Here is a 72,089-nt window from a genome sequence, read left to right as displayed (position 1 = left end):
GACTCCGGGAGTACGCCGTGGTGACGCCGCTCCAGCAGACGTCCTCTGACAAAACGCGTAGGGCGGGTCCATTGCGTCACAGCGTCACTTCCGGTTTTCGGACCTCGCAGCCGTGGAACGCGGAAGCTTCCCGGCTCGACTCAACACTGATCCGAGGCAGCTTCACCGTGAGTTTTTACTATTTTTTGGCTGATATTCCTACTATATATTGCCTCATGGGATTCCCCTCTCTCTCCCCTATGTGAGACCGCCAGCCTGTGCCTTTGCTGGATTGTGGAGAGGGATCCCCGGAATCTTACTCCAGAAAGGACCATTTCATCCATCAGGTTGTATATGCTACACCCTAGTGGTCTTTTTGGGGACTGCAGCACAAACAACCTATATGGGATACATCACTTTCGGAATTATATATATTTTTTTCACCTTTATCACTGCACCACCAGGAATCCTTTTCACCACCATTATATTTGTACTATTTTATTTTTATCACTGCACTACCAGGAATCCTTTTTATCACCAATATATTTGTACCATTTTATTTATCCTTTCTATATATTTATTTCACACTGTAATTGTATAATGGAATAAATGTCACTGATACACAAAAAAATTTGTTTTTTTTGTCACACCTCCGGCACTATTTGGTTGGGACTATTTTCCCCATACACTAACAGATCACATTGGTCGTTTTTGGTTTGACACCACAGTGTCTTATTCTATTCATATCTTATAAATTTTGTGTATACCATTTTTCCTCAATATATGAGAGGTTTTTTGCACTGATTGCACTTGTATAGCACTGGATTACTTGTTGTGGGTAGCGCCGCCTCAACCCCTTTGCACATTCACCCTATCTTTAACCCTTCGGGGTTTGGTTGTTGGCTGCTTACACCCACCATTCTGTCACTGTTCACTTTACACTCCATAGCGCGCTGGTCACCTTTGTCTTCTATTCATGCATGGATATATTCAAACAAACTAGAACTAGTCCATCCAAGCCACAGCACACAGTGCAAGGGTTTACTGCACACGACCAACAGTCCATCTCATCTTTTTTAAGTTATATAAATCGTCTACCAGGGTCACTAATAACATTTAGTATGCATAATACAGCGAATTTGCGTCAGAAAAAATGTGTCTATTTTCTGCATGGATTTTGGGCTTACCTACTTTCCTGTTACCTACATCATGAAATAATACTTTTTGCCATAGAGTTTCAGTCACCAGACAATACCACCATATATACAAGAAACCGCCTCCTTTGCTTTCCATTGTTTTTTTGTGCATTTGTCCCATTTTTGCCAGTTTCTGTTTTTTTTTTTTACTGTTTTGCACCATAATAATTATAATTGCACTGCTGGGTTGGTTTATATGTATTTATAACGTTACAAGAAATAGTGAGCAGACATTACTAGCTCATAAGGATGGACAAATTATACCATGTATTGTAAAAATAAGGTGTGGAGAAAAGTTACCTCACCTTTATTCTAATCATTATAATGAAAAGAGATGCTGAATGGATCCCAAAAGCTGATGGTTTGCCTCACTTAACAAATGTACAGAGACTAAAAACCAGCATAAATGAACGTCATCTTTAGCTGCACTGTGGTTAGGGAAATTTTCTTGCTTTTATCTTTTTATTGTTTTACTTTCTGTGCTAGCAGCTGTGTGTGAGTAAGCATCGCTTATGTCAGAAACTCCTACAGTTCATAGATTTTGCCATTTATTTATCCCAACAGCAAGGACAGAGGAGCAAACAGCTGGCAAGTACGAGACCCTGATTCCTTTGCTGTAATTTGTTCGGTTCTCTTTCCTTGGTAAACAATCGCATTATTGCACATAGCATCCCCACCTGAGTGGTTTAGAAGACAGAAAGGACACAGCTGGCAGAGACCACTATCTGCAGAAAGAAGAGCTATCTGATTCAAGGAGGAAGAAAATGCAGGAGCTAGCTTTTATGTACAAATTTCTATTTTATAGCCATGTTCTGGCAGAAGACACTGAATACCCACAATTCCACGAGGACCATTAAGTTTCCACTTTCTCATTATGCCTCCATAAAGAGAGGTACCCCTCAGCTCACAAGGGAGAGCGCAAACACCTCTTCACAATTTAGAACACCGTAAAGCGAAATATTTAGTGCACATTAATGGCTCCTTGCAGATGTAAGTTTTTTACTATAAAATTGCACATGGAACAAAATGATCGGTGACTTAAACTATAGACAAACATGTCCCATTTTTCTTGTAATTACCCCTGAATGGATGAAATCTTCCATACCACTGTAGAAATAGATGACATTTAACAGTTCAGAAGAGAGAGCACAACATGCTGAGGAAGACAAAAAGCACTAACTTTCAAAGTATGTCAAGTCTTAAACCGAATATAAAACTTAAAGTGCTTTAAAAACTGCTGCTTTATGATTTTTAGAATTGAAACAATTTTATTTGAGATTTTCACATGATGGAATGGAATTATGTAATTACAGATAATTGTACGTCTGTATTTTTTCCTCCTTTTCGTGCAGATTCCGAGTGGCCATATAAGCACATGGCTTTTCATGCAAGCATTTAGACATGTAGAAGTTCACCAGCTAATATGAATTTGTCTGTGCATTAGAAAGCCAAATAAATAGGACAGATTGGATGATGGGATCTAAAGATTTTTTTGCTGCTTAATCTCTTCTTGCCAGACCTCAGCCTGCTATTTTGCAATGGGGGGGGGGGGGGGGGTTGACTAAAGCAACATAACAAACAGCGTTGACTTCTTCACAAGTAAACTGTGATTAAAATACATAAATACATAAAATGGGTGCCTGTAACAATGCACATCCACCAAATGATAACCAAATATGGGTTTAGCAAAGAGACATTGGGAAAATACATAGGAAATCAAATCCATTGATATCACAGGAGCTCAGTCTCCACCCACCTGCGCTATTATTTAATCCAGTCCTCGAGGAAACTGCATACATGGGTCCAAATTGAGGTGTAGGAGGTGTAGGAGCAGAGAGCACACCTACCTGTCCATGGGATAGCTGTTACCAATCGCAGCATCACAATAGTAAACAAAGGCTTCATGAATGAAACCTTTGAACATTACTACTGATTGCTTATACAGTGATTATCAATGTAATAAGCAAACAGAGTAAAAAAAAAACAAAAACCCTGATCATTCCTTATCCCAAGAGTCCAAGAGTAGCACAGTATCACTAGGGTGACACTGTACTGCTCTGTTGACAATATGTAAAGAAAAAATAAATTGTAATGAAAAAAATAAAATAAATATATATATATATATATATATATATATATATATATATATATATATATATTTTTTTTTTTTTTTTTTTTTACATACTGACACAACAGTGTCCCTGACCACTTCCACACCAGTCATATTGATCACCACCACACTAGTTACAGTGTCCCTGATCACCACCATACCAGTTACAGTGTCCCTGATCACTGCCACACAAGTTACAGTGTCACTGATCACCACACCAATTACAGTGTCTCTGATCACCACTACACCAGTTCCAGTGCCGCTGATCATTCCACACCAGTTCCAGTGCCCCTGATCACCGTCACACCAGTTATAGTGTCCTTGATCACCACCACAGCAGTCAGTGTCACCATAAGGTCTTATTCACATGTGGAATGCTCTCTAAAGAGCCATCCTTGTTTGGATCCCTCTTCAGAGAGCATTTGTCAGGCAGTGGGGAGGCATTATATCACCTCCCCTCCATCTGATTTAACCCCTTAAACCCTACACAAGCACCTCCATTCACTTGAATAGTACATGATCCATGGTATAATTGCTGCGCCACAGCAAAGATTTTCAGCCTCAGTATGTGTACAACCCAGGCTGCTGCCTCTGCAGTTAAAGTGGGTAGTGGTTGAGGAGGCGTACAACTGTAGCTCAACTGCAAGGTTCCCCCCTCCCCCCTCCAACCTCTCGTGTTCACAAGTTCTAATAGTGCAGCCAATCAGAGTTGGTGTCCCTGATTGTTGCCTGTACTAACCCTGGCCGGTTTATTGACCCTGTTTTTTCCAGTTGTCTGGACAGATCCTCTGCCTGTTTGATGACCTTGTTTCTGCCTGCACCTGACCCGAATCTGTGAAAATACAGGGGATAGCAGCAGTGACAAGAGACAGATATTGACTGGAGAGAGCACAATAACCTGGCAAACAGGAAATGCAGAGACGTGGCCTAAATCAGGATGTTCACAGGAGGAACAAAGAGTTCCAGTTTCAAGGAAAAGACGGTTCAAGGCAAGGTCATTCAAGGAATTGTCCAGGAAGATGATCAGTATCCCAAATGGCTCAGCAAGAAGAGACATCATCAGAAACAGCAGAGTTCACATGTTCAGACATGGGCCCTGGCACTAGGGCTTCTAGGGCTACACTAGTTTTAGAGGCTAGTAAAACTGAGCTAGAGGTTCTATGGGATTTGTTATGCCATAGAAAGGTAATGAATAATTTCTTAGTAAGAATAGTAATTTTCGGAGCAGAGACATGGGTATTGGGATTATATTAATAATAAAATAGGTGTAGCGCTAAACACATAACAAAGGGTCAGTGTCCATATCCAGAAAGGGTGAAAGCAAAGATAGTGTCCATATAACAAAATAATCTTCTGCAAGTAGTGGAGGGACCATCACCAGCACCCAATCATAAAGCCTCTTACCAGATCATATTGACCCTTATTACCAAGGTCAATATGGACAGCAACTCTTAAATACAACAGGTATGGGTGTGAGGTCCTCCCAGTATTCACCCCGTGGTTCCTCTATATGTTCCAGATGATGTCCTCAGGTCATATAGAAAAAAAAACCTCTTATGGTGTAGTATGCTTGCAGTGATTTATTAAAAACAATAATAGCAAATTACATTTAAAACTAAATCATACAGCATATCAGATGTGGTATGCAGGCATTTCACATCCACAAACACTGGTTGACAACCACCAAGATGGCCGCCATGCCCTCTGCTCGTGTATACATCACACATCGTTGGCTCCTTCCTACGCATTTCGCCAGGTGATGTCATCAGGGGGTGTGGCCAAACAACCATAGTAGCCTGTATATATACACCAGAGAATGGGTGGAACAAGATAGTGTACCGGAAGCAGGAAATTATCTCGCATGTGTATGAATCTGAATGGGGTATAGGTTTTGGCATTAAAAATCCAATTGATCTCAAGCCTAGAGACCCCCCCTCCAGCTACCAGAAAATATATCAATCCCCAAAAATATAGTGCCTGCTGGATTCCTCCTGTGACATAAGAGAGACACTATGCTTGGGGTATCCTTTAATGATGTTAGCTACATGTTCCTCCAGTTTGACATGTAACATTCTAATTGTGCGGCCTACGTATTCCAAGCCGCATGGGCACCTAATAAGATATACCACATGCTTTGTTAAACAAGTTATAAATGGGAGGACCAGAATGTTTACAAAGTATCAATAATTTAGTCGGACATAGCGTCCTTGTGGGTTCAGGGTGTAAGATATCACCTTTAATGGGCATGTACGTTTACGTATAATAGCCACTTTTTGTGAAAGTATGTCTCTTGAATCACTATATTTTTTAAATAACAAACATATCTCTACTCACCTGCTCTGTGCAATTGAATTGCACAGAGCGGCTGTGAACCTCCTCTATTCGGGTCCCCCGCCGGCGCTCCTGACCACTCCCCTTTGCCCAGTGCCCCCATGGGATGCTGCTTCCCATGGGGGCACTTGTGCTTGCTCAAACCCGAGCCCTGCTGCTGCGTCTATTTGACACAGACAGCGGGACTCGGCCCTGCCCCCCCCCCCCCGCTCCCTTGTCACTGGCTTTGATTGACAGCCAATGTCTCCCAGTGCCCCAGCAAAGCCAGCGAGACCCGGAAGTGAGGGAAAAGAAGTGCACGGTGCTGGATAAAATGAGGGTTCAGGTGAGTAAAAGGGGAGGGGGGGTGAGTGGGGATGCTGACACCTAAACATTTTTTACCTTAATACAAGGAATGCCTTAAGGTAAAAGATTTTGAGGCTTTCTAACCACTTTAACAGTTGTAGAAATGAAACCACATAACAATAAACTCTGTCGTCTTTAATATCGGTACACGCGCCACGAGACAAAACATCTTTAAGAAAAGATAGTGTAAGTCTTTTCTTTCACTTTAATCATAGCTAAAATTTGACACAGGTGGTTTCTCCATGCTGTGAGTATCGCTAGGATCTCATTATGTAATGTCATATTGTGCCCTTATTTGTTACACTTGTTTATTTCAGTTGCTGTCTAAATGCTAATCCATAAGAACACATTTACTGACAATTATTCATTTTTGATAAATGGCAATATTCTGTTTGTTAATCGACTTTCATACATGATTCGCCATCAGTAAATAAAATTTTCTATTACAGCATCATAAGATATCTAGTTAGTGGTTTGTGCCGGAGTTGCAATATAACTGCATTAACATGTTTTCTAATTACACGGATCATCTGCAGTGCTTGTAAACAAATCGATTTCAATCCAGACATCCCTCTGCAACACTGCACACAGATTTCTCTAGTACCTTGTTACCATGTTACGTTAGAAACTAGGCAACGTTTCTCTAAAATCACATTTTCCCCTCTGCTTCTGATCAACAGGTAGCATTTCATTGTTTTCAAAGTGAAAATGAAAAATGAAAGCGCTCACTTCAAATCAGCCACCTGCTGAGAGAAAGAAAGGCTAAGAAGTCTGGATGTGAAGGATTAACATGAACAGTTGCAGAAACCTTTCTCCGCGATGCCGTGGTTGCTTCTGGATGGGAGACAAATTATTGCAGAGGACACTTTTAACTACCACGAAGTCATACAATGTGATTGAGTGTTTTTGCAGATGAAAGTAGATCTCTAATTCTGTTCGTATGATAAATATTTGCTATTGTTATTAATAACGATATGCTAGGGATATTTTTATATTACATATAGTGTCCATATGATTATGGGCCAGGCACTGGAGTGGCTGTACTACAATAGATAAACCATAAATACCAAGTAAAAAAAGTGAAATAGCAAAGCATGCCTTTGCTGCAATACTCAGCTTAAATTCACAGATTTCCCCTACAGTTCTTTTATTTCTGCCACTAGAAGTCCTCAGTCTAATGGCAAGCATCATTCAACCAACTATCTCTCAGCCCAGGTCATCTAGTACCCTCCCCAGCTTGTAAGTTGGAAGGGGAAACAGCATGGATATAGGTAGTGATGGACGAACATCGGCCGGGGCGGTTCGCGAACGTTAGCCGCAAACTTTCTCAAATGTTCGCGAACCGCAAGTTCGCGGCAGGCCCCATTGACTTTAATAGGAGGCGAACTTTAAAAACCTTTAGGTCATTTTTGCAGCAACAAAATACTTACTAGCTGTGAACAAATAGTCCCACCACATGGACACTGTCATAACAGAAGTATTGCTGTTGGAAAAGTTGCCCTAAATTATTATTATTTTTTTTTTTTACAGCAAAATTTTTTTATTTTTTTTCCTAAATCAGCCAGAACTGACAGCAGCCGGTAAATACGTGCCAAATACATATAGGGTCCATTCACACATCTGTAAAATGGGTCCGCATCCCTTTCACAATTTGGCGGAATGTTTACAGACCCATCGATTTTCAATTCCAGTCTGAAAAATTTGGCATTCACAGGATAAAGGAGTACGTTTCGGCCACTACAAGCCCCAAAAATTAGCCCACATGAGTTTACCTGACAGCTAAGAACGTAGTATTCTGTGGCTGAAGGTACATTAGGCATTCACAGGATATAGAAATAAGTGTCGCCCATTCCAGGCCCCAAAAATTAGCCCACATGGGTTTACCTGACAGCTAAGAATGTTTTATTCTGTGGCTGAAGGTACATTAGGCATTCACAGGATGCAGAAGTAAGTGTCGGCCAGTACAGGCCCCAAAAATTAGCCCACATGGGTTTACCTGGCAGCTAAGAACGTTGTATTCTGTGGCTGAAGGTACATTAGGCATTGAAAGAAAATATAATTGTCGGCCATGAAAGGCCCCAAATATTAGGCATTCAATGGACATGAAATGCCTTTTATGCTGCTTTATTTACCGAAGACAAGGACCATGAATTGTTGTGGGTGGATGGCGGTCTGGTGAATATTTGTGGCCTGTCATGAGGAATTTGAATCAAACATGGTCTACTGGTCACATGTGTTGAATTCCTCAGAGATCCATGCCTCATTCGTTTTTATAAATGTGAGGTAGTCGACACTGTCATGAGCTTGGCGAGTGCGCTTATCGGTCACGATCCCCCCTGCTGCGCTGAACGTCCTTTCGGACAGGACACTGGATGGGGGGCAGCCAACAGTTCCATTGCAAATTGTGCAAGCTCTGGCCAGAGGTCAAGCCTGCCCACCCAGTAGTCCAGGGGTTCAGCACTCCTCAGAGTGTCCACACCGGCCATTAACCCGATGTAGTCAGACACCTGTCGGTCTAAGCATTCCCTGATGCTGGATCCGGAGTACAGCTGTCAATGGGTCGGCTGAAAGAATGATTTCATATCTGAAGTGACCAACACATCTTCAAACCGCCCTCTTCTTGCAGGCGCTGTTGGATTGCTACCCGCAACTGTTTCTCCGTGAGTGGAAAGTCTTCTGCCAGCGCATGCAAAAGCAGAATGCAGCATTTCTCGAAGCAAGGCCTGGAAGTGCTGCATTCTGACAGCACTCTGTGATGGTGGTAACATTTCTACCATTTTTTGTTTGCACCAGGGGTCTAAGTATGTTACCACCCAGTACTGGTCCTTGCCATTTATGCTTTTTATACGGAGGTCCCCCTTAAAACATTGGAAACATGTAAAGCTGTTCTCAGGGGCCACATTATATCCTACGCCTCAGCCCACAAGAAAAAAATCACCACAGCATATAAGGAGGCTAGCGCATCCCTCAGGGAGGTGCAAAGGCTTCTCAACATATCTAATACTCCGGAATGTAGAGATCGCTGGCGCACAGCTAAATCAACCTTCGATGAATGGGCTGCAGTGCAGGAGACTATCTATGCTTCCCAGCAGGACTGTAAATTCCACACATTCGGAAATAAACCAGGAAAACTGTTAGCATCCATGTGCAAGCCCCCTTTCACCCCAACTCACATAACAACCCTCAACGATTCCTCAGGGCAATACTGTTGACTCTCCACAGGACATAAATGCTGTCTTTGAATCCTTTTATGAAAATCTCTATGGCCCTGACCCCATTGACGAATCCAAGGCGGAGTCCCTACTGTCCTCAGTTTCGCTCCCTACTATCACCCAGGAACAATTGACTTTGCTCAATGCTCCGATCTCACTTGACAAAATAATTCTTACGGTCAAGACATTAGCCCCTGGCCTGGACGGTTATACGTCCAATTTCTACAAGTTAGCCATTGACGCTATAACCTCCACCCTGCTAGATCTCTATAATTCCATATATAACGACGGCCCATATCTACCCACTGGGTATCAAGCTTTTATCAAACTCATCTATAAAAAAGGTAAGGACCCCACTAACCCAGGCTCGTACCGTCCCATCTCTCTACTCAACCAGATGCAAAAATCCTCTCCAACATAGTGGCTAACCGGCTGGCCTCCACCCTCCCCTCCCTCATTCACCCCGCCCAGGCTGGTTTTACCCAAGGAAGGTCCGCCACCTCCAACATTAGGAAGGTCATTACAGCTTTGGAATACGCGGGGGCCAACCCAACAGCGGATTACGCTATAGTCACGCTTGACGATGAGAAAGCATTTGACAACGTGAGTTTCCGCTGGTTGGAGTTGGTCCTCGCCAAACTTGGATTCTCAGGCCCTTTTCTCACATCTTATTCGGACTATGTATGCGAGACCCACGGCTCAAGTGGTAGTGGCGGGTCACACTTCTCGTTCATTCAGACTATACAAAGGCACAAAACAGGGCTGCCCTTTATCCCCTCTCCTGTTCAATTTGGCCATTGAACCTCTGTCCAGACTCCTCGCAACGCATTCACATCTACGGGGGGTCCTGGTAGGCAACTTGGAACTGCGCACAGCGCTATTTGCGGATGATATCCTCATATTCACAGCTGACCCATCACACGATCTACCTGTCATACAGAGCATATTTGGGTGTTATCGCATGTGCCCGGGGCTCCGTATACATTTTTCAAAAAGTGAGATCTTGCCTCTCCATTCCTCCCACCATCCCCTCTGGGCCTCCTGTTCCCCTCTCAAAGTGGTTAACACTTCCATTAGGTACCTGGGTATCAAAATTGGCAAACACCCCACGTCTCTTTATCATCTAAATCTCTCCCTCACTATTGACAAAGTAATTGCTGAACTACAGAACTGGCACAATCTCCCTATTTCTTTCATGGGCCGCTGTCACGTTTTCAAGATGATGAGCTTTTCTAAGTTCCTCTACCCCCTACAGTCTATTCCCCTTCTCCTGAAGCATAATGATGTCCGCAGACTCAATAGGGCTGTCACCAGTATCATATGGAGAGGCCGCAAGCCACGCATAGCCTTACCCAAACTGTAATTATCAAAGTGGGATGGGGGGGTAGGCCTACCTGATATCCGCTTATACAATTTGTCTTGCCTGATATGGGGCCTCGACCGGATAACCCGAGACTCCAAGTATACTAACCTGAACCTCGAATCTCAAATGGTCAGTCCTCATGATCTTGTGGCTTTGCTGCACTGCGGGCACAAGGATCTACCACCCAATTTACGACACAATGTCTTGATCAGGGATACAGTCCTGGCTTGGAGGGCAATACGGAAGAAATTGAAAGCCCCTCAGAGGCTTTCATCCCACTTGCCTATCTGTAACAACCCTTTGTTCTCCCAGGCGCAGCAACATAGACTCTTCTCCTAATGAGCCTCATTGGGTCTGACCAGGTTTTCACAACTGTATGACGCCTCTACGGGTCAACCTCAAAGTATAACTGAATTATCCTTATCTTATGAAATCCCTCTCTCACACTATCTTTTCTTACAGCAATGTATATGTTTTGTTCAATCATTATGCATAGACAAAACCATGCGCTTTGCGTCTACTCTAATTGATCAGTGAGTGAAACAGGGCAGGCACAGGATTTCCCATATATATACCCCCTTGCGCCAAGATTGGCATGTCTCTGCTACCGCCCAGGTAGCGAGCAACTGGAACAAAACTCTTGGCTCCTCAGAAGCTCAACACCGCATTCTCAGAGGCTACAACACCACGTGCCTTTTTATACAGAACGAGTTCTGGCGGGAACAACAACTTAAAATTATACATGGTGCATATCTCCCCTGCCTGAAGTAGGCGTCAGATGACACATGCCGTCTTTGCTCCCTGTGTGGAACTTACCTGCCTACACTGCTCCAAAAATTCTGGACATGCCCACGTATTTCCCGATTCTAGGACAAAATCCTGCAATTGATCCTGACCACATTGGGCCTCTCCATACCCAAAGACATTTATGCTCTGTTAATTGGCCACTTTCCCCCCACCTCTCAAAATCTGATAGAAAACCCCTGGTACGCCATGAACCCTGGCTTCTGAACTGTCTCATGATTGCGAGGAGGGCAATACTGAAGCAATGGACTGCCTCCTCTCCCCCTACTATAATGGAGGTACGCCAAGATCTTCACATCCTACTACTGAGGGACCTCTTAGACTTGTCTCACAACCGTGGATCAGTTCCTCAGGAAGTGGCATACTTACCTGTCAGTGGCTACCCCTCCATCTCCTCCTGCTTCCACAAGACTATGACGCCTATCTCACGATCTGGATTTGCCGCATGCTACAAGACAGTCTGTGCTCCCTTCTTTTATTATTTTGTTATTTTCTTCTGTTCTCACGTACATCTAAGTTTCAAGCTAATGTTTGACTGGCTAGATACTCATGCTCTGCTTTAAGCTCCGGCATCTGACCCCCTGTTCACCCTACTCTCCCCCCCCCTTCCTTCCCCTGTCCACCCCTGTTATTGGCGATACATACTTTAAATCGCTGATCTCCAGGCCTTGGTTTTGTTTGCAGTATTGCCATTTATGGAAGTTTGCAGGCTCTTCTGCACCTTTCACTAGATGTACAATGTTGGTTTCGCCATATTGTATTATTTTTCTGTTCATGTACCATACTGTATAACCGATATTACAAATCAGTTCAATAACTTCAATAAAATGTTTGAAAAAAAAAAACTAGAGCATGAAGGCCCCCATTTGCACTAAACTGGAAGCGGTGTAGTGGCCTGGCTTCAACTCATCATCCAGGATAATGTCGCCCTCGTTCTCCTCCACCGATCGACGGACAACACCAGGGATCCCAGAAAGGTTTAAAGCATGCTCTTCTTGCTCCTCCTCATCTGACTCCCCTTCAGACTCCTGTTGTTGACTTGTCTCAGATGGAGTAGCACCCCCTGGGAATTCATCCAACATTGCGACTTCCTCATCTTCCTGCTCCTTGACGGCTTGATCAATGACACGACGCAATGCACGCTCCAGAAAGAAGGCGTAAGGTACGATGTCACTGATGGCACCCTGGTCGTGACTCACCAGTTTGGTGATCTCATCAAATGGCAGCAGAAGTCTGCATGCGTCGCGCAGGAGCAGCCACTGGCGCAGTGAAAAAAAGCCAAGCTCCCCAGAACCTGTCCTGCCGCAGGTAGTCGTTAACTGCACGTTTCTGCTGGAGCAGCCTATCAAGCATATACAAGGTTCACCATTGAATGTCAGCAAGGCGAGCCATGGCTGTGTAAGAACTTCTGAAATGGCCCGAGATTTTCCTGGCCTGCCGCAAGACATCCTGGACCCCGGGGTATTTGGCAACGAATTGCTGCACGACCAAGTTCAGGATGTGTGCCATGCATGGCACGTGTGTAATTTTGCCCTGTTTCAGCGCGCTCAGCAGATTGGCACCGTTGTCGCACACCACTTTACCAACTGTCAAATTGAGCGGTGTCAGCCACTGATCTGCCTGTGAATGCAAAGCTGAAAAGAGTGCAGGACCAGTGTGACTCTTGGCTTCCAGGCATAACAGACGCAGCACAGCATGGCAACGTCTCACCTAGCACGTGGAATAGGTTCTGGGGATCTTGGGCGGCGCAGTGAAAGAGACAGTAGCAGTGGAAAAGGAGGAGTCAGCCGAGGAGGAGAGGGAGGATGGAGTAGGAGGAAGAGAAGAAGAGGCAGGCCTGCATGCAATCCATGGCGGTAGAAACCAAATCTACATGGGTGACATGGGTTACATGCTTGATGGCCATCAGAAGGTTCACCCAGTGGGCAGTAAAAGTTATATACCTTCCCTGCCCGTGTTTGCTAGACCATGTGTCTGTGGTCAGATGTATCTTGGCACCGACACTGTGTGCCAGAGATACATTCACTTGCCACTGAACATGGCCATACAGTTCTGGAATGCCCTTCTGCGAGAAATATTTCCTGCCTGGGACCTTCCATTGTGGTGTTCCAATGGCCACAAAATTCAGAAAGGCCTCCGAGTCCACCAGTTGATATGGCAGTAGTTGGCGGGCTATCAGTTCAGACAAGCCAGCAGTCAACCAAAGAGGGTTATCCGGCGTCATCATTTTTTTATGCTCCAACATTTGGGCCACGGAAGCCTGCCTTTTTCTAGAACAACATGAGGACACCATGATGGAAGGTGGAGTGGAGGACAATTGTGAGCAGAGAAGAGAAGGAGAAGGGGAAGAGGCTGTCTGGTGAGAGCCTGGAGTGTGGCTTTGTGGGTTCTGATGGCGTTTCTCCCACTGGGCTCGGTGATGGGAGTCCAGGTGCCTTCTTAAGGCGGTCGTCCCTAGGTGAGTGTTGAGCTTACCGCGACTTATGCGTTGACTGCAAAGGCTGCAAATGCCAACACTATTGTCAGCAGGGGACACATTAAAAAAAACCCACACTGCAGAGCCATGTGCCGGCTTCCTGGGAGCGCCAGATGTGACCGTACATGGTTGATGGCTCGCTCCTGATACATTAGCAGTCTGCTTTGTCCCTCCTGTACAATGTAACTTCCGCCTGCTTCTCCTCCCTATCTGCTGGTCCGTCTCTCCCTCTGAACTCCCCTCCGCTTCCTCTCTTGTGGCCACCCATGTGATGACCATAGACACGTCATCATCAACGTCACCTTCCCCACCACTAACTGTCTTTGGGGGTGCACACAGCAGAGAGTGAAGAGGGTGCAGATAGAGAGGAAGAGGAAGGTGCAGAAGAGGAAGGCTGAGTGAGCCACTCAACCAAGTCTGGTGCGTCCTTTGACATAATCAAACACACCTTCTGAAACTTCACACTTTGGCTCCGGCCTACTGCTCCTGCCCTACCCCTACCACCCCTGCGTAAGGGCCTGCCTCTTCCCCTGTCATTTTTTAAATTACCCTGTGACAAAAATCTCTAGAGAAGCGCAGTATATGTGGAACAAGGCATATAACACGCCGCTTCAATCTGTGGTATTGGGGGGCCACTGGTCTATTACACCAGTTGCACAAAAAATTGACCAGTAAGTTTGGCACTGTGTGTAGCAGATTTAACACAGCAAAAGAGGCAATATTGTTGCAGGACACAAATACACTTATAAAAGTATACTAAGATAACACCCCACTTCAATCTGTGGTATTGGGGGGCCACTGGTCTATCACACCACTTGTACAAAAAATTGGCCAGTAAGTTTGGCACTAAGTGTAGCAGAGTTAACGCAGCAAAAGAGGCAATATTGTTGCAAGACACAAATACACTTATAAAAGTATTTATTTATCAGGGTGAAGGCGTCTAGTTTTCGTGTCTAGCCCTATGTAGGATGTTGGATACCTGCTGCTCTTTTTTATTTTATGGTAAAATACCAAAAAAACAACAAATGTTAAAACTAATGAGACTTCCTGAGGACGTAATAAACGCAAAATGCATTGTGGTCTTCTGTAAACCGGAAATTGAGACAGCCAGCGACGTCACTTCCGCTTTGTCTGGAACGCACGCCACCGTTGCCACGCCACCAGAGGCTGTGTGTGAGACACTGTCCAGGACAGAACACCTAGAGTGTCATCTCCACACATCCCAATTTGCAAACAGCGCTTCCACCCAGTGCCAGGCTAGGCACTTCACATTGTAAGCAGCCAATTCTTACTTTTATTTTATTCCTCTAATAAAAAACAGAATTACACTATTTTTTTGGCTTCCCCACCATTTCTTTCCACATACATCTGCCTGAGACCACTATCCTGATCCTGATCCACCCTAGAACATCAACTACTTACCTGGAGTGGACAAGTTTGGTGGAGGATTGATCCATCCTTTAAAGGGATCAAAGGCGATTTAGGTCCTTGCAACCTAAAGCGATCTTGTAAGAAGCAAAAATTGCCTACTTTTACCAAGAGCACAAAATTGGAGCACAAAAGCACTTTGAAGATTCTATTTATTTATTTATTTACTATCACGGACTATTTCACCAGTTGCACTAATAATTTTATATATTAAGAATTTTACTGTCAGTCATATGCGATTTTATGCAAATCCCGTAATTTAATTATTTATATTTTATCACCATTGTCACATTTATGATTTAAATCATCACCTAAGTCACAATACATATTACTACAGTGCGTATATTATTTGGTATATTTTATCATTTTATTAGGTATCATAAACTATTTATACATTGGTTATAAATTTTTTTGATACAGATACTATTTATATCACTTATCTTGAATATATATTTATTTATCATCACAAGATATACACACAAGCCCACTATATTACCAGCACTCATTTTTTTCATTAGTTTTAACTTATAAAAGTATACTCAGATAACACCCCACTTCAATCTGTGGTATTGGGGGGCCACTGGTTTATCACACCAGTTGTACAAAAAATTGGCCAGTAAGTTTGGCACTGTGTGTAGCAGAGTTAACGCAGCAAAAAAGGCAATATTGTTGCAGGACACAAATACACTTATAAAAGTATACTCAGATAACACCCCACTTCAATCTGTGGTATTGGGGGCCACTGGTTTATCACAACAGTTGTACAAAAAATTGGCCAGTAAGTTTGGCACTGTGTGTAGCAGAATCGAAAAGATGATTGTGCTATAAGTTAGAAAATTGATACCATGCGATACCTACATCCCAAATTCAATAAATAGTATTTTTTTTTACCAAACTCCCCTACTTGGGATTGGTAATGTTGGGACTGTGTGGGGACTTTATTGGTATCATACTCAAAATATAGATCACCACTAATACAAATATAAAAAAAGTTGAGATTTTTATTTCTAAGTTACAAGCTAAAAAACATATATTACACCACAAAAATATACATAAAAAATATATACATATATTCGAATATGGTATGACAATATGACAATTGATGAACTTGTTGTAGATCCTCTTATACTGTTGAGATGGGGGCCTGCATGCTGCCACCCATGTCTTTGCCCGACATGTTTCACTGTATAGGCTTTCTCAAGGGCGAATAAGTATAACAAGTAGTTTCTTTTATTGTCTATGAAATAACAAATAGGAATATCAATATACATATAATTGCAATATTAATGCTCAAACGTTCCCAGCTCCCCCAGCATGTGAAAAATGCTATGAGTCACGCTAGCCCTGCAAACCATAAAAACCAACCAGATGACCTTGGTTGTGTGTGGCATGCAGACGTCTCCCCGGCGAGTGCGGGGGCCGAAAAAAGAGTGAAATAAAGTTATAGGATAAATATCATATATATTGTGTGGTAAAGATAGAAAGAATATTGCCCAAAACACAGGGAAAGGAGGCAATATTTTTTGCAGGACACAAATACACTTATAAAAGTATACTCAGGTAACACCCCACTTCAATCTGTGGTATTGGGGGGCCACTGGTCTATCACACCACTTGTATAAAAAATTGGCCAGTAAGTTTGGCACTGTGTGTAGCAGAGTTAACGCAGCAAAAGAGGCAATATTTTTGCAGGACAAAAATACACTTATAAAAGCATACTCAGATAACACCCCACTTCAATCTGTGGTATTGGGGAGCCACTGGTCTATCACACCAGTTGTACAAGAAATTGGCCAGTAAGTTTGGCACTGTGTGTAGCAGAGTTAACGCAGCAAAAGAGGCAATATTGTTGCAGGACACAAATACACTTATAAAAGTATACTCAGATAACACCCCACTTCAATCTGTGGTATTGGGGGGCCACTGGTCTATCACACCAGTTGTACAAAAAATTGGCCAGTAAGTCTGGCACTGTGTGTAGCAGAGTTAACGCAGCAAAAGAGGCAATATTTTGGAGGACACAAGTACTCTTATACAAGTATACTCAGATAACACCCCCGCTTCAATCTGTCGTTTAGGGGAGCAACTGGTCTATCACACCAGTTATAATACCTTTTTAAAAAGTGCATTTGTCCTTGTTTGTAGTTCTAGTATTGCTGCAGAAACACTTTCCACACCAGTCACAATGCTGCACAGTGCACAATAAAAATCCACTATAATATGCTTTCTATATTAGAAAGTATATTATAAGTGTATTACACCCCTATATAGTGCACTGCACACCAAAGAATAGTACACCTATACCAAATACCAGCCCTTAAAAGGACTTTTGTGGACCTTAACAGAGCGATTTGTGTCACTGACAATCTGTCCCTGGTACACACAGCAAACCTCTCCTTACACTGACAAAAAGCAGAATGTGAAATGGCTGCCAGGTCAGGTCTATTTATAAGGTAGGGGGTATGTCCATGTGCTGAAATGTCTCAAATGGCTGTCCTGTTCCACCTGATGGCTGTGTCATGGGTCAAAGTTCTCCCCAATGTAAACTAATATGGCCACCGCGAACAACGCCGTATGTTCGCAAAATCGGTGGACTGCGAACGAGCAAAATTTTCCGCGAACCGACCGCCGGGTGAACCGCAAGGCCATCCCTAGTTATGGGCTCATCTGTCTGTCTCCCAAAATTGGAAGGTGGTGCCCAACTCTATGCTGATACCCTGGAAAGATGAAGCATAACCGGAAAGAGATAATTGTCTGCATTCCAAGATAAGTTATATGTCCCGGGTTGTTACACCAACCATTATATATATATATATTGTGAGGGATTAGCTCGGTGGTAGGCGTGGATGACCCCTTTGGGGGTGCGTTTTCACAGAGAGATAGCCGATTAGAGGTTGAAAACAAGACTGATTTATTCATGCAATTTACTTAACACAATTGCAAGCATCAAAACAGCCAAAATAAAATAAAAGATAAAATAAATCCTTGCCTCTGTGGGCGGCTACCTTCTCACGCTGGAACCTACCTAAGAAGTCTTTCCAACCTACTGTTGGGCCGACACTGCTGATCCTGCAGCAGACACTCAAATGTCCATTTGTTTGCTTTTCACACAGCACAAACATTGTCCATTGAACATGTCCCTTTGTTTTCTTTCACACAGCACATGTTCATTTAACAGGTCCCTTTACTCTTCACACTCTTCACATGGAACACTTCTCTTCACACTCTTCACATGGAACACTTTGTCTTCTCACCTTTGAGACGTCTTCACTCATGGTTACCCTCCTTAGCTTCACATCGCTGTAGGGGGTCTTCTCCCATGCTCACCAGCTTGTCGGGAGGCACACATCCGACTGTCCCCCTCTCCCAGCCCACACGGCGACAGGCGGCAGCAGTCCTTCTCCCATGCCCACACGGCGTCGGGAGGTACACGTATGTCTGTCCTCCTCTTCCCAGCTCACACAGCGACAGGAGGCAGCACTCAATAGATTTTCTCTGGACAAATTATAGAGTCCTTGATCTCCTCAATCTGAACAGCTGAATGGTTTTCAACTTCCTGCTGGCTCTCTCTGCAGCCAACACCCTATAGTATCAGTGAACTTTCAAAGCAGGTGGGAATGTGTCTCCTCTCAGTGACTACATTCCCAGATTTACCTGACTTCCTGTCACAATATATATATATATATATATAATATATATACTGTATATATATATATATATATATATATATATATATATATATATATATATATATATATATATATATATATATATATATATATATATATATATACACAGTGACAGGGCAGGCTGTTCTAAATAAGAGGCTGATATCCAAAAGCAGCATAGTACCAGTTGATTGAGTATACCTTAGTGGGCATGGATCCATAGCTTATCAATAAGAGAAGATTGTCAGTATTGGAAGAGGTTAAGGGAGGGTCCTTTTTTATGTGTGGAACAGATTTGTTCTATTTTTATGGGCTGGTGGCTGGTTGTGCTCTTTTTTTAAATACTTATTGTTTGGAAAATTGCCTAAATAAATTGTTATATTACAAATATTTATTTCTGTGTTGTGTCCAGATTCACGTTTTTTGTTATTTTTGTATGCTATTATGTATCTATTGGAGACACCTATTCAGATTATAGTGGGATGAGCACACAACCCATGGTACCTGTTGGTCCTATATAAGTTGATGTTTAAGTATGTAGCCGGGAGCAGACTACGATTACCTGACATTGCAGACTTGTCCTTCAAATCCTCAGACTGTTTCTATATCCCCATAGTGTTGGGCTCAGAGTATCTTCATTACAATTCTGAGCCTAGAGAGGAGCATAGTGGGAACTGTAGTCCATTGTGCAGTCAACACCAAACTGTTGAACTATTCATGAACTACACCTCTCAGCAGGCAATGCTCTCCGGAGGGGGATAATGGTAGATGCTTTAAAAAGATCTGCTCAAGTGAGCATTGGTCTTGGTGTCCGCCTAGAGGATTGCGGCCTACCATGCCACCCACTGTTGCTGGAGTTCCAGCCCTACTAGAACGAATGTTGCTCTACCACATCAGGGGAACTCCTAGCGATCTCATTGACAGCAGAGGTGCCAGACAGACAACTGATCCAGCCGACCAAGTACCTGCTTGATCATCAGATGGAGAGCTGATTTGTATCGCTTGCAGTATATTCGCTGTGTCATCAGGATTAGTGAAGCGGGCAGATGCCCAAAGTCCTATTGCCAGCCACTAGCACTCCAATTTGAACATTATATACAGACACTACAGATTTGGATTGTCAAGAGGACCTGCCATTAGCCGGATCAAGTATCCTTGCACTGATTGCTTATCACTTTTGCCATACTTAGGGATCCTTTACTTCTCTGAACTCCAACTGCCGATGAAGATAATTGCAAGGCCTTGCATTCAGAACACTATCCTTTTAGTCTTAAAGGGGACATTTCACTGGTACTTATAATATGCAGTCTCTCTTTAGGATCAGAAGTATTATAGGCTTACCCGGGGTTCTCCTTTTAGTATTAGTGGTGGTATTAACAACATCTAATGATCTTTTGAAAATCCATGTATTTAATCTTTATTACTGTTTGTTATTTTGTATACTTTTGCCACTCTGTTGTGTTTGCTATTTTCATTTAACTGCTCTGAGAGTTGCCTCAATTGAGTCTTGATTGTTATTTCAGGACTTGGTTGAGTTGACACTCTTATTTGGCCTCTTTTTCTGATTAGGTAAAATTTAAGAAGGCTAAATTCGATTTGCATTGTCTCATTTAAAAGTATACATATCATGTCTGAACCTAGAGTGTCAGAGGGGCTGGAAAGTTCACAGGGTCAAGGCTGCACAGAAGAGCATACACTACTAAGTGGCCCCTGTGGGAGTAGCGCTACCAATATCATTTCTCTTTCTATAGGCATGCTTCTTTGTCAATACAGAGACTAGAAACATACAGGAGTGCAGGATCAAATTAGAAAAGCTATGTTTTATTTGATAAAAACAAGTCCAGACTTACATCACAGCAGCTAGCTATCAGCCTAAAACCCAGGCAGCACAGTCCAGGCATAGAGCACAGTGTGACTGCTTGTCAGCATAGTACATGAACAGATGGGGGCGGGTGATGCATTTTGAGGGTTTACATATTTTTCAAACCTCTTTGTCAAAAGGTAAACTGATTAGCTCCTTGTGCTGCTTCATCTTTCCACGCTCAAGGCTTACAAGAAGCTGATACCAAGTCAAAGTCATATATTGACACTGCATGTATTAAAATACATTCAAAGGTGTATTTCTGAATACAGAACTGCATTAAAGCGGTTCTAAAGTCACAATTTTGTTTCTAAAGTCACAATTTTTTTCCTAAGATAATAAACATGTTATTATTACCTACTCTGCGTATTGGTCTTGCACAGAGCAATCTCTCACCTCCTCTTCTAGGGTTCCTTGCCAGCACTCTCAAGCTCTCCATATTCTACAAAATAAAATACAAAACTCCTGCAGGCGTGCTCCTGAGCCAGGCTGGATGTATCCATAGACACACACAGTGCAGCTCTGCCCCTACCCTTGCTTCCTCCTCACAGTATTGGATTGAAAGCAACAGGAGTCAATGGCTCCCACTGCTGCCTCCGTGTCCTGTGAAAACAGGGAGAAAGGAGAGCGCTGCTGCAGATTAACACATTGCTGGATCGAGAAATTTAAGCATTTATGGTAGTAAGGAGGGGGAGAGGCGAAACAACTACTGGATATTTTTTTACACTAATGCAGGGAATGCATTAAGGTAAACCATGTCTTCTAGACTTTAGAACCACTTTAAGGTACATTTTTTATTTGAGACATGTATAGAAATGAATTAGGCCTACCTAATTTGATTCATCCAAATTCATTTTGGGGTAATTGTATCTGGTACACAAGCTATCTTGCAATTCAAGGACCAACTCTAGTCAAAGCTATTTTTAAGCTTTTTTATAGAGTAGAGATTTTTTAGATTGCTGTAATTTGCTCTTTACGTCCTGTACCATTGACGACATAGGGGGCAGGAGAAAAATATTTAGCACAGGCACACAATCAGTTATAAAGATCTGGCAGATATGCTAACCCTTCTCTACTTCTAATAATAAAGGAGCTTTCATTGCTGCCTGTGTCCTAGAGAGATTCTGCTCGGTAGTTGTTCTATAGACCCCACAGAAATCGGGGGAAATATTCCCAGTAGAAACAATAAGACAACAGTAAAACTAGAAGTCTTGTCCTCCATTCATATCACAAGACTTCTATGACTATGGGGAGTGACACTTGTCAGTGGGTTCTCTTTCTTTACATTAGCCCTATGTGCTCTCCTGAGCCGCTCACTGTATAGAACAAGCACTGGATATTTGACTTCATAAAGCAAAACATATTCTGTTGCCATTGGCATCTAATGGAACTTTGTGAAGAACATAATGTTGCATGAAGGGTTTTCTCACTTATATGTAACACACCTGTTGACTTTGATGCTAGGGATGATCGAACAGTTCGGGTCGACCATCGGTTCGACCCGAACATTGACTGTTCAAAATTCGGCCGAATTCCGAACTTTTAGCGGTAAAAGTTCGGAATTCGGCACCAGAACCGCCCAAAATGCAATGGGACAGGAACTGGGCTTTAAAAGCCCGTGATTGGACCAGAAACGTGAGTAAAAGCCAAATAAGGGGGCAGGAGGATGCTAGGAATGTAATTGGAGTGACTAGGGGGTCCAGAGGCCAATCAGTAGTGAATACGCCCCCCAGTATATAACATAGCCCCACCAAATCTCTAGCACTGTAATACAGGGGCTGTGGAAGAGAGTGCAAGCAGTTCTGTTAGTGTAGTTAGGGTACTATATACCACTATAGTTAGATTCAATAATCTATTTTCTGTAGGGAAAGTGTTAAGTGTCAGGGTGACCGTAGTGTAGTTTAGGGTGAACTGACTCTGACTGCCATGTCAGGATGACAGCCAGAGAAAAAATATTTTTCATCTTCATTTTTCTTAGAATTTTTAGTAGAGATGGGGCTCCGCTCCTTTCACACCTGGGCATTTTTGTTTCGTTTATTGGGCTTTTTTGTGGACGTCTTTGGAGGCAGCCATGACATCTGAACTTCTGTGTAGGGGTATATATACACACACACATATATGTATATATACACATACACACATATAGGTGTGAAAGGAGCAGAACCCCATCCCTGCGCTAATGAAATTATTTGCAGGGATGGGGTTCCGCTCCTTTCACACCTATATGTGTGTATGTGTGAAAATATATATATATATATATATATATATATATGTGTGTGTGTGTGCATATATACCCCTATACAGAAGTTCAGATGTCATGCCTGCCTCCAAAGACGCCCAAAAAATGCCCAATAAACGTCTGAAACAAAAACACCCAGGTGTGAAAGGAGCGTAGCCCTATCCCTTATCTTTTTTTTCTGGTTCTGGATATGCTACAGAGCTGAAACTTCACAGGTACACTTTTTAGACCCGCCAGACACTAAATCCAAAGAAATCTAATTTTTTTTTTTTTCAATAATTTTTTCAATAATTGGCTCTCTATCAAAAACGACAATTTTTAAGAACTTTTTTTTGTGTGATTAATAGTCCCTGGGGCATGACCCAGAACCCTAGGCACTTTTTAGGGGCATTTATTGGTTTTAGGGCTTCAAAATGGTGTTTTTTGATTACTGAAGTTTGGGTCCCATTGATTTCAATGGGGTTCTGGAACCCGGACCCGAACTTTCGGGAAGTTCGGGTGTTCTGGCCGAACCGAACTTTTCAAAAGTTCGATCATCCCTATTTGATACGTAAGTGGGCACACAACCTCTAACTGAGTCTGGTGACCCCAATACCCTGCATGCTGTGCTGGAAGGCACATAGCCCCTATCGTTGTATGTTAAGCATTTAGGGAATTTGTTCTGTATGGTACATACTTCTGATCATAGCAATCTGTGCACATGGCTGTACATGGCATGCTCTTGACCACTGTATTCTGTACATTATTAACTCTAGGTTCCTGCATTCTACATGCTATACATTTATTTTACACTCCAGACCAAAGTGTTCATTATCTCAACAGCTACTCATTATTAAGTAGTCCTTGACTATTTTAATTATGGCTAATCAAAAACTGTCTCTGTTTAAATCCTTTATTTTCCATGTCTATTAGTCCCCATAGCAATATTGGGCAAAAGAGGAAAGTGGAATCTCTCCTCTTCACTGGAGCCAGTCACTGGAGAGAACATGTGATTGGATCAGAGCACCCTCAGAATAGGTAAATATAGACACGTGTTCTTTACAGGTTAGTTAGAATAGGCCTAGAATGGGAGTAGGAGTAGTAGTTTAAGTATAGTTATTATTCTATTGGAATTTTGCTTTAAAGTAAAACTAAAGGCAAAATCTTTTTTCTTTTTAATTTGATTGAGTGGTGAGGGCTGGAACACCTGTAGGGATTTTATTGCTGTCTGTACCCCCATTAACCACTTCCTGCCTGTGCTATAACCAAAATATAGTGAAAGTGGATAGTAATGCGCTTCAATAGTAAACCAACAATATTAATGTGTAAAACAATCAAATCTTGTAGGTGCAAAAATAGTGCACAAATTGGAGGACTTCATAATCATGTGTAAACAAAATACAGTTTATCATTTAAAGTCCATAATCAAACATGTGCAAATAATATGTTCAGTCGTGAGTCCACATTTAGATGGTGACTGTGTTCAAATTCCAAAGTAGTGAATGGCCTCTTACCATATGTTAGACAAAACAGAGCCTCCAAATAAACTTGACAATGTGATAGTAAAATAACGCCCAGTGATAAAGATGGACTCTTACCAGAGATGATGGAGGTAAAGACTTCAAGCAAAGTAGGTAGATGATCCCATAAAATGAAGGTGCATGATAGTGACAATCAAATAAGAAGTACTAAAACACACTAGCAGCGCTAAAATTCATAAATAATAAATGAAGTGCAGTCCATTGGGATAATGTCCATATGTTCATATAATCATGCAATGTGCCCAGAAACCGTGAATGGATATATTGCACTGGACCCTCCACCGCACCAACGTGCTCCCCCTAATGAGAGACACTCACCAGAAATCTGGTCATACAAGGACTTGTAATGCCAGCCTATCTCAGGCTCAGAAAACGATATCCACAGGAATTTCCCAGGACAAACGGCCCTTGATCAGTCTCAATCGGATCAATTCTTGTGGCCGACCCACAGGAGATTCCAATTACATCAGGGGTAGTACATGTGAAAATAATAGCTCACATAGGGCAATATTGCATGGCTAAAATCAGACTTTATTACCCACAAAAGGATCCCCAGTAGCTGATGCACTTACAACATATAAAACAAAGCAAGCTTGTCATATAAAGGATGAGGCATAAACCTGCGTGTAGAGGCCGATCCCCGTAGTGTCAGTTCGCCGCCGGTACCAGGCTGTAGCGAGCCTCGGGTTCAGCATCAGACGCCAGGTCCTACCTCGTGACCGCGTGACCACGCCCTGACGCGTTTCGTTAGCAAGTAACTTCAACTGAGGGCGTGGTCACGCGTGTACGGTCACCGCTATTTGACTATACCAACGGGGCGGGGGCACCAATCAGCCGGATGACGCAGGACCTTCCCGCTCGTCATCACTTCCGCCCTTACCGGAAGTCATATCATGTAACATTGGCTTCCGCCCACACAGCGAATCACTGCCATCTCCGATCAAGACTATCCATTTTCCACAGCGCCTCTAGGGACGAAAAGGGAACTGGCACTCGTCGGATCACAGGCAGATCATATAGCCTATATATACATAATCAATATGTTACAATAAATAGCGACTTATTACAACAAGAATATCAAAATAAAAAGGTGATTACCATTCAATAAACATAACGATAATCACATGCATATTGTAAAAATTAGATAAAATTATCTTAGGATAATACATAAAAAACATCATTCTATATTTAAAATTAACCATATTAAAACAGGAAACAAAGGTTTAAACGACTAAATCCAAGAGGACAAAAGCATCACATGAGACAGGGGAAGTTAAAAAAGTTAATAATCACTGATGAAACAGTTGATGTCTAAATCAACGTTTAGCCCTTTGGGGTGTAGAGAGTTGGTCAAAAATATCCAATACGTTTCACGCTTGGACAGCTCTCTTACTCTGTTTGAACCCCTCCAGACCTGTTTGACATTTTCAATTCCCCAAAATTTCAACTCACTCGGATCTTGATTGTGATACTTTTTAAAATGTAAAGAGACATTATGGTCCTTATAACCATTTCGAATATTTGTAATGTGCTCTGAAACACGTATTGCAATAGTTCTCTTCGTTCTTCCAATGTAAATTAAGCCACAGGGGCACTCCAAGCCGTATACCACATGAGTGGTATGGCAAGTGATGAGATCCTTAATGTCAAAGGTCTCACCATTCGCGGAAGAACTAAAAGAAGAAAATCCTCGCAAATGGGTCCGCACCTGTCTACATGTCTTGCAACGACGACAGGCATAAAAACCCGTCCTGTCGTCCCAAAACATGGAGGGCTTGGTGGGGGGGTCAAGGACCTTGCACACCAATTGATCCCCAAAAGTGCGCGCTTTTTTATATACAAAGGAGGGTGTAGATGGAATAAGGCTCCCCAAAATCCTATCTACACTCAATACACCCCAATGTTTTCTAATAATGTCCTCTACATCTCTATATTGGGAGTTGTATTGTGTGAGAAAACTCCACTCTTGTTTGTTATCAGTTGGTCTAACAGTATCCACCAGGCATTCCTGCTGAGAAATGCCTAGGACTTCCATGATGGTACTATCAAGCTTCCGTTCATCATAACCCTTCTCACAGAAACGATGTCGGAGAACCCGAGCCTGTGTCAGAAAGTCCGTATCTGAGGAGCAGTTCCTCCTCACCCGGAGGAACTGCCCCTTAGGGATATTTTGTAACCAACGTGGGTGGTGACCACTATAAATGGGTAAATACCCATTACGGTCAGTGGGTTTAAAGTACACACGAGTCTCCAGTGTGTGATTTTTTACCATCACTTCTACATCCAAAAAATGGATGGACTCCTGACTCCAACTAAACTCCAATTTAACACCGTTATTATTGGAGTTGAGTGAGTCAGCAAATTCTCGCAGGGTACTTTCTGGACCTTCCCATATGAAAAACAGGTCATCGATATACCTTCTGTAGATCTTCAGCTCGTTCTTAGCAAGCGCATAAATATACCGATCCTCCCACTCCCCCATAAAGAGATTGGCGAGGCTGGGAGCAAATTTAGCTCCCATTGCCACGCCACGTTTCTGGTTATAGAATGTTCCATTAAACCAGAAATAGTTGTGCGCTAAGCAGAACTCCAGTGCGCATTTCAAGAATCTCTTTTGGGGGTCCGGACTGCACTTCATTTATTATTTATGAATTTTAGCGCTGCTAGTGTGTTTTAGTACTTCTTATTTGATTGTCACTATCATGCACCTTCATTTTATGCGGTTAGATTTATAGCAGCAGCTTTTAGATATATTATTTGTTTTAGCATTTATATATCACTCTATATACATATAGGTACCTGGTAATAGCGCCGGTTGAGTAAGTAATTGTAGTCCCCACTTGTGTCCGTTTCACTTGCTCCTTTTGGATATTTTTGTGTTTTAAAACCTGGCTGCTATGGATGTCATATCCTTTTTGAAGAATAGGAACCTCATAGAGGAAACTATTTTTTCTGCTGAGTTTATAGAGGAACCATCACATGATCTAACCTTAAATCTCACCTTGTTAGGCAACTTACTTGAGAAACAAGTGAGAACATGGTGGGATATCTGTACCTTTAATCAATATATCAAAGAGGGCATCATAATGAGGAGTTTGAGGTGGGACGTTAGTCCCCAGGACGCCCTCGATGATGAGGTATCTACTAAGGAATGGTTAGATTTTTTCAACAAAGCAGGTACTGACTTACAACAATTAGTACTGAAAAGGAAAAAACGTAAAATGTCTCTTCTTGAAAAGAGGATTGCTGAAATACAATTAATCCTGGAGCCGGATAAAGATCTAGCTCAGGTTATTAAGTTTAATACAGATGTAAAGAAGAAATTAGATAAAATAGATAAGGACACACATAAAAAGAAAATTAAGAAATATAAGAGGGACACGTTAGACTTCAGGACCAGCAATATATATGCTTGGCAAAATCCGCCGGGACAGTCTATTGCACGGCCCATGGAGTCGGTTCCCAATACCCCGCTCCCATCCACCTCCAGTGGTATGGGTGCTAATTACTATGTCAATTCGGCACCACCGATGCCAAATAAAAAGGGAAAGAAAAAGGGAAAGACTAAATCCAATGACAATAACTATCCATCCAACCACGATCAATGGCAACATGTTCCTTTTAGGAATAGTGGGCAAGATGGATCTATATATAGAGGAGGTCTTAATTCACCTAAACCCCTCCCAACCTCTAACAGGTATGATTCATTGGGTGACGCGAATGCACCATCCACGCCTGTACCCCCACCTCGCCCTTTTTTATGGAGGGGCGGTCGGGGCAGGGGAGGGAGACGGGGTGGCAGACCCTGGAGGGGGAGACCCATGGAATGGGGTCCCCCGAGTTATCCACCGAGGGCCGGCCCATCCTCCCAATATCCTATCCAAGCACAACACGTAGGCGAGGATGTCGAGCAGGGAGGAAGTACCAACAAAAAAAGAAGGCTAGTGGATTAACGGGTGTGTACAATTTGGCTGGCATTGTTCTCACGCAAAAAGAGACTAACATTTTAAATGCTGGTTTAAAATGTGCCAAGCATAGACCCCTCAACAAATTTGATGTGTACGTAGATGTGCATAAGTATGTGAGAAAAATTAATTTAAAGAGACATTTTCTTAATCCAAATCGAGCTAGTAACAACAGTCGATCTTACAGTGTGGATACCACTGTGGGGGTGGATAGTGGTTTAAAAAACCGCTCCCTGTTTAATCCTCCACAGTCCTCCAACCACTGTGTGGATGTGTTTAAAAATCTGGTGCTGCAGGATGTGGCAGCTCTGCAGCCCAGAAAAGGGGTGAACCCTAGACACATCCAACAGGGTTTGGAGGCCTTGGAGGAAAGAAGAAATGTCATAATTAGACCTGCTGATAAGGGAGGAGGGGTAGTGATCCTAAAGAAAGATTTCTATCTGAACCAACTCAGCAGTATGCTTTCAGATACAGAGACCTATGAGGAGCTGAGAAGGGATCCAACCCTAGAGTATAGGAGGATCTTGAAAGACCTGATACAGTCGGGCTATTATCATCGGGTTCTTTCGGATAAAGAGCAGAGATACCTTATGCCCAGTTTTAACAGAGTACCAACGATATATACTCTGCCTAAAATACATAAGGACGCACATAATCCTCCAGCCAGACCCATCGTCAATGGGATCAATTCAGTTACCGCTAGACTGGGTGAATACCTGGACTTTTTCTTACAGGCCAGTGTGGTAAATCTGAGGTCGTACCTTAAGGACACCAAAGATTTCCTCCGGGCCTTGAAGGAAGTCCAGATATCCCCAGATAAAGAAGTTTTTCTAGTAACAGCGGATGTGTCCTCGCTATATACTATAATTCAGCATGAGGATGCATTACTAGCTCTGAATTGGGCCTTCTGTAGTCGTACCGACCTCCCGGACCCCCAAAAGAGATTCTTGAAATGCGCACTGGAGTTCTGCTTAGCGCACAACTATTTCTGGTTTAATGGAACATTCTATAACCAGAAACGTGGCGTGGCAATGGGAGCTAAATTTGCTCCCAGCCTCGCCAATCTCTTTATGGGGGAGTGGGAGGATCGGTATATTTATGCGCTTGCTAAGAACGAGCTGAAGATCTACAGAAGGTATATCGATGACCTGTTTTTCATATGGGAAGGTCCAGAAAGTACCCTGCGAGAATTTGCTGACTCACTCAACTCCAATAATAACGGTGTTAAATTGGAGTTTAGTTGGAGTCAGGAGTCCATCCATTTTTTGGATGTAGAAGTGATGGTAAAAAATCACACACTGGAGACTCGTGTGTACTTTAAACCCACTGACCGTAATGGGTATTTACCCATTTATAGTGGTCACCACCCACGTTGGTTACAAAATATCCCTAAGGGGCAGTTCCTCCGGGTGAGGAGGAACTCCTCCTCAGATACGGACTTTCTGACACAGGCTCGGGTTCTCCGACATCGTTTCTGTGAGAAGGGTTATGATGAACGGAAGCTTGATAGTACCATCATGGAAGTCCTAGGCATTTCTCAGCAGGAATGCCTGGTGGATACTGTTAGACCAACTGATAACAAACAAGAGTGGAGTTTTCTCACACAATACAACTCCCAATATAGAGATGTAGAGGACATTATTAGAAAACATTGGGGTGTATTGAGTGTAGATAGGATTTTGGGGAGCCTTATTCCATCTACACCCTCCTTTGTATATAAAAAAGCGCGCACTTTTGGGGATCAATTGGTGTGCAAGGTCCTTGACCCCCCCACCAAGCCCTCCATGTTTTGGGACGACAGGACGGGTTTTTATGCCTGTCGTCGTTGCAAGACATGTAGACAGGTGCGGACCCATTTGCGAGGATTTTCTTCTTTTAGTTCTTCCGCGAATGGTGAGACCTTTGACATTAAGGATCTCATCACTTGCCATACCACTCATGTGGTATACGGCTTGGAGTGCCCCTGTGGCTTAATTTACATTGGAAGAACGAAGAGAACTATTGCAATACGTGTTTCAGAGCACATTACAAATATTCGAAATGGTTATAAGGACCATAATGTCTCTTTACATTTTAAAAAGTATCACAATCAAGATCCGAGTGAGTTGAAATTTTGGGGAATTGAAAATGTCAAACAGGTCTGGAGGGGTTCAAACAGAGTAAGAGAGCTGTCCAAGCGTGAAACGTATTGGATATTTTTGACCAACTCTCTACACCCCAAAGGGCTAAACGTTGATTTAGACATCAACTGTTTCATCAGTGATTATTAACTTTTTTAACTTCCCCTGTCTCATGTGATGCTTTTGTCCTCTTGGATTTAGTTGTTTAAACCTTTGTTTCCTGTTTTAATATGGTTAATTTTAAATATAGAATGATGTTTTTTATGTATTATCCTAAGATAATTTTATCTAATTTTTACAATATGCATGTGATTATCGTTATGTTTATTGAATGGTAATCACCTTTTTATTTTGATATTCTTGTTGTAATAAGTCGCTATTTATTGTAACATATTGATTATGTATATATAGGCTATATGATCTGCCTGTGATCCGACGAGTGCCAGTTCCCTTTTCGTCCCTAGAGGCGCTGTGGAAAATGGATAGTCTTGATCGGAGATGGCAGTGATTCGCTGTGTGGGCGGAAGCCAATGTTACATGATATGACTTCCGGTAAGGGCGGAAGTGATGACGAGCGGGAAGGTCCTGCGTCATCCGGCTGATTGGTGCCCCCGCCCCGTCGGTATAGTCAAATAGCGGTGACCGTACACGCGTGACCACGCCCTCAGTTGAAGTTACTTGCTAACGAAACGCGTCAGGGCGTGGTCACGCGGTCACGAGGTAGGACCTGGCGTCTGATGCTGAACCCGAGGCTCGCTACAGCCTGGTACCGGCGGCGAACTGACACAACGGGGATCGGCCTCTACACGCAGGTTTATGCCTCATCCTTTATATGACAAGCTTGCTTTGTTTTATATGTTGTAAGTGCATCAGCTACTGGGGATCCTTTTGTGGGTAATAAAGTCTGATTTTAGCCATGCAATATTGCCCTATGTGAGCTATTATTTTCACATGTACTACCCCTGATGTAATTGGAATCTCCTGTGGGTCGGCCACAAGAATTGATCCGATTGAGACTGATCGAGGGCCGTTTGTCCTGGGAAATTCCTGTGGATATCGTTTTCTGAGCCTGAGATAGGCTGGCATTACAAGTCCTTGTATGACCAGATTTCTGGTGAGTGTCTCTCATTAGGGGGAGCACGTTGGTGCGGTGGAGGGTCCAGTGCAATATATCCATTCACGGTTTCTGGGCACATTGCATGATTATATGAACATATGGACATTATCCCAATGGACTGCACTTCATTTATTATTTATGAATTTTAGCGCTGCTAGTGTGTTTTAGTACTTCTTATTTGATTGTCACTATCATGCACCTTCATTTTATGCGGTTAGATTTATAGCAGCAGCTTTTAGATATATTATTTGTTTTAGCATTTATATATCACTCTATATACATATAGGTACCTGGTAATAGCGCCGGTTGAGTAAGTAATTGTAGTCCCCACTTGTGTCCGTTTCACTTGCTCCTTTTGGATATAGGTAGATGATCCCGTGCTAGCAGGACTGAAGAGGTGGAGCACTCTCCTTGAGGATCCTCCAGATCACATCCACCCACAGCATCCAGAAAAAAACTTGGTGCGGCTCAAGATGAAATGGCTCAAAGATGCATTCCCGTAAGAAAGAAAGGGACTAATAGTGCATTATCCTTTAAAACCAAATTTAATAAAGGCAAATACACTTACAGCAATCCAAGTTAAAAAGATGCAACAAGCTGAAGAACATCCCGGCCGTCTGCAGATCGGTATTGTGACAAAATGACAGTGCGACCATATATTATTTGCACATGTTTGATGATTATGGACTTTAATTGATAAACTGTGTTTTGTTTACACATGATTCTGAAGTCCTCCAATTTTGTGCACTATTTTTGCACCTACAAGATTTGATTGTTTTACACATTAATATTGTTGGTTTACTATTGAAGCGCATTACTATCCACTTTCACTTAATTTACATATTTTTCTAGTGCTGCTTCTACTTATTGATTTGCGCACCTTTTTTGACTTTTCAAAATTTTATAACCGAAATATGGCTACAGCGTGGGCTCACATTGCAGTGAGGGTGTCTATGGAGGTCCTCCCTTGATCGGGCTTCCTACGCGCCCCCTGCAGCATGCATCAGCACAGATCTGTGATCTCTATGTCCTTCGGACACAGCTGATCACAGAACGGGTTAAAGAGCCAATCACAGAGCTCTTTAACATGTGACCAGCCCAATCACAGCAAATCACAGTGTATACAGGATTTGCTGGTTATTGGCAGTCATCTCCTCATGCTGACAGAAAGAGCAAATAACTGGCAAATCCACACAGGGGACATCTACACTTATTCAGGACACTGATCGTCAGTGACCTGATGATCAGTGTAGCCCCAACAGTGCCCACAAGTGTTGCCAATCAGTGCCCATCAGTGCCACATATCAGTGCAGCCTTAATCAGTGCCGCCTCAGTGCCCATTAGTGAGGAGGAGACGAAATACACAGCAACTTCTAAGTGTAGCTTTAAACCAATCTTTAATCTAGAATAAAAACATTACTCACAAAAGGAGTAGAGGGACGAGCGAAAACACACTATAGTGAAGTCTTGTCATAGGTCCGGATGGGACGCAACAGGTGATGATCAGGTCTAGTAGATCCAGAGCACCGGTGAACGGTCCTACTTCCAGGTAGCAGTGTTACACACAATTGGACGGACGTGTTTTTATCAACCTGAAGAGATGCAGAAGTTGGGAAGCTACGCATTTGCTGAGCGTGCGCTCCATCTTCACGCCATAACAATGCCATGTTGGCAGAGGGCTATTTATGGGCAGGAGAGCCGTGGCGAACTGCAGAGCTCAGCAACCCCACAAACAAACTCGTGTCATATTATAACATTGTCATGGTCTTACCTTGCCTTCCTGTTGGCAGCCATCTTGGACATGTGCAGACTGTTGTCTCTTATAAACTCTGTTTGCATCATCACTTGCCTGCTGCCTGGGCGTCACTCAGTGATGATGTTGCACACCTGACTATATATATATCACCTGATAGCTTGCAGTCCTTTCCCTTGTGTTTGTGCTCCAAGGTGCATCACTGCTAGCAGTCGTCTGTTCTCCGTGTTCCACTGTGCATGACCTGGCTTGGCTAATGACTTTCCTGGCTCTCTATCCTGCATCAGCAGACAATCCCACATCAACAGATGACCCTGGCATCAGCAGACTATCCGCTACTGGACTCAACCCCGGCTTGAATGACTACCTGCTTCTAGACCCGATCCCAGCTTGAATGACTACCTGCTTCTAGACCCGATCCCGGCTTGGATGACTACTCGCTTCTGGACTTAACCCTGGCTGTTCCTGATTTCACTCCTCATTCTTGCTGTGCATTTATTGTTGTTTCCCTAATAAACTGCTTGATTTTACTTGCACCTTCATGTGGTATGGTTTCCTAGCACCCTTTCAGTACACAAGGGCCATAAATCCTGACAATGCAGGTGCTCCTACACTCCCCATGCTGGTTACCAGGCTCGATCAACAAGATCACCTTTTTGCAGACGTTGCTTGAACGCACAGCACACCTTGCTCCTGGTACTGTTAGGCTGGTGGTCCCTCCTGCTGCTGCTCCTGTTGCCGCTCCTGCAGCTGCAGCTGGAGTCGCTGTTACCAGAGGGATGACTGGTTCAGCCCCCCTCCCGCAACACCATGGGGTGAACCAAATCAGTGTCGTGGGTTCCTAAACCAAGTGGGCATTTATTTTGAGATGGTTCCTCAGGCGTTTCCTGCAGACAGGTTCAAGGTGGGCTTCCTAATCTTGAATCTTGTTTCTCCCAGACAAGGCCATGGCCTGGGCGAAATTCCTTTAGGGAGAATGATAGTCCTGTGATACTCGATTACCCGAGTTTTGTTGCCTCCTTTTGTAGGGTATTCGATGTTCCCGCTCGCTCTGCCTCTGCTGCTAAGCTGCTCCTGTCCATTCAACAAGGTATACGAATGGATGCCGCGTATGCCATTACATTTCGTACCCTGGCAGCAGAGGTGGGCTGGAATAATGAGGCTCTGGTGGCTGTCTTCTCTCATGGTCTATCCGATGCATTGAAGGATGAGATTGCAGCCAAGGATCTCCCTGAAAAGCTTGAGGCTCTCATATCTTTCTTGATTTTGATCGATACCAGGCTCAGAGAGAGACCATAGTTTTAGGATCGCCTCTTATCAGATTGGCTCCTACATTTTCTTTCTCATCCACTCCTCTCTCACCTCCCACGCCTCCTGGGTATGGTATGTCTGGCTGTGAACCCATGCAGCTGGAGTTCACTCGCCTTTCCGAGGCTGAGCGGGCCTTTAGGGCCAGTGCCTGTATTGCGGCTTTGGTGGGCATTTGCTGAAATCTTGTCTGACCTGCTCCGGGAAACGCTCGCACCTAGGGTTCTGTCGGGGGGCAGATCTTAAGTGCAATTTCCTCGTCCCCGGATTCCCGTAAAGATAAACTGCTAATCGCAGTTGTCCTCTCCTGGGCAGCAGGTTTGGTGGTTTCTCAGGCATTGGTAGATTCCGGTGCTGGCGGTTACTTTATTGACAGTACGTTTTCTGCTGCGAATTGCATATCCTTGCAGTCTCGTGTTTCTCCACTGGTCATTGAAGCGATTGATGGCAGACCCCTGCAAATGGCACAAGTTACCCACGAGACTGTTCCGGTTGATATGACAATAGGGGCTGTTCGCAGGGAGTCAACCTGTTTCCAGGTTATATCTTCCCCATACTACTCTGTTGTTTTGGGTTACCCTTGGCTTCAGAAACACAATTCGATCTTTGATTGGCACTCGGTCGAGATTCCCTCTTAGTCTTTACAGTGTGGCACTGTTTGTATTTATGGGCCTGTTATGGTACTTTGTACCTCCTCAGATTCAGTGTTGCCTACGAAATATCATGATTATCAAGATGTATTTGACAAGGTGTGTGCTGATACGCTTCCTCCTTATCGTCTGTATGATTGTCCAATCGACTTGCAACCTAGTGCCATTCCCCCTCGTGGCAGGGTTTATGGTTGCGGAGAATAAGGCCATGGAGGAGTATGTGGCAGATGTGCTTGCCCAGGGGCACATTCGCAAGTCCACTTCTCCAGTAAGTGCCGGTTTTGTCTTCGTAAACAAGAAGGGGGGTGAGTGGAGACCTTGCATTCATTAAAGGGGCCTCAATCGCATCACAGTCAAGAATGCATACCCAATTCTCTTTGTCTACCAATATGTTTGCCTGCCTTAAAGGAACAATGGTCTTTACCAGGCTTGACCTAAGGGCCGCGCATAACCTCATAAGGATCAAGGAGGGCGATGAGTAGAAGAGCACGTTTTATACCAGAACCGGTCATTACAAATATCTAGTGATGCCCTTTGGCTTGTGCAATTCCCCCGCTGTCTTCTAGGAGCTCATCAATGATGTATTTTGAGATATGTTGCAGCAATGCATGGTAGATTATTTGGACAACATCTTGATTTACTCAGACTCCATTGAATCGCACTACCTGTATCTCAGACGAGTGCTGCAACGGTTGCGTGAGAATGGGCTTTTCTGTAAGCTTGAGAAATGTGAATTCCACCTGTCTCAGGTTGCCTTCTTGGGCTACATCATTTCTGCTGAAGGGTTCTCCATGGACCCCTGAGAAGGTTTTGGCTGTTCTACAATGACCTCGCCTTGGTGGACTGTTCCAATCAGCATTACCTTGGGTTTGCCAACTACTATCTGAAATGTATCAGGAACTTTTCCTCTTTGGTCAAACCCTCAAATCTCAGATCTGACTAAGAAGGGCAGTGATCCCCACAATTGGATGCCTACTGCCATCCATGTTTTTGAGGCCTTCAAGTCTGCTTTCGCTTCGGGTCCCATTCTGTCTCATCCCAATCCTGGTTTGCCCTTTGTCCTAGATGGATGCGTCTGAGACGGGAGCAGGCGCCTTCCTGTCTCAGTGTCGGACACCCGATGGACCCTTACTTCCTTGTGGGTTCTACTCCAAGAAGCTGTCTCCAGCTGATTGCAATTATGAGATTGGAGACAGAGAGCTCTTGGCCATTATCCTAGCTCTCAAGGATTAGAGACACTTGCTTGAAGGTTCTGTGGTTCCAGTTCTCATTCACACCGATCATAAGAATCTGACGTATCTCTTGGAGGCCAAGAGACTCACACCCCACCAGGCCTTATTCTTGTCTCATTTTAACTACTGTATGTGGTCTCCTATTTGCCTGGCTCCAAGAATGTTAAAGCTGATGCCTTGTCTCGCCAGTATTCTGAGTTGTTTAGGGAGGACTCACACTGGTCATGCCTTCGGATCATATCCTGGCTGCCATCCGCACCAACTTAACCTCTCCTCTTGGGATGGGGAACAGATCTTGGCTGTCCAACAGAGAGACCTGCTAGGAAATGTTTTGTACCTGAGGGGTTGCGCATCAGACTGTTGTGCATGTACCACAATTCCAAGGCTGCCGGTCATCCTGGTAAGAACCAGTTGTCCTTGGCTATTTCCCATTAGTTCTGGAGGCCATTTCTCTGCTCTGATGTTGCTGCGTATGTGGCTGCTTGTGCGGTCTGTGGCCAGAACAAATCTCCACAGCACCTTCCCTTGGGCCTACTGCATCCCATTCCCAATGGGGAGCATCCCTGGTCTCACCTGGTCATGGATTTTATTGTGTAACTTTCCGCGTCTCAAGGTTACACGGTTATCCTCATGGTTGTCGACTGGTTCTCCAAAATGTGCCATTGTGTTCCATTTAAGTGGCTGCCTACTGCTCAGGAGCTTGGCTCGTTGTTTGCTAGGGAGGTTTTCCGCTTACACGGGTTGCCTAAGGAGATTGTCTCGGACTGTGGAAGCCAGTTTGTCTCCAGGTTCTGGGGAACCTTTTGCTCCCAGTTGGGTATTCGACTCTCCTTCTCAGCCTACCATCCGCAGTCCAATGGTGCTGCTGAGCATTCCAACAAAGCTCTGGAGCAATTTCTCCACTGCTATATCTCTGACCATCAGGACAATTGGTTTGATCTGCTACCCTGGGCAGAGTTTGCCAGGAACTCTGCCATCAACTCATCTTTCGGGAATGTCTCTATTTATGGGCAGTTATTGGTTTCATCCCATTGTGTTGTCTGAGTCGTTCTCGCCACAGGACATCCTGGCTGTAGAGGATCATCTTTGTTCCCTCCATTCCTCTTGGGTGCAGATTCAAGAGTCTTTACGGGTCTCTGCACAGCATCAGACCAGAGACGTTTATCTGCTCCTTTGTACCAGGTCAGCGAGACGTTGTGGTTGTCGACCCGTAATCTCAACCTCAGGGTGCCTCCTGTTTTGTTGGGCCTTTTCGCATCCTCCGTAAGGTGAGCCCGGTGGTCTATTCCCTTGGTCTTCCCTCTGGCATGCGTATCTCCAATGTCTTTCATGTGTCACGCTATACTTCTTAACTTCCTCACCCTCATCCCATTTCTGTGGGCAATCATGAGCATTATGAAGTTAGCAGCATCTTGGATTCTCGTTTGTTCCGAGGTCAGGTTCAATACCTGGTGCACTGGAAGGGTTATGGTCCTGAAGAGCACTCCTATGTTTCCTCCACTGATGTTCATGCTCCTGCCCTCCTCTACGCTTTCCACAGAAACCATTTTTTTGCTCCGTGGAGGCGGGGCCGTTGAGGGGAGGGTACTGTCAAGGTCTTACCTTGCCTTCCCTTTGGCAGCCATCTTGGACATGTGCAAATTGCTGTCTCTTATAAACTTTGTTTGCATCATCACTTGCCTGCTACCTGGGAGTCGCTCATTTATGATGTTGCACATCTGACTATATATCACTTGATAGCTTGCAGTCCTTGCCCTTGTGTTTGTGCTCCAAGGTGCATCACGGCTAGCAGTCTTCTGTTCTCCGTGTTCCCCTGTGCTTGACCTGGCTTGGCTAATGACTTTCCTGGCTCTCGATCCCGCTACTGGACTCGACAACGACTTGGATGACTATCCGCTTCTATACTTGATCCCAGCTTGGATGACTAAACGCTTCTGGACTTGACCCCGGCTGTTCCTGATTTTGCCCCTTACTCTTGCTGTCCTTTATTGTTGTTGCCCTAATAAACTGCTTTATTTTACATCTTCATGTGGTCTGATTTCCTGGCACCCTGACAAATTTAATTAATGGATATATCCAAGGGCTAAACACTAAACATATGTATAAATGATAAAACATAAAATCTCTGTATATAAAAATAAATATATATACACACACATTTTTTTAAAAAGAAACCAAACTAATTAAACCATTTTTGTGCTTTAAAAAACAAAAACTGGCTAAAGGGATACATTCCTACTTACAAATAGATGCATTATTATTTAGTACTTACTGTTTTAGACCTTAAGGGTCCCATATGATGTGAAAGGGATTGAGTTGACCTGAATGGGGAAGATAATATATTAGTTTATCAATAAAAAAAATATATATTGATACACTAATATATTATCTTCCCCATGCAGGTCAACTCAATCCCTTCAATCCCTTCCCTGTTATAACAGAAACTAAGAAAAACATTTTTTTTTTCAAAAAGTTTTTTTTTTATTATTTAAAAAAACGTTATTTTAGTGGTTAACCACTTCTGGACCGGAAGGATTTGCCCCCTTAATGACCAGCCCATTTTTTGTGATTTGGCACTGCATCGGAGTCCCCGCTGCTGAGTGGGGAGGGGAGCGCGCCGCCGGAAGCACGCGCTCGCCCCCTAGCTGCAGGCACACGACTGACATAGGGCATCGTCTTTTCACGCAAGAGGGCCAGCCTGCAGCAGTATATCTGCAGCAGGCGGTCCGGAAGAGGTTAAGGAGAGTCACTTTCTCTATTGTCCTGTTTACTGTTATCATTGCATGTGAAAGATAAAGAAAATCATTCCAAATTATGGGTTGCCACCAGTACAGGAAAAGTGGGGAAATCTTCCACATTGGGACAAGTTCTGGTGACAACCAGGAATTCCTCACTTTAGAAGGGTTTCCTCTCATTTCATGTTTTTGTTATGGGACAGGAAGTGAAGGGAAATCTCCCCAATAGAACACAGATGGCAAAAAAAAAAACCCTTCCTCTACTCTATCCAAAATTAGAAGTTCTATATATATATATACTCGCTATTCTTTTTTAATATACATGTTGCTTGGTCCATAGCTGCACTGGCTTTAGATATACATGTTCAGGGTTTGCTCCCCCATTTTTTTCTTGTTTATTATGTATTCGGTCTGACCAGACTTCTGAGGTTGAGCATCCCACCCCCCACACACATCTGTACTCTATTGGTGTCCTCTATCAAGTAGATATAGGAGGAGTCCTTTGTAGTTCATTAGCACATCTATCCTAGCAAGGAGTGTTGTCTCCAAGGATTAGAGAGGCTGGATTCACCCCTTTTTTATGGATAGTGTAGGACCCACTGATAATGGGGTACTTTGACACAGTGGTGGGCTTGAGCACGATATGGCCATATGGTGGGACTAAATCCCCATTTTTATTTATGGATTGTCTCCATATTTAATAGTCATGTCTTTTGCATGTGTGCGCTATTCTTTTTTAATATATATATATATATATATATATATATAGTAACATTTTCAACTGTACATGTATACCTCTCAAGCGCCAGGATTCTCTACAAAATTTCTGCTTTATTGAGATGTACTTGTATGTATCCTAATGAGATTTCATTAACAATGCAGTTTTTCTTGTAATTTTATGAATGCCATCCTAAAACAAGAAGCCCTGAGTGGTGACAGGTTAGGTGATATTGTTTGAAAGCTTAGTAACACCTTGATACATTGGTAAACACCTCTGAGCGGTGTTTTTTTTTATTCCTTTCCAGAAAAGATAGCTTAACTTAATAATACAAGCTACACAGTTGTTATTCCTGTGCTGTTTGAACTCAGAGTGTGAAATGCAGAAGCCATGTTGTAGTTACGCTGACATCACCTAAAAGAAATTTAATCTTTCACATATTTGTTCGGCCAGGCAGCTTGCGAGTCAGAACCATGCCGACGGCTTTATTAATTTTGCACAGATGAGGCAGTTTAAGATTAGATAAATAAATGAAGCAAGCAGCTGCCGAACTGTCAATATTTACTTCCATACACATGGTATTTTCATTTTTTTTTTTACATTTTTGTTTTCTAATAGGTAGATAGAATCACACAGAATCCACTGTGTAGCAGGCAGCAATCCGCAGTCCTTCCTCTTCTGCTAAATTTCCCATTGTAATCTAGTATACAAATAAACACAATATATATTTATTTTGCTTTGATTTTATTTTTAAATAAGTTAATATAAATAAAAATCAACAAGCAGCAATCCACCAGAGTTCCCAATTCCCCACCACCACAACCTTTTTACTAAAAGAACATGGAAAATTTTCTGACAGTCTGCATCATTTACTGACAACATGAAATAAAACAACTCAAGGCAATATGGAACGGCGCTACAACAGTGTAGTAAAAAGCAATAAAATAACATATATATGAGGGTGTTTAAAAATATGATAAATATAAAGTGCACTAGTGCTTAAACAAATATACGTGCATGTGCAAATAATCATCATATAACGATTAAACAATAAAGTGAATGTGCAAAAACAGTGCATGAGAAATAATGCACACCGTTCAACAAATGAAAATATTGAATCACAGTCCCAAAGAAATATGGTACTGAAACTAGACTGAAAACAAAAGTCCAAAATGTGATGTGCAAAGGTGATGAAAAAAAGTCTGTTAGGCCCCTTTCACACAGGGGAGTCCGTCAGCGGACTCCGTTTTTCTCAGAGGGGGATCGATCCGCCGATCCCCCGCTGAGCAGGCGGATGGCAGCTCTGACTCTGCGCTGTGTGTGGAGACACAGCTCTCAGGTTCCGCTGTTCAATATGGGGGAATCGGATGGGAACGGACCGTCTGTCCATTCTAATCCGATCCCATCCGATCTGCTGGACAAATGGAAAATAGAGTTTCCATCTGTCCAGATTTGACGGATCTAATCAGATCAGATGTCAACGGACATGTCTCCGTTGACATCAGATGCCCAATAGAGATGCATGGGGGCATCCGTTTAGATCCGACAAAAAAACGGACAGGCAGATCTGAACGGTCCGCCTGTGTGAAAAGGGCCTAATGCCCCGTACACACGTGCAGATTGGCCGATTGTAGGCTTGTTAGTATGATGCTTCCGACAGCCGACAGCGCACTTTCGGCCGAACAGAATCTGTCGTGCAAGCATTAAAATTTTTGTATGCCGACACCAGAACGGCCGATTGTTCGCCAGTCAGTACAGATTTCGGCCGACAGACAGCAGATTTGCAAGACAGGGCATGCTCAGAAAAGAAAAAACACAGGGAAAGTTAACCATCACATGACATCACTTCTGCAGTCGGCTGTTGTTGGCCGACAAAATTCGTGTGCAGTCTTTTGCACTTTTCAACAGACACGACAGCCCTCGGACAAAAGACGGCCGATCGTTCGGCCGACGATCGGTACGTGTGTACGAGGCATTACTGAATGCAGTGATCCAAAAATTATAGTGACAACACTGTGCAGTTGGTTTTGCACAGAGTGGCCCGAATACTCCTCTTCTCGGGTCCCTCTTCGCTGCTCCTGACCCCTCCCTCCTGTCGAGTGACCTCACAGCAAGCAGCTTGCTATAGGGGCACCTGAGCCGAGCTGCAACTCTGTGTGTCCATTCAGATATGTAGCTGCTGTTCGGCCCTGCCCCCCTCTCTCTCCTGATTGGCTAACTGACTTTGATTCACAGCAGTGGGAGCCAGTGGCCACTGCTGTGTCTCAACCAATCAGGAGGGAGAGTCTCGGGCGGCTGATGGACTCAGGAACATCACTGGATAGAGAGGGGGCTCAGGTAAATTTTAGAGGGGCTGCTACACAAAGAAGGCTTTTTATCTTAATGCATAGAATGCATTAAGATAAAAAAAACTTTCTGCCTTTACAACTCATTTAACAAAACCAGTGCTTAGTTCCTGTATATATTACATGCCTATGCCACAGTCCTTTTATCCACAAAATACTCCTATTTACTGTGCCACAAGTAGCAGTCTCACAGACACACTTAAACCTCTGGATAGGAGACAGGAAATCTGGGTCCCCTATAATGGGGAACATAGGCAAGGTGGTATCTGCATTAATCATATTATGGCTGGTTTTAAACATACCTTGAGGGTGACACCAATGGATGATCAGGGACTGCTGTGGGACTGGAATCGTACAAACATGGGACAGGGAACAGGGCTTGTTTCAAGGAGACCCAGGTCTTGCTTACACCAAAACAGTACCCTGACTAGATGTGAAGAGTTGTAGTAACACATTAAGTCGGGAAGTCTATTCATCTGAATTGTTTAGTCATGCAGAGAGTGTCCACCATAATAGGAGCCTGACAGTCCACCAATAAAAACTGTATAAATTCCCTTTTTATCTGGTGCAAAAAGTTAGGTGGAATAAAAATTGGGAGAGATTCTTGAAAATGGAAGAAAACAGGGGTGAAAATTCTCTGAATGTAGTGGACAGAGATTGGATGAGGAAAATGGAAAGTTTGATTGCAGGTTACGTAGTCGGTGTGAGGAGACCATGACATTTAGGGCCTCTGATTTTAAAAGTTGATTTTATAATTAGAGAGTTGACAATTCACATCCAGTTCCTTGGTGAGATTCGGAATCAACGTCTCTGGGAATGTAATTTTAAGAAGTTGGCATAGGTGACAACTTTGTGGTGAGTTGCAATAGCCTAAACACCCTTATTATCTGGATTAGACCTAATATGTCAAAGCAATGGATCCACGGTCAGGGAAAAAGAGTGGCAAGAGGGGACAGCTCTGGTAGGTGCCATTGGCTAAGGTGAAGTCCAAGGAGATTGCCTCGTTAACCTTGACCCCCACTAAAAGGCTATCATACAAAGAACAGATTCACTTCAGTATATTGGGACCAACCCTGATGTATTACAAGGTATGTTTGAGAAACCTCCAAATTACCATATCAAATGCTTTTTCTGCATCTTCTGAAAGCAGGAGGATTGGCAGGGAAGTAGAATTACAGATGTGTATGAAACTGAGGGCCCTACCGGTAATATCCCTTGCCTCTCTGCCAGAGATAAAACCAGTTTGATCAAAGTGCACGATCCTTGTCAGATGGGTAGAAGCTGTGTGGCTTAAGTCTTAATTTAAGATTGGTGTTGAGCAAAGAAACAGGTCTGTAGCTGGCACAGAGCGAGGGATCCTTATCCTCCTTAGGAATAACAGTGATATAGACACAAGTGGTGTCTTTGGGGAATAGAGTGGCCTTGCAGTATTGAATTAAAAGCCATCACAAAATGCAAGTGAGTGTTGTCCGAGGCTTTCCCCCTTGGCATAGCTTTAAAGGCAGAAGTGAACTTGTCATCCATAAGTGCTTTGTTAAGAGTCAAACGATCTGCCATCCTAGCTTAGGAATAGACAATTGTGATAGATAATTATTTATCAAAGCTGCTGCCACATCTGAGGGCAAGTGTTCTAGAGGGCCAGGGGATCTATACAGTGAAGAGTAGAATTCCTGAAAACATTTAGCAATTTCTGGAGATTTGTTAAGTCTGTGACCCTGGAATTCGACTTAGGCGAGTAGTCTACCAAATTTATTTCTGAAGTCATAAAACATACATATACTATAGAGCATTTAAGCTTTGACCTTTGACAGGAGCAGGGAGTTTACCTGATCTGTCATAAATCAGAGAGATCTGTTATCTATCAGATGGATGGATTTCTTATGTTGGCCCTCCAGGAAATGGATTTAAGAGACCAAGGAGGACAGTTTCTCTGAACATTCTTTCTTTCATCTTGCACCTATGCTGATGAAAGAGCCCTGTATAAAACATTGATGAGCTTCCCAGACTCACAGGGGCTGTGCCTCAGAGGAGACATTAAGATCAAAGAAGGAGATCAGATCTGTCTTCAGTTCAGCCTGGGTATGGAAATCTCAGTGTACTTTCACTAAGGTGCCAAGGGGCATGTTGAGCTGAATGAATGAAGAAGCAAATGAAAACCGTAATCTGAGTGTGATCCAAAAGCAATGTGGGTTCAATGGAGGACCTGGTGATGGAGCCCAGAAGTGCATGAGACACAAAAAAGTAGTCTATCTACAAAAACGTTTGTTGCACAGGTGAAAAAAAAGTGTAGCCTTGAGTATCATGGTGCTTATAATGCCAGACATCAATGAGGTGCAGTTCATAATGAGGGTGTTTGAATATCTTCAAATAAAGGGTATAAAAACTGTAACGGACCCCACGAGGACTCCATCAGGGCATAAAGGACAGTGTTAAAGTCGCCTCCAAGAATAATCATGCCTTCTGCAAAGGTGGCAAGATCTGACAGGCAGGACTCTAGAAAAGTCAATTGCGCAGTCTTAGATAAATACAACTTTGCTAAAGTGACGTACTGTCCACCAATCTTACCACCCAGGAAGAAGTACCTGACAACTGGTCATCTAGTATCCATGGCAGATACCTAGTCAGCACAATAGAAACACCCCAATGATTTGGAGTGGTCATAATAACTATGGTGAGCTGTAGGAAACCAAAATTCCCTCAACCTAGGGGGATTTATGGAGGCAAAGTGCCTTTTTTAGAGGAAAGCAACCTGTGGCTTCATTCTCCACATTTTGCAGAGGACCTGAGACCTCCTCTCCAGGACGTTAAGGCCTTTGACTTTGAGGGATAATATTTTCACAGAGTCCATAGCAGCGATAGAGACAAGTGGCCCAAATAGATCAAGCGAAAAAAAAAAAAAATAAAGGAAAAGGGAGGAGGAAGAGGGTGGGGTTGGAGAGGTGGAGAAGAGGGGAAGGAAACTCAAGGTGCCAAGCATCAACACTGCCTGATCCCAACCAGGGGACAGGGCGTATGCGCTAAGTGGGGTGGGTGTCAAACTAGGAGTGTGAACAGAGGCCACTCTGGGCACTTCCATATGAATAAGCAGCAGATTGATCAGGAACAAAAATGTGGGTTCTTATGTATTCCTCAATGTGCAGGTAATGATGGAGACTCATAGGGAAGGGTCCTCTGCGTGCCTCCAGCTAGGGTACAAACATCCAGGGTGGGTAGACAAAAACTGCAAACAAGCCAAGAGTTTAGTGAAAGGTCACCAGTGAGTAAATTAAACTGAGCAGGTTGCCATAGACAAAATGGGCAGAAACTACAACTATTAGGACCACACAGGTCACTTAAAGACAGCACGGGTTCCTAAGCCACATAGCATCATGAGAGCCAGGGTATGGTTTTGAGGATTCAAAGGGAAGAGGGTTCCGAGAAGAGAGGGTCAGATAGGGAGGTAGCATGGGGCCTCTGCAGGAGCATGTTGTGGGTGAGGTGTTGAGGCTATCATATGGGTCAAACAAAGTGTTTAAGGTGACCATCATTAGAGGAGATTAGTGGTTCCTAGGTGTCTACAGGATGACATATTTAGTAGTACCCAAAAGAGAGAGGGGGAGGTCTGGGATGGCAAAGGCAGTATTGGTGGTGAGGAATCATGGTGCCATAAAGCTGGGGCCCAAAGTTACATCAGGTAACAACATAAAATTGGTCTCCGAACTGCTAGGACCTGGATCTATGGCGTCTTTGTTGGAAGGGGCCGGACAAAAGTCACCATCCTCAGGGAGGTCAAGCCAGTCAGGAACCATGATGGGTTTGGCTCTGAGGAAACTAAAGAGAGAGGGAAGTTGGTCCAGGGCATACACAAGGATGTGAAATGGATAGCCCCATTTGTAGAGGGTTCCATGCTTTAGAGGGCAGAGATTGTAATATCAATACAAGAGTAGCTTCCAGGACTGCTCCCAAGGGGGAGTATTCTGCAGCTGACTGTGGTGGAGACATTGTCAGGCAATGCGGGGGTAGTGATAAGCATTGGTGATTTAAATGGTCCAATGATAAGGGAATCAGGACCTCCTTCCTCTTACTGGTTACCCCTCTAGTGATGCTGATAGAAATGTTTATAGTGACATTCTTTTAAGATATTTCTATATTTAAAGTCTTATTGGAAGTTTACTTATGTATTGTGGGTAAGCGCTACACTTGTATGGATACTTTCATATTTTTAAATTTGTTGCAAGTTGCCTTATCCTGACACATGAGCCTTTATTTTAAATGCTTGTTTAAAAAAATAAAAGGTAAATTATGAAATATTAAAAAAAAAAAAACTAATGTAAGAATAAAAGCGATGCAGATAAAGGACAACAAAACCTTTTGGCTTACCAAGGAATATTCACTTCTCTGTCTCTTTTGTTATAGATATGAGGAACCAATCCACAAACAATCCTGTGTAGTATATTGCTGACATTATAAGCCCAAAGTGCTTTGCCATTTGTACTATATTCTACGGTGCTTAAAATGTAATGTGCACAGTACTGAAAAGGCTAAATTCATAAACAAAATCCAATTTAATAAGTGATACAGTGCTATAGCTTAGTGATTGCAGACCGCTTATCACCATAAAACAAAATACCGTTACACAATAATGATTGTTATGTGACCCATGATACCATACACGTTATGAAGCTGGCCAATGTACCCATATACAATTGAGAGAGGGAAATTCTAAAAAAACAGGAAGAGAGTACTAAGTTATATATAATACAAACATGATGCTATCAGGGAAAAAAGACCTTACTAACTATATGTCTGTAGGCATCTGAAACACAGATAATACATTGGCGCAGAAAATTTCACTTGTAAAAGAAGCAATTAGCAATAGCAACTCAATATTAACTGCTGTTTTTTTGTTCAGAAATTGTTCAGTAGGGGAATATACTGAAATTATCAAGAAAATTTGAAATGTTAACTCCTATGATATTTCCTGTCTGAGAAAAACAATACACAGATTTTGTTCATTTTGTAGTAGAGATATTAATTGATATGACTACACTGCAATTTGATTGCTTGCTATGGGTTTCGATACACCATGAATGCTCTTTTTATTGCTTTACTGAACAAGCCAGGAGCTGAAGCATAATTGTCCTTGTAAATCTTTTCTGGACAGAAAAAAGTGCAGGAATATAAATACTATTCCGTTATTCAGTGCATCCTGTAATTTTTAAACTTTGTGAATTGGTAAAAGGGTCAAAACTCTTGTTTCAGTTTCTGATAAATACTGGTAAGGGCTGGATGACCTCTCTCCAGCTTTAAGTACAGGTCGACCATAAGTTCAACAAAAACTATAGCTGCTTACAGTTCTGGAAAATAGCAAACTAATTTGTTTGTTTGCTACCATAGTAACACGTTATGAATCATGCATTTTCTGGTCTTTGAACTGTAGTCAGTTGGCATAGAGAGGCCAACAATATAGGTTTTGTAATGTGCCAGCCCCTCCCTATAAAAAAATAAGGGTTCTAAACATTCTTTGTTCATTGTGTGTTGCAACAAATATGGAGTAGTTAGGGAAAGCTCACAAAATTTGCTAGGCAGGTGAGTTTCATCCTTAAATCATTAGAGACAGTTCTGGTTTTGCCAACGGGAGACAAGAGGCTGATGCTACCAGGCATTTATTCAATATTATAAACTTTAGGGACAGGACTCAAATGGCTTCTCCGCTTCTGGTTTCGGACGCAGAGAAGACAATTGATAGGGTCCATCAGCACTATCTTACTTTAGTTGTCCACAGGTTTGGTTTTCAGGGACAGATCCTCTCAGCCATTCAAGCCCTTTACATGTTGCCTTTAGTCCAAGTACTGGATATACCATTTAGGATTATGAATGGAACCAGACAGGGGTGCCCTCTTTCCCCTATAGTTTTCAATTTTTCATGGAACCGTTGGCAGAGTACATTATCTCATCTCGTGTGGACATAACATTTTCCCTAGGGAACATAAAATCTTTTCATTGATGATGTGATCCTCATGTTGACCAACCTGAGAACTTCTGGCTGTGGTAAAGGATACAGGATACTCTAAATAGGTTGAATTCTATTATGTATTACAAGGTCAATGATACAAAATCTTATCTTCTTTTTGGGTTTAGAGTCTACTAAGATGTCACTGCAAAACCAATACCCGTATACAGGGGCAGTTGCAGCTATCTCATACCTAAGAGTGACTCTGACTGACCCTACTGATCATCTATTTAAACGGTAACTTCCCTTTCATGGGAAAAAAAAATAGCAAATAAACAAAAAAACAATAAAGCATATACAATTGCGACACAAAAAATATAATGTTAATAAAAATTTCCTTTCCTTTTCAATCTGCAGCTTTTGGAATTTTCTGAAAATGCAATGCAATATGGCTACCTGGAGCTATTCTGTAAACAGAATGTGTACTGATCACACCCCAGAATCATAATTCCCTCCTTTTGTGATTGGCTCACCAATTTTACAAGTCAGATTTCTGGCATCCCCTGCAACAAAAATGTCATTTTTGGTGAGATACTGCCAATAGCAACACATCTAAAGCGATGCAGGCCCAGCGGCTTTCCCCATTAGAGCCCTGCAACTGCTATAGCTGACAGATAATTATGAAACCACTCCCATTTGACCCACTCAGCACAGAGGCACAGGGGAACAAACAATGATTTCTTCAGAATAACAAAAGGTAGGAATCTACAACAAAGTTTGTTAAAATCCTTGTAATGTACAGAGATCACCCAGAGGGAAATGTTTTTTTCTCAAGAAAATTGGAGTTACGCTTTAAAGAAATAATATTCCATTCTTGCACAAAATGCAGAATTATTTTAGACAACTCTTCAAACATAAATTGTCATGGTCTGTCAGACTGGCTGCCTTCAAAATGCAAATCCTTCAACATTTATTGTACACTCTCCAGGAATTCCATCTTCCAAATTCAGAATACTATTATATTCAAATTTTGCATTGTCCTATACATAACGTTAATTTAGGGGTTTATATGCCCTGGAATGCCAGGCAATATTTTTATGTGGATTGTAGCAACTTGAGAGGTAAACACTATTTATTTTACGCTCTCTGTCAAGATAAATCTTTTTATTCAGAATCACCTCCTTTGAGAAGCGGGAAGCAGAACTGGAAGTCCAGTATTCTATTTCCCAATGTTCTACTGCTCTAAAAACTATTTATAGGGCTGCATGTTGCACTAACTTATGGGAAATACTCAGACAATCACCTTACAGTTGCATTCAACACCCTTTTGATCATCTAGATTTAGTGCTAATACATTGTACATCTCCAGATTGTTGGAGAGGGTGCAGCCAAATAGGCAGCATTGATCATAGTCAGTGATGATTTGGGGAACCATGTCATCTGCTGGTGTTGGTCACTGTGTTTTATCAAGTCAAAGTCAGCGCAGGATTGGCCACCGAACTCGCCTGACCTAAACCTCATAGAGAATCTGTGGGGTATTGTCAAGAGAAAGATGAGAGACATCAGACCCAACAATGCAGATGATCTGAAGGCCACTATTGAGTCAACCTGGGCTTCCATGACATCTCAACAGTGCCACAGGCCGATTGCCTCCATGCCACACCGCATGTATGCAGTAATTCATGCAAAAGGAACCCTGACCAAGTATTGAGTGCATACTATACTGTACATGGACATAATTTTCAGTAACCCAACATTTCTGTAAAAAAAATCATATTTTTCAATTGGTCTTATTTTATATTCTAATTTTCTGAGATACTGAGTTTTGGGTTTTCACTAGCTGTAAGCCATATTCATCAAAATTAAAAGAAAGAAATGCTTGAAATTCAGTATATCACTCTGTATGTAAACGCATCTATAAAAAATATATGAGGTTCACTTTTTGAATTGAATTACTGAAATAACTTAACTTTTTGATGATATTCTTATTTTAAAAAATGCACCTGTGGATCAGTAAAAACATTTTCTGTATGCCTGAGTGTTTTTCAGGCAGCAGTGTGCAAGAGGCCTAATGGTGATTTTTACAGTTACAAATGCCTATTGGGGTCAAATTTAAATCGGAGGTTGAGCCCAAATATATCAATTCTTGGAAGAACTCAATGCAATATTTGTGGTGTTTTTTCTTGGAACAAGTGACACTGTAATGTTGATTTCTAGATTCAAAAATGGCTTCTAGTGGTCCTGTTTAAAATGGGGCTTGAGGGCATATAAATTAATACTGGAAACAAAGGCACAACAATCAGCTCTTTCTAGGACTAAATAAAGCTGTAATATTGATTTCTAGATTTTACAATTACTGTTGGGGTTCCTATTAAAAATGAGGAAAACTACAAATGATTCAATATTGTATATGCATTAGGGGTTGTAGGGGTTTAGAAGGTTCTGCATCAGCAAATGTTCCCAAACAATATGATTCAATCTTCAATCTTCAATCAAATAATCTACTGGGTGTCCAGTATGGACTACTGGCAATAGTCAGCACAGTAAGCTTCAATTTTTATTTCACTATAAATTCTGCGTGACCTACCAATGAAAATGTAGCCTAAAGCCATAAACAGTGGCGCTTAATGTAATGTTCAGTTTATGTTTTTAACATATTTGTTGGTGCTTCTGTTCAAAATTAGGCCTGCCACAAATGATCAAATACTTTGCACCTAGGGTGCACCTAGGGACTACTACCTTTTTAGTGTTTTTAGCACACAGCAATTTTTATTTTTTGAGTTTAAAATGGCTGCCCAACATGGGGTCTGGTACAAACCATTTGGCACATGAGCACAAAAATATGTGAGCAAATGATTCTGTGAATATATTGCACTATAATGTTGATTTATAGACTTTTCAATGAATGGTAGGGGTTCTGCTCTAAATAGGGCCTAGCACAAACAATTAAATAGTGGGAAAAAATATTTAGGTGTTTTTTTTAGGGTTTAGTGCACTGTTAGGCTGATTTATTGAAAAATTAAAAATGTCCTGTGGGGGAGAGGTTCTGTTCAAAATGAGGTCTAGTACAAGCAATTCAATAGTTTGTAGGTGCCAAATCATTGTGGGCTTTTTGTAGAGTAAAATAAATATGCTCTAATGTTGATATTTTAAATAAAAGCTAATTGGTTTGTGTCCTTTTTTAAAACATTACCTTGGCTAAAGTGCCTAAATATGATGCATCATTAAACAACAATAGTTTATTGGCTTTAAAAAAATGTCACTGTTATTTTTATATTAAAAGCTGTCTGGTGTCTTGCCTGAAAAAAATGTGGACAAGTAAAAGTACTTAAAGACTGCATGTGGAGTCATTACAGTATGTGTTTTTTTCTGTGAAACACTTCACTATAGTTTTGGTTTATTGCTTAAAAACTCCCTGCTTTCTCTCTTTCAAACCCATGCCTATTAAAGCTGCTTAAGTTTTATGTGAATTGAGTCTGTAAAATATTTATTTATCGTTAGTTTTGTAAAATAATGCACATCATTTTAGATTTTTTTGAAGAAGGACTTTCTGGTCTGTCCCTTTTAAATTGTGGCCTACCTAAACTGCTTAAATAGCCACTATGGGGATCATTTACTAAAACTGGAGAGTGCAAAATCTGGTGCAGTTAGTTGTGTATGATAGCCTATCAGCTTCTAATTTCAGCTTGTTCAATTAAAGATATTGTAAAATCTCAGGGTTTTTCACCTTAATGCATTCTATGGTGTCCCCACTAGCTGTCCCACAAAACGGTGTACAGGTATGTCGTTTTGCGGGAAAGAGCTGACCTGCCGCAATATAAGTTTGACCGCTGGTAGGCAAGCGGTTAACAGAGAGCTGTAATTGGTTAGTGTAGGCTGCTTAGTGTGCTCTTATGCTGCTTATGCTGTCTGAGTGTCCCTGTGCTCAAGAGCCTAGTTCTGGGCTATAGGTGGAAACTAGGCAGATGAGCAGAATGGATATGCATACATCCCTGGCCAATTGGAAGAGGAGGTGCCCCTAGGCATGATGGGTGGTGGTATTTATGTTCAGGGAGCACATGGGCTTGTGGACATTCATGGATAGAATTGCCCTAGGCTTTAAATTCTTGCTGCCATGTGGCCTTAGGTGGGTGACCTAAGGGCCTGAATTGCTGACGTGTGGCTTCAAATGGGAGATTCGAGAGCCTGAAGACTGTCCCTGGTCCTACCATAGCTGACAGAGGGAGAGTCTACAGTACATCTGGCCAGGTATTGTGGACAGAGAAGGCTGTCAGTGGGTCTGCAGGAGCCTTGTAAGTACAGACACCCTAATAATCCTTAGACAGTTATACCCTCGTGTGCTCTAAGTCAGCTCAAAGCCCACACAAAGAAGAACACTGGCTAGTGTTCTTAGAGCTTTGTTCAGGACTATCCACTACTTTACTAAGGGACATTGTTCTGTTCTGCTAACAGTTTGTTGCTGCTGTGAAGAAGTCTGCATGTGCCATTGCAAGTACTTCAGCCAAGTTGCACTAGGAAAGGAAGTTTGGGTCCTTGATATGAATAGTTCAATTTGGAAGTATCACACTATATCCCTTATCCTATCCAAGTTCTTCAATAAAACAACAAAAACAAGACCACTAGACTGGTTATTGGAGTAACGGGCAAAGTGTATGTGCACCTGGCTGTGGGAAATATCTTGTGCCTGGCTGTGGAGCAAAGAGTGAGGAAAACCCGGGCACCATACCAGTGGTCCCTACAGAGTTAGTGCCACAAGTGAAACATAAAAACACCATAATATCATGTGAAAGTCCACATCCAAGATAAATCCTGTAAGTGAGAACAAAATCTTCATGCAAGTCAAATTTAGTGATTTTTCAATCCACCATCATGACAGAATGCCAGGATCCTTACCGGAATGGCATGACCCCTAATCATCTGCGGTCATGTGCACATATACTACATACAGTATATGGTAGGTCATCACTGAAATTCTGGTGGGCAACTCCTGCAGTGATTCTCCAAAGACTAACAGGTGTCTCAATGAGTACAGTATATCTCAGCATGGTTCATAGAAGAGGAAGAAAGCACTTCATAGTTCTGGAACAACATCCTATGGACAGATAAGACCAAGATCAACTTGTACCAGAGTGATGGGAAGAGAAGAGTATTGAGAAGGAAAGGAACTGCTCACGATCCAAAGCATACCACCTCATCAGTGAAGCATGGTGGTGGTAGTGTCATGGCATGGGCATGTATGGCTGCCAATAGAACTGGTTCTCTTGTATTAATTGATGATGCGACTGCTGACAAAAGCAGCAGGAGGAATTCTGAAGTGTTTGGGGCAATATTATCTGCTCATATTCAGCCAAATGCTTCAGAATTCATTGGACGGTGCTTCACAGTGCAGATGGACAATGAGTAAAAAGCAAAAGCAACCAAAGAGTTTTTAAGGGAAAGAAGTGGAATGTTATGCAATGGCCAAGTCAATCACCTGACCTGAATCTGATTGAGTATGCATTTCACTTGCTGAAGACAAAACTAAGGAAAAATGCCCCAAGAACAAGCAGGAACTGAAGACAGTTGCAGTAGAGGCCTGGCAGAGCATCACCAGGGATGAAAAGGCTGTCCATAACTGTCTGACCCTCTGTGGAAAAATAATTGCCCCTAAACCTAATAACTTGTTGTGCCATATTGGAGTGTTTTCAAGCATGAATGGCCTGTTTAAGGTCATGTCACAGCATCTCAATTGAATTTAACCACTTACCACAAAGTGACATATGGGTATGTCGGCAGACTTTGCGGTGTTATACCGGGGTGATGCCTCTAACTAGAGGCATCACCCCAGTACCGTTGTTTAGAGCCGCCGGTCGGCTTTCCGGAGGTAATGACCGATGCGACTCGGGAGCCCCTAGATCGTTACCCCGGCGAGCGGGAGGAGACGCCCCCCACCGCCTTCCGTGGCTTTGCTCGGGTCTCCCGTCCCACCGGGAGACCCAAGCATCCAGCCGGCATGTCCACCAACTGGATGGAGTCCCGATCAAAGCCGGAAGCGGCTTCGATCGGGTCTCCGATGACGTAACCCGGAGTCGGCGTCCATGATGTCACGTCCGGGTTACTCTGCTACTAAAGGCGGATTAAAAAAACAGTGTATTCAAAAATGCCATTTTCTGCGTTTTGAATACATGGAAGTGTAGTGGAGGGGTCTAGGGTCTTTAGTACCTGTCACTGCATATTGCTGTCACAAGGGATGTTTGCTTGTGACAGCAATAAAAGTGATCAGATTTTTTTTTGTTTTTTTTAAAAAAACCTGTGATAAAGTAAAAAAAATAAAATAAATAGGAAAAAAAAATTTTAGCCGCCCCCGTCGCCGTTAGCTCGCGCACGAAAGAAAACGTACATGGAAGTCAAGCCGTGAATTAAATCTCTGTTCAAACCACACATGTGAGGTATCGCCGCGATCGCCACAGCGTGAGCAATAATTTAAAAAAAAACTTTAACAATTTTTAAAGCGTCGCCTATTGAGACTTCTATTGACCGTAGTTTGTCGCCATTCCACGGGTGTGCGCAATTTTAAACCGTTACTTGTTGGGTATCTATTTACTCGGCATGACATCATCTTTCACAATATACAAAAAGAAAATGGGCTAACTTTACTGTTTAGTTTTTTTTTAAATGCAGTGAAATGTGATTTTTCGTAATTTTTCCAAAAAAATGGCGTTTTAAAGACCGCTGCGCAAATACCGCGTGACAAAAAATATTGCAATGGCCGCCATTTTATTCTCCAGAGTCTTTGCTAAAAACATATATATAATGTTTGGGGGTTCTAAGTAGTTTTCTAGGAAAAAATACTGATTTTAACTTGTAAACAAAAAGTGTCAGAAATAGGCCTGGGGCTTAAGTGGTTAAGTACGGATTTTGACTAGGCTAGTTACATAGTAGCTGAGGTTGAATCAAGACAATAGTCCATCCAGTTCAACCTTTGTAGGTGTGTGTCGCCATTATCATTTCCCATACCCCTGAATGGTATGATCTTACTTTTATGGGAGCCTGTTATGAGGCTACTTTAAACCCAATTTTGTTGTTGTTTTTTTTTTTAGCCATTCAGAGGTGTCTTGCTGGTGTGTTTCAGATCACTGTCCTGCTGCATAACCCAAGTGCGCTTGAGCTAGAGGTCACCAACTGACAGCCAAACATTCTCCTTCAGTGCATAATTTATGGTTTAATCAATTATGGCAAATTGTCCAGGTCCTGAGGCTGCAAAACAGCCTCAGACTTTCACAGCACAACCACCATGTTTGACTGTTGGTATGATGTTCTTTTTATTAAATGCTGGGTTTGCATGTATTTGTATTTTTTTTTTTCTTTATTTATAAATTTACCATAGGTTTTCTGGACACTGGTGGCACTATTCATTTTTCATATTAGTGTTATTTTGTTTTTAGATTTTCGGCTGATATATTAATGCTAGGTTTTAAAGAGTTAATTATTATTCCTGTCCTTGGTATATGAGGGTGAGGATATAAATTTATGTGTAACAGTTGTGTTCGTAGCTATGACTAAGGCCCTTATGGGCTGAAACACGTAAGCTGTTTAAATTCTAGAAAAGAAACGAAAGAGCTAAAGAACCTACTTGGTTAAGTAATAAAACCCCCTTCAACATTAAAAATGAAACCCCTTCAACCTTACAAAACAAGTATAGTTGAATGTGACTAATTATGGCTCAGTAAAACTGCCCCTTGAATATAAATCTCATGACTACATTTTTAGGCTTTTGGGTATGAAAATAGCAGTGCAGGGAGCTTGGGTCAGCATTTTCTCTACAAAGCCCTCTTACAATATATTATTTATCTAAAAAAAAGGCTGCCATCTCATTGGTTTCTATTTCTCTCTGTTTTCCATTGTGGATGTTCCCCATAATCTTCTGTTTGCCTGTACTGGGAAAGGAAATAAGGGGAGCTGTCTGAAACAGAGGTGATGCTAGGAAACTTTTGAGGGAAAACCTAATGACAGGTTCTTTTTGGTACCTGTTTCTGTAGAGAAATAAACCCATAAACAGTATGAAAGAGGAATATTACAATATTCATCTCTGTAGATCATGTCTAAAGATGGCAGAGACAAGGTGATGGCTTTTTCCAGGTATAACTGTTTTCACAATTTTTTCCTATAAGTTACTTCACATTCATCTCTTAACCACTTGCCAACCGCCGAACGACTATTTACTGCGGCGGTCAGCCCCTCACAGGTAAAGCGACATAGGTCTACATCGCTATCCTGTGAGGCTTCTAGGGAGCGAGCGCGTGGCGCCGGAGGCATGCTCCCGCGCGGACCCGATGTCCGCCGAGCACTCGCGATCGTCCGTGACACGGGAAGAAAGGCAGGCGGCTGATGTAAACAAAGCCGCCTGTCATTCTTCCCTGTGTAAGAATGGAGATCAGACGGTTCTACTATGTAGGATCATTGATCTCTGTTCTTACACCAGTAGCCATGTCCAATCACAGTTAGAAGCATGCCGCTAGGACACACTTAACCCTTCCCTCTCCAATACAGTTAACCCCTTCACTGCCAGTGTAATTGTTACAGTAACAGTGCATATGTATAGCACTGATTACTGCAGTAATGTCACTGGTAACCCCAAAAGTGTCAAAAATGTCAGTCAAGGGTCTGATCTGTCCGCCGCAATGTCGCAGTACCGCAGATCGCCGCCATTACTCGTTAAAAAAAAAAACAACAAAAATCTTTCCCTTTGTTAGTAAACGCGATATCTTTTGCGCAAACCAATCAAAACACGCTTTTTGCGATTTTTTTTTACCAAACATATGTAGCATAAAACAAATTGGCCGAAAATGTTAAAAAATTTTGATTTTTACTTTTTTTTGGGGGGGAATTTCATATAAAAAAATTTGAAAAATATTGTTATTTTTGCAAAATTGATGCTCATTTTTGTTTAACAGCACATGATCAAAAAATCACACAGGTGATCAAATACCACCAAAAGAAATCTCTGTTTGTGGGAAAAAAAGGACGTCAATTTCGTTTAGGTACAGCGTCGCACGACCGCGCAATTGTCCGTAAAAATCACGCAGTGCCGAATCTCAAAATAGGCCCTGGTCACTAAGGGGGTAAAATCTTCCGGGGCTTAAGTGGTTAATACAACCCTGTCATGAATGAATATTTGCTTCATGTTAAAAGGTAAACACTACAGGAGAAAGGACATGGAAGTCAGCAGAAGGAATTAGTGAGAGGTCCAGGTGACCCACAATATCAAAACTCCCAGAAGGGTTGGTTTCCAGCAGATTTTTGGAGATGATTTCTCATAACCAAAGCTCAGTGTATAGTGAAGTGGGTAACATAAGAAGTATTTATAATCATCTTTTACAGGGTATTTGTTTTGGCAGAATATAAATATATGATAGGGTCCCTTTTAAAAGATATTTACACATCATTCTAAGCTAGGATAGAAGCAATTAACCAGAAAAGTTGTGTGTAAAAAGGACGATCCTAGAAGAAATGGGGTTGCTTTGGGTTGTGTGCCTAAAAGTTACAGTGATAGAAATCCAACCTTAGGCTGGCCATACACACTATACAATTTTCTTGTTCAACTTTCCTTTAGATTTACCAAAACCATATAATATGAGGTCAAACCTAAACACTTTCAATTTGTATGCAATCAGGCAGGCCCTTGCACTACATAGTTTAAGGTAAATCTAAAGGAAATTGAATAAGAAAATTGTATAGTGTATGGCCAGCCTTAATGTAGATAAGGGAGGGTGATTATAAAATTGGTGCATGACACATATCAAGAGTTCTGATCATTTCAAGTATTAATTTAGTATAATATTATATTACATTATATTATTTAATTGGTCATGTTGCAGTTCTATTGTTTCTCAAATGCCTCAAATACAGTGGCATAGGTTTGGCTTGCTTAAAAGGATATAATTAGCATTTTAATGCCTAGTTAGTTTACAATGACTGTAATTAATCAGCACTTAGATTTATCACTTAAGTAAATATTGTCATTCAACAGCCATTTCTCTATCACAAAGACAAAGTCACAGTTAGGGAAACATTCAATTAATGAACTGTTTCACTGAGAGACAGTCAGCCACATCACTAAAATTCAGGGCGTTAAAGCACCTGATTTTACATTCTGTAATTTAAGACAGTTCTAGGCCACACAGTACAGGGAAATATGTTCAGGAGAAAAGGCAGATATTTTGACATCCATGTGCATTAGCCTAATTTCCCATAGCTTTTAACCAGGCTTTCTAGTAATATTGCTAATATAAAGCAATGGAATAAGTATAATGGCTGTCTCTCCCAGGGTATACACATATGCATTTACATTTTACTTCCCTCTAATACTGAACTGTGGATTTCATCATAAGGGACAGGGACTTTTGTGTACAGATACATTTTAACCAGCTGTGAGTTGTATTCAAAAGCAGGTTAAAGGATTGGTTTCAATGAAATCAGTAGAGTGCTTGATATCTCTATGGCTTTTAAAGCATAATTCCAGACAAAACAACTTTTTTTTTTATAGTTTTGGAAAGATAGCAGATTATTTCGATTCTCTGTTAATTTGTATTACTTTTTGGGTTCTCGATGTGTAATTAAAAAGCATTTGTTACCCCAACACTTCATATTCTTGACATGTGCCTGCTGTGCCATGCACATGTATGAGAAAGTATCCTGTTCTCTTTGTATTGCTTCATTTGTGTGAAATCCCCGGTGTTCCTGCTAGTCGTCTTGCTTTCTTATTAAAAACTGACCACACTAAGCGGGAGAGCACAGCATGGTCAGTCTTCTAGCTATGCTGGGAACTCAGTGTACTGTCCTCTAATAATCAGACTTGTCCTGACATGCCCCCGCTGCACAGCCATTTACTGGGAAGCTCAGTGTGCTGCTGCCTCCTCTCCCCCCAGCTCTTATGCAGCTGAGAACAGAGGGAATGTGATCACTTATTAAAAAGGAAAAAAAAGGTATTTAGGATGTTTTTCTATATCCATACAAAATTGTTTTGCCCTTCATTTCTATTTTAAACTGAATGGGTTGTTTTACAAGGTGATTGTTTACAATCACTTTAAAGCGGAGTTCCACCCTAAAAATAAACTTTGCAGCATCAGTTAGCATAAAAAATCCTGAAAAAAGATTTGGATAGTTACTATTTTTTTTTTCACTTACCTTATTTTTAATGAAAATAAACTTGCCTTCCTTCCTCTTCCTCCTTGTGCGGCCGTGGCCCCCGACATCTCTTCCTCCTTTGCATTGCATCCTGGGAGATGCGCGTCATCAATCCCAGGATGCAATGGGAACGGCCCTGGCCGCTACTCTGATTGCCGACCGTAATCTACAGCGCATGTGCGAGATTGTGATCGGCAATCTGGTCAGGAACCCGGAAGAAGGACACAGCGGGGGACACCACTGCTTCAGATGCCCACACCGGAGATGGCCGCGCTCTGCTATCAATTTTAAAGGTAAGTATTTATCTTTATTCTATAACTGTAATGTACTGTAATGTGGGGTTAGTGTTAGGGTAATTGGGGAAAGCTTAGGATTAGGGGGATATTTTTAGGTAAAAAATATGTATGTGGCCAGAACTCTGCTTTAAGGTCTAATTCTGAGAAAACAAAAATTGCCCCCATGTAAGACAACAAAGGAGGACCATGTACTGGTGCAGCCCAATGGGTGTTGAAAAAGCTGTCTTTTCTTTTTCTTGTCTGTCAAGGGAATCTGCCAATAACTTTTAGTAAGATACCAATGACATACAATTTTTTATTAACTCATTCACCAGGGTATGGGATAAAAATTGTTAAAAAACAGTGCAAGAATGACCTATGTGCTAAGACATTAAGGGGTTTATTTACTAAAGGCAAATCCACTTTGCACGACAGGTGTACTGCAAGTGCACTTGAAAGTGTAGTCGCTGTAGATCTGTGGGGGACATGCAAGTAAAATAATAAACAGAATTTTAGCTTGCACATGAATGGATAATAGAAATCAGCAGAGCTTCCCCTCATTTCAGAGCTTCTAGTAGTGCACAGTGGATTTGCCTTTAGTAAATCAACCCCTAAGACATAATTAATGGCAGCTTGTCAAGCAAAAGTCCATAAATAGCCAGACAGAGTTGGCCAGGACAATCCAGTTTCATCAGAATATTGTAAGGTTCTGGCACTCTCAGTGCCTCCTATCACATCATTTCCGGGTGCGTTCCATCTACCTAGATATATGAAGCACATATAGGTGTGTTTCCCTTTAAGAGTGCTGACATCATCATGAGGCGCCGGACTGAACAGCTATTTAAATCACCAGCTTTCACTCACATGTGTTCGTTCAACCTGCTGTGTGCCTAGATGTGCCTTGATGCTTACCTTGTCTTGTGCCGCCGCATAATCTGCCTTGAAGCTCTCATGCTTGCAAGCATACCTCGCTATCGGAACCACGCTGCTGATCCCTGTATCCTGTTACCGGATCATCCGCTCTTACCGAACCTCTCCTCTGCTACTTGCTACTAGTGATAAGTACCCCACAGGGGAATCCTCAATAACCTTCATACTAAAGCTTACACTGTCTAGCTCTGCATACTAAGGACTGTTACTACATCTGCACTATCTAGATTGCTAGCTCTTGAGCCTACTATCATCTGCTCTTGCACTGGGTTAGTCTCTCCTGTATGTCATCTGCTATCCTATTATCTACTACCATACATGATTGCTAACCTATCTGCATCCCACCTGTTACTATCTCATTCTCAAGAACATTCCTCTCAAGTGTCTGTCACCTATCGTCTCTACTCAACCTGTCTCTTCAGCCTATCACCTCTATACTACTATATACATAGATCACTCCAGGAACATCTTATTGAGTGTGTATATTTGTATGCTGAATTGAGACTATCCACATATGATGAGTCTTGGGAGTTGGGATTGGTATCTCAGCGTTTCTCTACATGACTACTGAAGTGGAATATTTCTGCAGCTGCAAATCCACATTATACATAAAACGCAGGAGCGTTGCAAATATACTTGCTGCAGCTCCCCCCAGAGATCGTAGGACTCCACTCCAGCTAGCCATAACATAAATCAAACACAGGAGGGTGCAATCTAAATGGTAACTCAAGCAGACATGAAGTGTGCATATAAAATAGTGCAGGCGGATGCAAACAGAGGCGTGGTAACGTGTTTCGAAGTTACCTTCTAAATGCATTGCCACGCTCCTTTTTCCACCTAGAGAGCATGACATCATTGCCTGAGCCTTCCACGCTGTCATTGGTATTTCTTTCCTTCGGCAGGCTGGCCCTCTGGCAGCAGCCCCGCTATATACCAACAGTTAGACCTAGAGACTCAGGAGACAGCATGCCTGTACTATTTTATATGCACAAGTGACCATTTGTCTTTTTTCTTTCAATAAATGTGGTTTGCTACACTTAGAATGCTCACTGCTGTTTGTTTTAACTTGTACATTAGTATGGGTTATTTCATTTAGTTTTCTGAAGTTGTTGCAGAAACTCAGGCTGCCATTTAGTTTAGGGATGAGAACCATGGGACTTGGCCACTCGCCTGTTAGATTCCTCTATGACCCCAGAGGCTACAATTTTCTATACCTCTTCTGAAGTAGTTTTGTCTGACCTTCAGGTACCCAACAAGGCCTTAACTTTACTTTTACATGAGGCTCAGTCACAATGTTATAGCAAGTTATGTTAGTTCAGCCAACTAATTCTGAAAACACCTCTAGATTTATTTACAAGAACCCTCACATTCCTGCTCCTGAGTAGCAGACAGGGTCTCTGACATCCTAACTTCTGGTATACCTTTTGCTTGTGATACTTTCAGGTCACTTTCTGCTAAAAGAACCTCGCATTCAGGGTTTACTGTATTATGTTAACATGGTATACTGGGAGGGGCCTTCTCGTTTTCTGGCTTGCATACCTGGTAGTTATTGTCACTGATTTTAATCTCTGCTCTTGTAGAGATCCCACCACTTTGCCAGAAATGTACTCCCTAAAGTAAGCACCAAAACTAAAACTAGTTTCTAGGTTTAAGGTTATAATATTAGCAGAGTGTTTATAATCTCTAGCCAGCAGCTCTTGTGCTTGTTGCATATGTCCCTAAATTATGGGCATGACTGCCGCTATCCTATTCTGCATCTCAGCAATGTATTCAGATACATTCTTGTGAGGTGTGGACTCTTGATACCACATTTCCCTGGCTATATCCAGGATTCCCCAGGAACATTTGTCACACAAATTTCAACCAGGGAAATCGTGTGGAGGGATGTGGCACTTATTTAAAACATTAGGTATGGTAGCAGGAAAGTCCAGTCTTTTCCATCCCGTTTAACAATTTTAGCATAAATTTCAGGGTTCTAGTGAACAGTCCTACCAGGCTCTTAGTTTTGGAGTGGTATACTGAGGTGTATAGGTGAGTAAAGTTCAACTACAGACACATCTCTTTGATTGCCTTTGACATGAAAGGGATTTGTCTGTCAAAATTTTGTTAGGCATACCAGTTTTGGAAAAAATGTGGAGCAGCTCTTTTGCTATAACATTAGAGGACATTTCTGAGAGGGACTGCTTCTGGATATATGCTGGTGCCCCAAGGTGGACTTCACCAGTGGCCTAGCCAGAACCAACTATCTCAAAATAGACCTCAATTATAGAAAAGGTAGCAATAGACTTCTAAAATGTGGTTGGGTTGCATTAAGTTAAAATACAAGGTACAATTTAGAATGCATCCCAACTGTTTTGCAAATATTGGGTAAGAAAAAACACTGCCCTTGAATATGCAGATGGTGTCCAAAAGTACCCAATCAGCATATATGGGGCTGTGGCTTGACAATAGTTAAAGAAAAATTTGTCAGTTTTTAAAGTAGTAAGGTTATTGGTCTATAAACATAGAGATACAATTGGTCAGTTAAGGGATTGAAGTAGATTGGTAAAAATACTGGTCACTTAAAGGTAATTGGTCAAATTTGGATACCTTAATGTTAATCAGTTGCCTATAAAAGAAGAAGAGTAAGTGAGCCCTGGCTCAGTCAGCGGGAGCAGAGGAAGAAGGTTTTTACCTCCCTCCCTCCCGCCCCCATTTTTTTGCGGTAATTTTGTGTTTTGCAAATTCCTAAGTTGGAATGGTTTTTTATTTTGTTAAGTTATTGGTGATATGCAGTTTGAGCTCTTTGGCTAAGCTGCATTGCATTTGTGTGTGGAGTTTGGTTGGTTCGAGCTCCTGAGCTGAACCATTTTAAGTATATATTGTATTTATATTTTAATAAATGGCCGCAGCCAATCAATCCAGCAAGTCTGTAGTCAAGTCTTTTTACAATTAAAAAAAAAAAAAGAGGTATGTTGTTACATTAAAGTTCAGGCCTACAGCACCATTAATCTTATGATCTTAGCTTGACAACTGGTCCTGCCTTGTGACCTTTGGCAAGTTAGAGTACTTGAGTACTTTACATTGTTGACAATAGTATCCACGCTATGGAGAAAGGTATGTTTCTAGAATACTTAAGAATGGCTGCTGCCTACCCCTAAAATATAGACCAAAAGGTCAATATTAAAAATGTGTAAAAATAGTGAGGTAATTGGCAGCGCCAATTACTTCACTATTTTTACATACTTTACATTGTTGTTTCTCAGGCATTAAAACTAGACTTGCTGAAGTGGAAATTTCTTATGCCATGTCCAGTATAAACTGTTTTTCCTATATGAATAATCAAGATGATGTATGTATTTTTTTGAAGGCAGACACAGGTAGATAGTGGGCTATGAAAACAGGGCAGATATAATGAAATTTGACAGATGGACAGTTATTGTGTACATTAAATGACACACAGGCTAAGCAGATTAAGAGGCACTTAAAATATATTTTACCAATAGGAGCCACTTCTATTAGATTTAACTCCTGGAATATAACAGATGACTAAATGTTTGCTAGGCCATAATTGCTTAATGTTGTCTGACAGTAAAATGTGGTAGGAGGCCATGTATATGATAAGCGGATTTTGATGTGTGCCATTTTTGTTAACATATTATGTCATTATGTGTGAAAAGCCATTGAGTAATATATGAATTTTGTATAAGAAAATGTAATACCCTAAAACACCCATTTTTCTTTATTGCATCCCATAATGCAAGAAGGTTTCTTATAAGTGTCCTAGAGTGGCAGTGGGTGGTCCTTAGTGATGCAAAGAACAGGGTTTATGTGCTGACATTGATGCTATTCCCTGTAATATTATCTAGAAAGCCCAGGGCAGATTGATGACACTGGGTGCCAATCAGCATGAAGGAGGAGCTCTTTGTAACTCCTGCAAAGGGGAGGATCTCTAGTTTCCTGTAAAGCCCATTGGATTATAGACTCAGGCTGCATTTGGGTTTTCAAGTTCTGTTCAATTCAAGTTGAGATTATGTACTTCCTGGGAAGGCAGTTGGGTCTCCTATGCTGGTGGAACTTTGCTGGAAGATGCAGAGCTTAATCTTGATTTGGGCAGAAGTTGAGGTGCCATGAATTCATGGGGGCTACCTTAGCTGAAAGTGCTGTGCTTGTAACTAAGGGAATACTACAAAGCTCCCCCTGCTTCTGCCTTGTGCGCCAGTGCAATAATGTTTGTTGGAAACATGCCTACTTTTTCAAACCCAATGCCTGCTATCCTACTACAGCATTTCGTACAAAAATAAGGAGCTTACAATAACTATTAAAACATTTTTTTATAATCCAACAGAGTTACAACACAGGTATGCAAGATGGAAGCAGGTGAAGCTCAACATTCAGAGTAGAAGGTCACTATCAATTTTAAAGAGGAGCTACAAGCATTTTTTTTGTTTATTAAATATATTACACATGTGCATCATGGCCCCAATCATCCATGGTTCATGATTAAGCCCAAGGGAAAGGGCCAAACATGTCCGGGGCATGGCCTGAATGAATCGAGCTGAGGCTGCTTTTACCTGCTAACCACTCGGGCCGGGGGAGTTGTGTGGCAGACGGGTTATCTCTTTCTGTTTCTACAACATGCGTTCCTTCTGGAAAACCTTCTTTAGAACCACTTTAATGATAAAACATGACTAGTCTCTCACTCAGTCTATTTTATCCCAAAAGAAAAAAAACTTTTTTCTATAACTGCAGTGTAAGCTGGAGTACAGCTTCAATGTGTTAATGTATCTAAATCTGCAAGTACATCTACATTCCCCTTCCTGCAGATTGGCAATGCTACTGCCCAGAGGTGCCTCTGGGCAGTAGCATCTGGGAGCACTGCAATATAGGAGGTGTGTTATTGGCCAGATCACCAGGTGAAAACAGAGAGAAGTAAAGTGCAGAAAAAGAAAACAAACACAGCCACCACATCTATGGATTGGTCAACTGCAATAGATTACATATGTGGTTTTGAGTTTAATATTGCTTTATATACTGTGCATCATATCTGTATCTGGGTTTGTTTGCTTGGTGAAATAATACATTTAAATTTAGATTACTTATTTAAACCCTGTCTGGTGTCTAACTCAGAAATTGTGCCCTATTAAACTGCTTAGATAGTGTACATCAAGTTTAAACATGGATTTTTTTTCTGTGAAATTATTGTGATATTACCCAAAGAGAGTGTCCAGTTGTATAATATTTGCATAATATTTTTTTCTTACCATTATAACCATTTTTAACATCACAGTCTAGAGAAGGGTGATTTAAAGTTTGTAACTTCTAACAATACAGGATGCAGGAGTTAATTGAGGATATGCAAAGTGTTTTAGCAATACAATGATAAGGGGTAGCCAAATGCTTTATTTCTATGCTTTTTACAACAGTGTGCTTCTCACTTAACATTAGTCAGGTATCTATATCCCAAGTATTCTCAAAGTGTGTGAAGTGTTTTGAGACAGATGTATGCATTTGTCAGGTTCCTGGTCCTAAATCCAAAATGCTGAGGAGGCTCTCCTTGCTCAGTGTCCCTGAGGTGGAAACAGGGGACAAGATGCCCAAAGAAGCAGGGATTTCCGGCTGGGCCACAGATGAGAGATGTAAGTGAGGAGATCTCTCTGCAGGTGAATACCAGATGAGGTGTGCAGTAGGATCCAGAGGAGTGGATGGTTGTGCAAGCTATACACAGTAGGAAGCAGGTTGCTGTAGTAATAGCAGCAGGCTGAATACAGCAGGTAAGTACTGTAAGCTGGCGCTACAGGTGAATACTGTAGGTAGGTACAGCAAGCTGGGTACAGCAGGTAGGCGCCAAGTTGAATCACAGCAGGTAGGGCAAGGCAGAAGGCATAGTCAGGATCGGTTGAAGAGCTCAGTGAGCCAGTGGTCAGCAGATAGGAGATCAGAGATGTGGTCAGGGAAGCTGAGGTCATACACAGGACAGGAGACAAAAGCAGAGCCATAGGCAATCTGAGGTCAGATTGGCTGAATATGAGCAGATAATATTGCCCAAAACACTTCAGAATTCCTCCTGCTGCTTTTGTCAGCAGTCACATCATCAATAAATACAAGAGAACCAGTTCTATTGGCAGCCATACATGCCCACGCCATGACACTACCACCACCATGCTTCACTGATGAGGTGGTATGCTTTGGATCATGAGCAGTTCCTTTCCTTCTCCATACTCTTCTCTTCCCATCACTCTGGTACAAGTTGATCTTGGTCTCATCTGTCCATAGGATGTTGTTCCAGAACTGTGAAGGCTTTTTTAGATATTGTTTGGCAAACTCTAATCTGGCCTTTCTGTTTTTGAGGCTCACCAATGGTTTACATCTTGTGGTGAACCCTCTGTATTCACTCTGGTGAAGTCTTCTCTTAATTGTTGACTTTGACACACATACACCTACCTTCAGGAGAGTGTTCTTGATCTGGCCAACTAGTGTGAAGGGTGTTTTCTTCACCTGGGAAAGAATTCTGCGGTCAGCCACCACAGTTGTTTTCCGTGGTCTTCTGTGTCTTTTGGTGTTGCTGAGCTCACCGATGCATTCTTTCTTTTTAACCACTTAAGCCCCGGAAGATTTTACCCCCTTCCTGACCAGGGGGTATTTTGTGATTCGGCACTGCATGACTTTAACGGACAATTGCACGGTCGTGCGACGCTGTACCCAAACAAATTTGACGTCTTTTTTTTCCCCACAAAAAGAGCTTTCTTTTGGTGGTATTTGATCACCTGTGCGATTTTTTGATCATGCGCTATAAACAAAAAAAGAGCGACAATTTTGCAAAAATAACAATATTTTTCACATTTTTTTATATGAAATTCCCCCCCAAAAAAATGTAAAAATCAAATTTTTTTTAAATTTTTGGCCAATTTGTTTTCTGCTACCTATGTTTGGTAAAAAAAAATCACAATAAGCGTATTTTTATTGGTTTGCGCAAAAGTTATTGCGTTTACTAACTAAGGGAAAGATTTTTGTCATTTTTGTTGTTTTTTTTTTTTAACGCATAATGGCGGCGATCTGTGATTTTTTTGCGGTACTGCGACATTGCGGTGGACAGATCGGACCCTTGACTGACATTTTTGACACTTTTGGGGGTACCAGTGACATTACTACAGTAATCAGTGCTATACATATGCACTGTTATTGTAAAAATGACACTGGGAGGGAAGGGGTTAACTTTATTGGAGAGGGAGGGGTTAAGTGTGTCCCTAGGGGCGTGTTTCTTACTGTCATTGGATGTGGCTAGTGGTGTAATAGCACAGATCAACGGTCCTACATAGCATGACCGAGTGATCTGTGTTTTTACACAGGGGAGAATGACAGGCGGCTTTGTTTACACTAGACGCCTGCCTTTCTCCCTCTCTGCCCGACAATCGCAAGTGACCGGTGCACATCGGGTCCGCCGGTCACACGCGTCGGCTTCATCGGGTACGAGCGGGGGCGGGAGCCTCCGGCGGCGCGCACTTGCCCCCTATTCGCTCCCAGGCTAGTGACGTACGTATATAGTCGGGCGGCGGTCGGCAAGTGGTTAAGGATGTTCCAAACAGTTGATTTGGTCACACTTAATGTTTTTGCTATCTCTCTGATGAGTTTGTTTTGTTTTTTCAGCCTAATGATGGCTTGCTTCACTGATAGTGACAGCTCTTTGGATCTCATATTGAGAGTTGATAGCAACAGATTCCAAATGCAAATAGCACACTTGAAATAAACTCTGGACCTTTTATCTGCTCCTTGTAAATGGGATAATGAGGGAATAACACACACCTGGCCATGGAACAGCTGAGCAGCCATTTGTCCCATTACTTTTGGTCCCTTAAAAAATTGGGAGGCACATATACAAACTGTTGTAACTCCTACACCTTTCACTTGATTTGGATATAAATACCCTCAAATTAAAGCTGAAAGTCTGCAGTTAAAACACATCTTGTTTGTTTCATTTCAAATCCATTGTGGTGGTGTATAGAACCAAAAAGATTAGAATTGTGTCAATGTCCCAATATTTATGGACCTGACTGTATATGATTTTGTGTAACAGCATTCTATTTGCACCTGTAGACAAATGGCTACCAATGAAAATTCCCCATGGACACAGAGAGAAATATCTTTCACAAACATTTTTATTGCACGGCCCTCGCTTACCATATCTAATGTAGAGAAACCTAGAGTTGTAGTGTAAACAATGCTGTGAAAGAGTAAAGTACCAGCCATTTTTATCACACTAATTAAATAAGAAATCAAAATAATTTTTGTTGCACATAGAAATCACATGAATCCAGGCTGTATGTGTCTAATTATTGCGGGAGAAAACATCCTACAGTAGATGATCTGATTTGTAAGCTCTAATGGTACTAATGGCAAAGAGTACTTCCATATTCTTGGTGAATGCTAATGCTTTTCTTACATAAATATAAATGAGAATTTATGTATGCTCTTATCACTGTTACATAAAGTTTAGATCAAATTCAGTCTTTTCTACATTATTTCAAATATGAATCTATCTATGGGTCAAGGTTGATGGCAAATCATATTGCAGGCTAAAATATTATTTTAAAATTGCTCCTTACAGATCAGGGTGCGGCTTACTATTGCGGCTTACTATTACAGCGGATTACAGCTCATAAAAAGAGTAATGGATGGCAGGCAAGGGGTTAATGGGTGCTTACAGCTAGTGACAGTTATAAACAAACATCAATTAGTTGACATATTAATCACTTTGAAAACAAAAAGGCAGTGCATTCTGGGAATAATGCTAATGAAGTCATTTCAGAGAAAGAATGATTGCTTCTCATGAAAGATGAGCAATGGTATGGTTCTGTTAAACTTCATTACATTAATCTCACCATGTAATTTGCAGGGAAAGCTGGGTGTCTGCAAGCCTGCGTTTTTAACAACAACTGACAAGCAACATGTTAACTTTTTATTTTTTTTTCCTAAAGAATTCTATATCATGTATTAAAAAAAAAAAAAAAAAAAAACTCAGTTGTTTTTCTAGGCATAGTTTGTAAAATGAGTATGCAGCCTTTAGATTCCTAATACCCAACCAGCTGCCCACAGGCTACATGTGGCCCTTTGGCTTCGTAGTCTGTGTTCTTATTACCTAAGTTATTACAGAAGTTTTACACTGGATTCCAGTCATTAAAGTGATATTAAGACCTTTTATTTTTAAATTTCAATAATTTTTATTGATTTTTAGAAAAAGTACAACAGAGTATAACGAGCAAGAATGGCCCAACCATAGACATTGAAAACAACATGGAGCACATGGTGCAGAAAGCATTAAATGTGTACAAGTAAATATTGTGGATAGCAGGAGTCGAGAAAAAAACAAATAATAATAACAATGGCAGTCAAACCAGTGTGAAGCAGGTACTGATCGCTCTCTTCAGTGCTTAAAGGAGCAGGCCATCCAGGCCCCCCCCCCCCGGGCGCCCCTTACGGGAACACACTGCGCCCCCAGGAGGAAGCGGAACCCGACCCCCACCCGCAGTCTCATGGACCCGACTACAAAATACGACATCCCGCCATCAATACACAACAAAAGAAAAGAGAAAGCAGAGAAAGGGAAAAGGAAAGAAAGGAAGGGAAAACAAGGAGAGCGGCAGCGGCTGGTTAAGAAGGAAAAAAGTCGACATCCAGGTCCAGCACCCTCCCAGGGAACGAGTCCCCGGAGCGTGCGGTCCGGCAATAGTAAAGAGCCGGAAAAAATCCCCCTAAGAGGGGCCTGCCAAATAGCGGATCCACGGTTCCCAGGTCTTGTCAAACATTTTCATCTTATCATTCAATATGGCTACCATCTGTTCATTTATCATAATCCAAGACAGCTTGGCTTTGAGCAGCTCGAGCGGCACTACTGAGGTGCGCCAGGATCGTGCGATTGCAATCTTGGCCGCTATAAACACGAAAGCTATAAGGCGTTTGTTATGCTTAGAAATCCCCGCTATCGGTTTACCCAGGAGAGCTTGCAGGGGATCCTTGGTCAAGTTGACTTGCGTCAATGAGTAAATGAAATTATAAACACGAATACAGAATCGGCGCAGACCTTTTATTTTTAATAACAAACATGTTATACTGCACAGAGCAGCCCATATCCTCTTTTTCTTTGGTCCCACGCAAGCAGCTTGCTCTGGGGGAACCCAAGCAGGGGCACTCCCCACGAGCAGCTGTGTGTGTCCATTCACACACGGAGCCGTGACTTGGCCCGTCCCCTTCATCTCCTGATTGGCTCACTGGCTGTGTTTGACAGCAGCAGGAGCCAGTGACTGCCCCAAGTCAATCAGAAGTGTGAGTCCCCAGAGAGGCAAGGCTCTCGTGGACATTGCTGGATTGAGAGGGGGCTCAGATAAGTATTGGGGGGGGGGGGCTGCTGCAGAAGGTTTTTTACCTTCACGCATATAATGCATGAAGGTAGAAGACCTTGTGCCTTTACAATCACTTTAAATAGTAAAGTTTAGATTTTTCGCAGTAATTTACTTTTTCTGTGCTATTAATACTTTTACCTTTTTTTAATGGTTCCTATTTTAATACATATCAAATGTAACACAAGTAATTTTCAAGGGGTCCACAAATGTGGAAGCACTGATTTCTAAAGGGCCTGTATCAGCAGTGATATTTATCAGGCTTATGTAAAGTGTCTATGTATGCCTTCTGAGGCATGTCTCCTGTCCCCAAGAACTTCTAAAGCTTATTTGGTAATGTGTGGTCTCTATTGAATATCTGCAGAGTTTCTTACCATCATTTGTAGAACGCCTGTAGTCAATGACCATCTCCTACTGCATGTCTACAGTCTCTGACAGTTTTCTGTAGCATTACATTCATTGAATATTATGTCTATTAAACTCAAACACCTTTGCATTATGCCATACAAGAGGAATGCAGCCTGGTCATATATACATGAAATGTTTATAGTACATTAGTGAGCCTCAATAGCAGTGTCATTGACCCAGGGTGACAATCACTTGTTTCTAATGTGAGCACAAGCAATGCTGATTTTAATAATGGGTTTATAGAAGCCAAATAGACACAAATATATATCCATTCATAAAGGATCCCATCGAAATACAAATATAGGAGCTGCCATATGTAATATAGTAAATTATGTCAGCAAGTAACCTGGGAACCCCCTCCTAGAATCTATTTTCCCTGTCTTCCTACATGGTTGGGGTTGAACAACCCGATGCAGTAGAAAGGTTAAAGGCAACCTTTCCTATGAGAAACATGGAGGCTGCCATTGTTGACCGATCAGTCTGCAAATGATATATCTGGCAGTCATGCTGACCCACTTGCTTTATTACTT

The sequence above is a fragment of the Pelophylax lessonae genome, assembly GCF_965119305.1.
Source record: "Pelophylax lessonae genome assembly, chromosome: 2".
Classification (NCBI taxonomy): Eukaryota; Metazoa; Chordata; class Amphibia; order Anura; family Ranidae; genus Pelophylax; species Pelophylax lessonae.
Note: the sequence above shows the minus strand (reverse complement) of the source record.